General features: G+C 36.8%; 10 protein-coding genes across 20 annotated transcripts in view; 5 read left to right on the top strand and 5 right to left on the bottom strand.

Moving 5' to 3' along the window:
- Positions 1–7682: 7682 nt before the first annotated feature.
- LOC125195986 (uncharacterized) lies at positions 7683–12821 on the top strand. 2 transcript variants are annotated; one of them, XM_048094307.2, is made up of 5 exons: positions 7683–8194; positions 9737–9846; positions 9945–10325; positions 10727–11375; positions 12541–12821. In XM_048094307.2, the coding sequence occupies exons 1-5, from the start codon at positions 7954–7956 to the stop codon at positions 12576–12578; spliced, it is 1419 nt and encodes a 472-aa protein (XP_047950264.1). In that variant the 5' UTR covers positions 7683–7953; the 3' UTR covers positions 12579–12821. The 2 variants fall into 2 exon arrangements, with proteins under 2 accessions (XP_047950264.1, XP_047950263.1); XM_048094306.2 differs by having other exon boundaries at positions 7685–8194; positions 12473–12821.
- Positions 12822–14675: 1854 nt separating this feature from the next.
- On the bottom strand, positions 14676–18434 carry RBL10 (RHOMBOID-like protein 10). Of its 4 annotated transcripts, none has more exons than XM_048091693.2 (10): positions 18315–18434; positions 18055–18225; positions 17056–17309; positions 16766–16820; positions 16572–16652; positions 16395–16491; positions 16237–16304; positions 15912–16010; positions 15257–15298; positions 14676–15086 (listed from the first exon to the last, which is right to left on the bottom strand). In XM_048091693.2, exons 2-10 carry the CDS (start codon positions 18193–18195, stop codon positions 14946–14948), a joined length of 978 nt encoding a protein of 325 aa, XP_047947650.1. In that variant the 5' UTR covers positions 18196–18225; positions 18315–18434; the 3' UTR covers positions 14676–14945. The 4 variants fall into 4 exon arrangements, with proteins under 4 accessions (XP_047947650.1, XP_047947652.1, XP_047947651.1 ...); XM_048091695.2 differs by having other exon boundaries at positions 17056–17246; XM_048091694.2 differs by having other exon boundaries at positions 18311–18393.
- Positions 18435–21151: 2717 nt separating this feature from the next.
- On the bottom strand, positions 21152–22673 carry LOC125193806 (E3 ubiquitin-protein ligase RING1-like). 2 transcript variants are annotated; one of them, XM_089056257.1, is made up of 3 exons: positions 21803–22673; positions 21540–21656; positions 21152–21416 (listed from the first exon to the last, which is right to left on the bottom strand). In XM_089056257.1, exons 1-2 carry the CDS (start codon positions 22611–22613, stop codon positions 21622–21624), a joined length of 846 nt encoding a protein of 281 aa, XP_088912383.1. In that variant the 5' UTR covers positions 22614–22673; the 3' UTR covers positions 21152–21416; positions 21540–21621. The 2 variants fall into 2 exon arrangements, with proteins under 2 accessions (XP_088912383.1, XP_088912384.1); XM_089056258.1 differs by having other exon boundaries at positions 21152–21427; positions 21543–21656.
- A 2157-nt stretch (positions 22674–24830) lies between these two features.
- LOC125193804 (protein RETICULATA-RELATED 5, chloroplastic-like) lies at positions 24831–29198 on the top strand. Its single transcript, XM_048091691.2, has 8 exons — positions 24831–25407; positions 25904–26068; positions 26177–26269; positions 26337–26452; positions 27478–27576; positions 27682–27987; positions 28095–28259; positions 28621–29198. Exons 1-8 carry the CDS (start codon positions 25039–25041, stop codon positions 28901–28903), a joined length of 1596 nt encoding a protein of 531 aa, XP_047947648.1. The 5' UTR covers positions 24831–25038; the 3' UTR covers positions 28904–29198.
- Positions 29199–30444: 1246 nt separating this feature from the next.
- Positions 30445–45852, top strand: ASG2 (transducin family protein / WD-40 repeat family protein). 2 transcript variants are annotated; one of them, XM_048092206.2, is made up of 20 exons: positions 30445–30623; positions 31105–31173; positions 32104–32181; positions 33699–33833; positions 33928–34035; positions 34116–34244; positions 34419–34534; positions 34607–34724; positions 37363–37468; positions 39311–39453; positions 39539–39709; positions 39802–39912; positions 40225–40336; positions 41034–41377; positions 41734–41824; positions 42490–42585; positions 42996–43066; positions 43149–43273; positions 43625–43735; positions 45595–45852. In XM_048092206.2, exons 1-19 carry the CDS (start codon positions 30549–30551, stop codon positions 43704–43706), a joined length of 2280 nt encoding a protein of 759 aa, XP_047948163.1. In that variant the 5' UTR covers positions 30445–30548; the 3' UTR covers positions 43707–43735; positions 45595–45852. The 2 variants fall into 2 exon arrangements, with proteins under 2 accessions (XP_047948163.1, XP_047948164.1); XM_048092207.2 differs by lacking the exon at positions 30445–30623 and having other exon boundaries at positions 33918–34035.
- An 879-nt stretch (positions 45853–46731) lies between these two features.
- LOC125196305 (cytochrome c oxidase subunit 12, mitochondrial-like) lies at positions 46732–49542 on the top strand. The gene is made up of 5 exons (XM_089069892.1): positions 46732–46886; positions 47959–48192; positions 48293–48375; positions 48483–48564; positions 49282–49542. Exons 1-5 carry the CDS (start codon positions 46845–46847, stop codon positions 49333–49335), a joined length of 495 nt encoding a protein of 164 aa, XP_088926018.1. The 5' UTR covers positions 46732–46844; the 3' UTR covers positions 49336–49542.
- Positions 49543–50559: 1017 nt separating this feature from the next.
- On the bottom strand, positions 50560–55662 carry LOC125196961 (O-fucosyltransferase family protein). 4 transcript variants are annotated; one of them, XM_089057661.1, is made up of 12 exons: positions 55303–55662; positions 54849–55019; positions 54666–54768; positions 54501–54568; positions 54272–54360; positions 54010–54190; positions 53807–53935; positions 53569–53702; positions 53271–53484; positions 51444–51628; positions 51265–51360; positions 50560–51003 (listed from the first exon to the last, which is right to left on the bottom strand). In XM_089057661.1, the coding sequence occupies exons 1-12, from the start codon at positions 55459–55461 to the stop codon at positions 50847–50849; spliced, it is 1686 nt and encodes a 561-aa protein (XP_088913787.1). In that variant the 5' UTR covers positions 55462–55662; the 3' UTR covers positions 50560–50846. The 4 variants fall into 4 exon arrangements, with proteins under 4 accessions (XP_088913787.1, XP_088913788.1, XP_088913789.1 ...); XM_089057662.1 differs by having other exon boundaries at positions 54849–55016; XM_089057663.1 differs by having other exon boundaries at positions 54921–55019; positions 55303–55660.
- An 872-nt stretch (positions 55663–56534) lies between these two features.
- LOC125192973 (proline-rich family protein) lies at positions 56535–59398 on the bottom strand. Its single transcript, XM_048090659.2, has 5 exons — positions 59251–59398; positions 58446–58540; positions 57979–58133; positions 57526–57660; positions 56535–57104 (listed from the first exon to the last, which is right to left on the bottom strand). The coding sequence occupies exons 2-5, from the start codon at positions 58480–58482 to the stop codon at positions 56724–56726; spliced, it is 708 nt and encodes a 235-aa protein (XP_047946616.1). The 5' UTR covers positions 58483–58540; positions 59251–59398; the 3' UTR covers positions 56535–56723.
- Positions 59399–60648: 1250 nt separating this feature from the next.
- Positions 60649–63755, bottom strand: LOC125196897 (uncharacterized). The gene is made up of 6 exons (XM_048095557.2): positions 63484–63755; positions 63128–63397; positions 61422–61579; positions 61216–61321; positions 61015–61131; positions 60649–60919 (listed from the first exon to the last, which is right to left on the bottom strand). The coding sequence occupies exons 1-6, from the start codon at positions 63673–63675 to the stop codon at positions 60785–60787; spliced, it is 978 nt and encodes a 325-aa protein (XP_047951514.1). The 5' UTR covers positions 63676–63755; the 3' UTR covers positions 60649–60784.
- Positions 63756–68040: 4285 nt separating this feature from the next.
- LOC125195725 (cryptochrome-1) overlaps positions 68041–68473 on the top strand; it is a 4519-nt gene continuing 4086 nt past the window's right edge. Inside the window, exon 1 of one of the 2 annotated variants that reach the window (XM_089056284.1) lies at positions 68041–68473. This exon is cut by the window's right edge and continues 206 nt beyond it. In XM_089056284.1, the coding sequence (XP_088912410.1) occupies positions 68361–68473 (113 nt within the window). In that variant the 5' untranslated portion in view covers positions 68041–68360. The other variant, XM_048093908.2, reaches the window with a different exon arrangement.

Below are 68473 nucleotides of genomic sequence, written 5' to 3'. Positions count from 1 at the left end.
TGATCTAAGACTGAGTCTTACGACACTCTTAGACCCATGAACTTGTTGTGTTCCAGTGGAACGCTCCCACTACGAGATGATTCTTACAATCTTAGGTACTGAAGTTGATTTTATTAGTGCAAAAGTTTCTAATGGTATGACTTCTTGGTAATGTGGAAAATCCGATATCTCTCTCTTTATTTTGAGAGTTATCACGCTGTTAGGCTTGTAGTTCATCTCTAGATCTTCATACAAGAATTATATTTTTGAAGATTACAGAACTTATAACCTTACATCATTTGGGAAAAACCTTAAAACATGCCTCAGTACACAACTCCAATTTCTTGGACACTTTTCCAACACGTGTTGGAACAACATTACACCTTGAGATGTGCTAGACTAGAGACGCTCTAGTCCACAGCTCGTGTTTTGTAGAAGGTACTGATGTTGGTAGTTTCTTTAATGTTTATCCCATCAATGATAAGATTTTAATGAGTACAACTCATCACATAATCAAACTTGTTTTAGAAAGACTCCGATTCCTTCTTACATAACTATCTCATTCATTAGATGAATGCTTGGATTCGTCAATGGAGATTAGACTCCCGCTACTGATCATAACCCTTTGCTTGTCTCCTTATGGTGTAAACCATTAAGACTTGCTAGTCTTTCTATGTTGCACTTCTATAAGTATTCTGAATCTCTTGAAAAATCAAATGATTCTAACTCATAGTGCATCAAATAGACTTTCTCAACTCTCAAGCTATTTAACGAAATATTAAAATCTTGATAGTCTAGACAGTTCGAACAATTTCTAAGTATTTTCTTGGCCTTAAGGCTAAGAGCCATAAATACTTTATCATTCAATGATTAAGAAGTTGATGTGTTGTTGAATACTCAACCTTGTTGCACTTATATTATTTTAATACTATGATGCCTTAAGCATCAACCATAAAACAATAGTTGAGCATTAATAGCTCCCACTGCAATAAAAACCTAACTGGATCAAGATCCCTTACCTAGAAGTTGCATTGTCATGTAAGTCATTGTCCTTCTATAAAATAGGTCAATCCAACTCACAAAGCATCTTTTCTCGCTTTAAACAAACTTTGATGACAATCCAGACTCTCCCATTTCCATATCTAGTCTTTTGTTCAAATGAACTAGGATTTAAGAAAAATGCAGCCTTTATGAATTCGTCATCTATCATGTTACTTTCCTCTAATAGTAACACAACGACTATTATTCTAAAGATTTTCTACTTTTCAGTTAAACCTTCTTATAGTCATTTCTTGTTAATTTAGGTGATGACTTGTGTCAGAAACTATTTGAGTGATCAAAAGATCCTCAAAACATTCTGTCACTCTAGGATATTCCAATCGAATCATCTTGACAGATTCTATTGATATCCATCTTTCATCGTCATTAACCAAGACTTGTCGAGCTACTTAAAGGAAAATAGCTTGACCTTATTCCTCAAAGAGCTTGTCAAGTACATGCATAATGCATTCTCGAACATTCTTCGTGGAATTATGTCGAGGAAATGGAGGACATGAATCATTGAGTATAAACTCCAAGCTTTCAGCGATGAGAATTTTATCCATTTTCGTTTCCGGTCTACATAATTTAGGCATTCGAGTTTTGTTTCTTTAAGGATCGCAGACAAATATTAGATGACATAATGAAGATTTGACAAATAAACTTATTATCACATACTCATGCTCAATATATAATCACAAATAACCACAAAACAATTATATATCTTACAACAATAAAATTAATAAATTGTATCCTCCTTTGGAGGTTAATACGCATTAAAACTTTGACAATTTTATTGGTCACAACACCGACGCATCAATATCTTCCTCCTTTGGAGGTCAACACGCCTAATGCTGCATAAGCACGACCATCAGATTTAGCATTATAGAATTTTATTTCTACAACACACTCCCATAACAATGTTCATGTGCTGATAACAAAACCAAGCTATCTCATAAATTCTGATTGAACCTTGAAACTCGCAGTTCCTTAGGATTATTGTCCCCACTTTGCAGGTGGCAATAATATTGGGAACCACTTTCTAGTTCATTCTATTTATTATGTGAGAAGTCCGCCCTTATGAACTTACTGTTTTCGTAGGATTATTTATAGGTGGCGATAATATTAGAAAATCAGCTTCACAAAATTTGGCAGTCCAACCGATGGAGACCGTATACAACGCACTTGTTGTAATCATCACTTAGATATTTTGTATGGTTTTTGCATAATTATCACATAAGCAGATAAAGCAGATAATCCACTTAAAATAGATAAACACCAAATAAACAGATAAATCTATTTAATGCATGACATTTTAACACACATGATAATTATCGGCAATTATTTAATCTAGTCAAGGGAGAATCAATTAAATAATTAAGTTTTATATTGGATAACAATTATCCAAATTTATTTAGGATTTATCAAGATAGAGTTAACTATCTAAATCCATTTAGGATTATTCAAGATTTTATTTTGATAAAATCAAATCCTACGATTCAAGATAACGTTGATCTAGGATTATCATTATTTAAATGGTACTAGGATATTACTAGATAGAAACAATTCCATCATTATCCATAAGATAAAAATAAAATCCTATCAACCAAGGTTTATACAAATCTTAATTCTATTTAGAATAGACATCCAGAATATATCAAACATTTCTTAGGATTTCTTAGATAAATAAATTTATCTAAATCCAATTAATTAAGGATTTCTTATATATCATCTTTATCCTAATCTATCTAGGATATAAATCCAAAAGATAAGGATAATTAGGATTAATACTTATTTTAATTCATCTAAGATTTGTCTTAATAGAATTAAATCTATTCAAATCCATAGGATAAAATAAATCAATATTAATATTAATCCTAATCCATCTAGGATTTAACTTGGAGTAAATCCATATAAATCCATAGAATTAAATAATATTATATTATAATTATTCAAATCTATCCAAGATTTATCTAGGAACAAATCCATATAAATCTATAGATAAGAATAAAATATTATATTATCACTATCCAAATCCATCTAGAACTTATCTATGAATAAATTCATATAAACTTGATAAGGCTAATTTCATGCATCGGTAATGTGCGAAAAATGTTATAATTTGCTGGGTCTAACACGTTTCCTAAGCCAGGTGTGTGAAGAAAATCGCTAGATCAAGGAAGTACTGAAGGAGATGGTCTAGCGAAGGAAAGGAACGAAGTGAGCAGGATTTACAAGGAAAATTGGCGTGACAGAGGAGTCTACAGCTGAGGGCAACAAAGTTTTATCTATACCTCGCTGGGCCCACTCAAACGCCTATATATATAGAAGAGCATGCAACGCAAAAGGGAGAGTTTTTTTTCACTCTTCTTAGCTCACACACTTTACACACACTTGGGAATGGATCTGGGGTGGTCGTGATCGGAAGGGTACTTTCTAGAAAATCTCGTGTTTGGCAACACCGTCCGAGTGAGGGCGAAGATACAATTACCTTTAATTTCAGTTGTTTTGCTTGTTTTCACCGTCGAACTTCACTTTTGGGAGTCGACCTTGATGTTGATGATGCTTAATTGTTTTACCGTTCGTGGATCTGCGTTTAGCGGTTAAATTTCAAGTCATTTTGCATAAATCTCTCTGCTGTTAGCTTATTTCTTCAATTGTTATGTCGATCTCTGTTTATTTTGATGTTGAGGTGTTTGATGTGAAATTTGGTGACAGATCTGTGGTTGTTTGAGTATTCGAAGTTCTTTTAAAAAAAAAAAAAAACATCTGACGTGATGGAGAGTTTCTGCTGTTTGGAGTTCATGTCGGACGCTTGGATCCGGAGTGGATTTAGCGTCTGAGGTTGGATTCTGCCAACTTTTCAGTCGTACCTTGCTTTTTCAGACATGGTCCCCACAGTAGGTTCCCAAGTCAAGTTAATTTTGATTTTCCTCAACCCAAGAAAATGCGTGGCAGCAGCCAACACCAAAAACACTCCCAAATCCTTGAACATGAGTATTACGCATCCTTCTCTGTGGGATCGATCCCTACTTCCCTATACTAGGTTTAGTAAAGTGGTTGAGGGTATTTTGAAAGAAAAAGTGCTCTGTGTGTCCGACGACCGGGATTCCTCGCGACCCACGAGTTCCTAGACCGAGTGATCTGGTGGACTTGTTGGATCTAGGGAACCTACTATTTCCTATTTGAACACGCGTAGACCAGAGAACCTTTCAAAACTCATAGGATAAGAATAAAATAACATTATCATTATCTAAATCCAACTAGGATTCGTCTAGAGATAAATCCACATTAATCCATAGGATATAGATAAATATTAGATTGTCATTATCCAAATTTAATTAGGATTTTCGTCTAGGAATTAAATCCCTACAAATCCATAAAATAAGGATAAAATCTATAATTAATCCATGATTTGATACAAAATCAAATCTTATATAATATATAAAATCCACAAAAGATATATTCAAATCTTTAATCTTGAATTATTTGCAAAATTGAATCCAAGGATTTGGAAATCCTAATCAAATTTGGAAAGAATCTTGACCGAACCTTGCATGGCTCGGTTTGACTCCCACTGAATCCACGGCCACCACCGCCCTTGCTGGTCGGAGATGTCACAGCCGCCTGCAGCCATCTCGGTTGATGTTCCTCGGCTCCTTGCGCTGTCACCGCAGCCACCGGTGCTGCACACGTGCAAACCACCGTTCTAGGCCACACGACACCACTGTGCGACACCGAATCAGACCGTCACTGCTGTGCAGAACTCCTCACGTCGGTGGAGTTCGGACTTCCGTTGCTGCTGCCTGCGTTGCTGCGTCGTCGCTTATGCGACGTCGTCTCTGCAGCACCGGCGCTGCTGCACGAAAGTCCCCGCTACTGCACGTTGCCGACGAAGCTCGTGGATACCGCCAGCAGCCCTCCTGGGCAGCTCGCTATTTCGCCCAGCCTGCCACAGCGCTGCTGCTGCAATCCACGTCGTCCGCATCCAAAAGCGCTGCTCTCCGTTACCATCGGCGACGCTCACGGCAGATCGTCGCGGTATTACGAATCACGCACGTTAAAAGGTTTTGCAAGATGAATTCCATGCAATAATTACTTAAATGTAATGATTGCACATTCAAATTTAATTCAAGTGCATGAATATAATGATTACTGTCGCACGTAATCATCTCACAAGACAAACATGTATGCTATGAATTGATTCTGGAGAATTAAATTTCCTAATTCATTGAATTTGGGCATATCACAAGTTCGTGCGGTATTCGACTTCCTCGTACTTACGAATTACGATATGTTGATTTAATTGAAAATTAACAACAACCACGCAACGAAGAAAAACATGCATTCAAGCAATTCACATAACAAGAAATTAATCCACATAATCAGAGCCAAAACTTGGCTTTGATACCAATTGTTGGGGTTTGGTGCCCCTTGCACAGCGGAAGACTTGTACAAAATAAATAAATCAGACGTAGGATCTATTTGACCGATTATGCGATTAATCAATTCACATGTTAAACAGATAATTGCATGCTAGAACGCAAATAATTCATGCTCATGGAAAATAAATCCTAAACATGATTTCTACGGTTTAGAGTTACCGATTTGATTCTCCAAAGAATCGTCGATTGCTCGCGCCTTCTCCACGTGATGATCTTCGATACTAGACCACAGATCTTCTCTCTGGTTCCCGAACTGTATCTCGATATCAGGGTGGCCTGATCTTATCAAAATACTAGGACTCGAATAAAGAAGACAAGAAGAAATCCTTCTCCAATTAGGAGAGAAATTCGAACTCCTCTAGGTAGAGGGGAACGAAAATTATGAGTAATAATAATAATAATGATTTATGTCTCCTTTATTCTCCTATTTATATTAAATTCCTTTTGGCCCCAGACAGGGATCTATGGAAGGTTTTGGATATGGGCTCCCCCAATTAGCTTTTTACTAATTAAATTGAACCCACAATTTAATACAAGCTTATATTGGAATATTACGAGCATCCACTACAGAAGTAATATTGAACTCTCCCCATCCAAATCCGAAATTACAAGTAATCCGGGTTTCCAATTTGTTTATTATTTATTTATCGCGCTTAAGATACAAATGTCCATTAATTAATTAATGTCTGCTATGGACTTAATTAATTAATATCTTATTAATTCCAAGAGTGGACTTAGCAAGAAACATTTATTTATTATTCATAGAGCGATAAAACTCCAACTGACCAGTTTTCCGAATAATAAAACTTTGTTCGAGCTCCTCTTGAGGACATTATCAAACGAGACTCACCTCGCACACGTTTCAACATAATAGCAATCCTAGCACCGCTAGATATTAATCACCACTACCCAATATATCAGGATTATTGGGTTGCGAAAAACCCGCACCATTTGATAAGTCAAAGTAGTGCATAATCAATACCGTATGCTCAATGCTAACATATGTAGATTAAGAAATAGTATTTTATCAAGACCTAGTCTTTCAGTAGATAGCATAAAGACACGTCTTGCTGTTAGATCCGTTCAGTGCTATACCACACCAATGTCATCTTATTTCAGTAAGGCTTAGAAATATACGGACTGACATTGCAACCTTTCACGATAGGTATTCTAAGCCTGTCTAGGTTGTGAAATTCTTCTTTTTCTTTTGCAAAGCATTGCTTAGATCGGACCGTGTTACCTTAAAGTGGACGACGCCCACAACCGGTCTACTAAGCAAAAGACTTAGACTTTGTTTACTTCTTATGCATTTAAATGTTTGTAAAACATCTTATAAATGCACAAGCAAACACAATGTAATAATATACTGATTCTATTCGTGCGAAACTGCTCGAATAATACTGAATCGGGTTAAAAGTGGATTATAGAGTTTTATGTATACAAGCAAGATTCTATTCGAGCGAAACTTGCTTGAAACATGCTTTTCAGTATATCAAACCTAACAGAGCACATAACACCCCTTTGACGCTCTTCTAGATAACTACTCTTTCATTGTGGTCAACCTCAACTGCACTCTCAAGTTCAAGAAGTTAGGCACCATGATTGCCCAATATATGTCGATGATATTCCATAGTCTTCGAGAGGTGCAAGGGGAGGTGAATGGATGCTCTTGAATAAGTAATTTAGGTATTTTAGTTTTCTTTAAAATATAATTAGTGTAGTTTTTAGGAATTTTAAATTTTTAATCAATTGACTAATTATGTCATTTGAAGTGAGATTTTATGGAGAGATATGAGAAACCACGTATAATTATAGGAGTTGTGCCCTGCCCCTAATATAAAAGTAAAAGGGAAAAAATTATAATGATAGGACAAAGAATATACTTACTTCCTAACTAAAAAATGTGATCGAGAGACATATGACTCGTCCATTCTTAATCAAATAATTAGAGTTAGCTATCCTAATATCTTTTTTGAGGTGTCTATGAATGAATAAACTCAATGAATAATCACTTAGTCTGTGAGTAAATACTCTTAATCTAATAGAAAAAAAATACTGTACATCCACTTTTATTTAAACCAAAAAAAGTTTCTCTTTTAGTCCTTTTCTGAAGTCGTTACACAGTCATATAATATGTGAATAGTAAAATGATTAAAGTAAAATTATAGATGAAGCAATAAGTGATGAAAAAAGCATTTAGATTGAGTGCGTTTAATGGTAGGGAGATTGGGTTCGCATTTGTTGGCATTGCACACCCGTCCCTTTCTCCTTCCCACCCCAACTTCTTCTCTCCACATCTTCTTCTCACACAAACTCACTCTGATAGTGAGATCAACCCAATCACGACAAATCCATCCCGCTCCCCTTCCTCTGCCTCTACGTGTACGCTGCGCCGATACATACATACATACCCTTCTCTAATCTCTAGAGAGATAAAATTTTGATTTCTTAGATAGAGAGAGAGTCGCTCCGAACCGATGCTGTGGTGGGAATGGGGAAGGCCGTTAATCAGCAACTGCCAATTGTACAGCAGCAGCAGCAGCAGCCTCGTCACAGCTCTAGAACCTTCCTCTGCCAGAGATGTGCGGTGGGAGTTTCCAGATTCTTCAGCTTCAAATGCGCCCTAGTTTTAATGCTCAGTCTCGCCGCTTTCTTTTCTGCCCTTTTCGGGGTTCTTCCTTTTCGATACAAGCATCCAGGGTTTGATGCTAAGACCTCAATCAAGCTCAGTGGTGAATTGCTTATCCCTACATGTTTAATTGGGGGTTTTTAGGAAGTTATGTTGTGATTGCTTTAGAATTAGGTTTCTTTTATTAGGTGAATTGAATTTCTCGTAATTGCTAGAAACCTGTAATTGATTTGGTATTTCTGCCTATAGTGCTTCTAATTGTACTTACGCGTAGTGCTTGGACTTAGAATTGGACTCTTGTGCCAATTATTTGAGGTTATGGCGCTTCTTTACGTGGTGTTTGTTAAAAGAGATGTTTTTGACGGGTGATTGGAGCGTTCTGAAGCTTATTTTACTTGAATATGCTTATAGTTTATACTGGAATAAGTTCGTGTACAGATTTCTTGTGAAGTCCAAAGGTAGAAACTGGCCTCTGATGTGTAATATGTTGCTGTGAAAACTCGCTGTATAACAGCTCTTACATGTTGTTTGGACTGTAGAACAAATTGGTAATTATTGAGTTGTATGACGTATGTGGCTTTACTCCAACTAACTCAGTACAGATAACTTTGATTGAGGTCTTTATATGAACGTAGTTACTTGCAGCAACTGTGCTCTTTATGCATTTGCATGATCGGTTCTTTATGCAAGATCTGTTCCTCCTGGTCTTTGTAGACAGAGTAATGGTCTGTCTGCTCTTCTCGAGGCAGGAGAAATGTTTCTTAAATTAGGAATGTCGAGTTGTAGATTGTCAAGCTAACCATAATGTTTCTTTTCCAGGCTGTGGAATAATGACAATAAAATCTATTGCTGAAATCTTTGAATATGACCAGGGAGTACCTAACTTGATGATTTTAATGCCCTGATTGGCACACTGTTGCCAGTACTGCAGCCTTCTTAAGAATTTTATTTATTCTAATGATTGAAGTCTACTCTCTTGTATATACTCTCTCCGACCCTTAAAAATAGATCACATTTGCCATCTTGGGATGTCCCTTAAAAATAGACTAATTCTATTTAAGGAAACTTTTTTCTCTCTAATGAGGAGGATCCCATTCTCCATTTACAATACTCCAATCACTTTTCTTTCTATCTCTCTTTGACTTTACCAATTGTTCGTTAAAACCCGTGCCATTTCAAAGGTTGTCTATTTTTAAGGGACGGAGACGGAGGGAGTATAATTTATTCAAATGTCCATGCACTTTGTGAATTAAGCTAACAATACTTTATTTGAGTTGGAAATGTAGAATTGGACCATTTAGGTTTTCTATTAGTTGTTATATTTGTGTAGCCTAGGCTCTAGACCAGGTTAGTAATAATGTGATTGCAGCATCATCTTTTACACCATCTATTAAGCTGTGAAGACTGCAATAACTTTTAGAAAAGGTAGTTACTATAAAAGTTAGTTGGATTAGTTAGTTTTGACTGTTATTATAATGTTGTGTCACATTATTTGTGTTTTTCTTTCCTTGAATCTTACATGAATTTATTATCATATTTCTAGAGGGCAAGAGTTTACATGGAAGAAAATGGTTGTTTATTATTGATGGCTTTGTTTAAAATCTCCATTCCTTGTCTGACTAATGGTTATGGCTCTTATTTTCAGCAACTGTTCAATCATATTTCCAGCTTCAAAAGCCAATTTCTGAACTTATACCATATATTTCAAGACTAGAATATGATATCAATGAGGAAATAGGTGTCCTTTCCTTTAAGGTTGGCCTCAATCTTCTACTTCATACAGTACTTGTTTTTCCAACCATCAAGTTCAGAGAAAAGAATAGATCTGTTGATGATCACTTATTTTTTTACAGGTTGCTGTTCTGTCCATGCATCCGGCAGATCCCTCTAACTGGAATAGCTTATCTAACTGGACTGATGTGGTGTTTGGCTTCATTCCTGATCCGATTAATAGTACAACAAATCCTGTGGCATTGAGTGTGTTGAAATTGTCATTGATTGATCTGTTTCTTCAACAGTACAATTTGACGTTAACGTCCACAATTTTTGGAGAACCTTCTTCATTTGAGATTCTAAAATATCCTGGCGGGGTTACTATAATTCCAGAGAGAACTCCTTTGCTGTCTTTGCCTCTAGTCAATTTCACCCTCAATAGCTCAATTTATGATATCAAAGAAAATCTTCCAGTGTTGAAAGAACAACTAAAACTGGGATTACACCTGACGCCGTATGAGGTAAAACTAATTTCTACTTTAGAATACCATTGCAATTCTGGGTCAGCAGTTGAATTTCATTCCCTTAGCTTGAATACTGGTACTTGTTAGTATGTAACTTTGTTGTTTTAATCTGCACAAGGGGATGAATGATGATACATGCATCCTTTCTTAATCTGGTCTACCCACTACTGTTGTTGCTGCGGCTGCTATGTTTTCAATTTAAATTTTATTCTATTCCTTTGCTGCTTATATTTAAAGATTTAAAATTTCTTCTAACTGAGACTTCCATGGATATATTTTTCATTTCCATTTATAGTTTACCTTTAGAATTAAAAGCCTTTGATGTTTGGTCTCATCTAATTGGATATGAATTTGGTTATCCATTTCCTCCTGGCCTGATAGAATCTTTCTCGATGCAGATGGTGTACGTACAAGTAACAAACAAGCATGGCTCAACAAAAGATCCGCCGGTGATGGTTGAAGCTTTAGTTGCATCTGACATTCCTATACAGCCAGAGAGATTAAGACAGCTAGCTCAAATAATTACTGGATCACCCTCTATGGAAAACCTTGGGCTTGATCATTCTGTTTTTGGAAAAGTTAAGGAAATTAGTTTGTCCTCATTTCTGAATCACTCTCTTTACGCACCCGCACCTACACCCACACCCGCACCCGCACCCACACCCACACCCACACCCGCACCCACACCTTCTCAATCTCCATCTCCATCTCCATCAATAGATTATCACAGTGGACCATCTATGGCGCCGTCTTACTCTCCTGGCCTTTCACCCAACTCACACCATGCCCCAGCACCATGTCCTACATGTTATGCCAATGAACCTTTACCCAGGCCACATAATGCTCCTCAGCATTCTTTATCTCCAAATTCTGGTTCTCCTTCTCCCACACCCATAGCAGCTCAAGGCTGTCAACATTGTGGTTCTGATGATTCACCAAGTCCTTCTCCAACTTCTCGAAACTTGTCTCCCCATTCCCCCAGAAAATCACCCGGAGCAGTGTCAACACCCCAGACTGCACCAACCAGTCCATCCTATATTCATTCATGTAAGTATCAAAACGACAATAAAGTTTACTATCATTACTTCTAAGTCTACAATGGTTTAACATGTAATTTATCATCATCAATATTTTTCTTAATTTTGTGCCTAAAGTTCAAAAGGTGTGCCTTGTGTGTCTCTAGGGTTGTTTGCATTTGCTCCTTTAATAACTATGATTCAGCTGCTGAAAGTTGATTTCAAAAGTATAAGAAAAACATGATATAGAATTGTCTCAGACTGACAGGTGCACCTCCAGCACTTTGCGTTCCGCATTTTAATGAACAAAAATCAGGCCGCCAGAGCAACTATGGTTTTTGTTACCTTATTTACAAAAAATGCATCTTTAAGAGGAAAAAATAGGTATTTGAATAATCCTATCACATCACATATGGAGTACTAGTTTAAGTGCTTTGTCTATGGAATTTCATCCCAATCAGTGGCCGTAAACTATTCCGAGAAAACCATGCTAGGGGTACTATGATAGTTTCATCTGATCAACACATAAGCTATCTTGTAGTCTTGCCTAGATCAAATGTTTTTATTCTTTCAAACATATAGTTGTTCACTCTCATTCTATTAGAAGAAAGCTTTTATTTGTATGGAAGATTGCCATTTAGCTTTCTTGAAAAAGAGATGAGCATGGTTCAAGATAATGGTTTGTCTCATGTAAATTGCTATTTGCAATTGAAACAAATGCTATGAATGGGTAAAAACCTAATAGGATGCTGGAGGATATCTGCTGCAACAAAAATGTTACTGACGCAATTCACTTCTAACTGGGTCGACATTAATTGGAAAACTAATAAACATCCATTTTCTAATGATAATTTAAGCTATGTTTTGTCACAGCAATTATGATCCTTGTACTAAAATCAGGGTTCTGTTTGCTCACTAGAACTTTCTAGCAATTGTCAGAAATTCAAATTCTTGTACATTAATATGGTACATACTATGCATAAAGTGTATTCAGTGCCATGTAGTTTTGTGCATTATAGATTTCAGCTTAAATTTTCCGAAATTTGTTTCTCTGTATCTGATTGCCACCTTTTGATCTGCAATTTTCTTGGGTTGAGAATTGCTGAAGAATAATATGCATATTTGCAGCTTACAGTCTGAGTATCCAATGCTTAAATGGACTGCTGACATTCTTCCTCCTGCTCTGGATATCCTAGATGAGGCCCCCATGTCAACGAACAGTTTTGGTGGTTGAGAGAGCAACAAAAAAGTGAGTTGGAGTTGATACTTAACCTTACAGGATGGCTGTATACGACCTAACCATCAAAGGAAACTGGTAGGTCGCCTAGTTGCAGGTTTCCGAAAGAACAAACTGTAAAATGCACAGGTTCTTTCTGGGATGTGCAATTATGGGAAGTGCGGAATGTAATGTTAACAAAAAAAAGGACTATAGCTATTTACATAGTTTTAGTAAAGAAATGAGAATTATCTTCTAACATGCTTTCACCTTACATAAGATTTGTTGGGTGAATGGTCTTCTAAAATGCTTCAACCTACAAAAGATTTGTTGCGTTATTGTACTATACTCTCACACACTATAGGCATCTAATAGGTTGCTTCTCTTGAAACGTGTGGTCGTATCATTGCTATGAGAGCATTTTTTAAATGGGTAGGTCTCAAATTTAATTAGAATAATTTTATTAAGAAAGTAATTTTTCTAGAATATGATTATTTTTGCGGTTAAAGAGCGCTCTCATTTGTTTTAGAATTCTTGTACCAATGACATAGTCACATGAATTTTTTACAAACAAAGTAGTGTTGAATTGAAATTAATTTTTCATGAAAAGGTTATGAATATTTTATGGATAATTGAGCTTTTGCGAAAAAACTAAGTCACCTACTGAAACTTGTAGTATTTCATTATTCGGGTACAAAATTTTTGAGTTGTTTGTTTATAGACATATTTCACTATTCAGGTACAGAAAATTTAGACTTATTTGTTTATAGACGTAAATATTTATAAAACATAGCATAAATGAATTAAGCAAAACTACTCACAAATGGATGAAAGTGAATGTGGAGTTTTACATATACAAATATCTCGAAACATGATTTGCAGTATATAATCTTAAAATCTTACTCCATTTAGTTTTATCATGGCATGCTTCCCTTTTCAACGATCTTCAACGGCTTGTTATCAACAAGATGTAGCTAAACATATTTCAATGATGCCAACATAGTTTCATGAATGAAAATGACAGTTCTAGATTTCAGTACTTACGATTTCATCAGACTACTCACACTCATACCAGGACAAACGCCTCGCCATCGCCATGTGATGTGGGGGCATTCGATGTCTTCTTGCTTTTTTAATCCTTATTCTTACACTCCCTCCGTTCTCTATAAATATAAATTCTTTCCTTTGTCGGTCCGTCCCTTGAAAATAGACACTTTCATTTTTAGGAAATTTTTCTCTCTCTGATGAGGTGTGATCCACTCTAACACATTTTTTTTTGTCTCTTTACTTTAACAATGTTGCATCAAAACTTGTGCCGTTTCAAATGTTTCTATTTTTCAGGGGACGAAGGGAGTATTTTTTTGGCATCTCACACTAACTCTTAAAATGCAAGAAATTCCAACACTTAACTTGATCCACATCTTTCTTGGATTGGTTCCTTCCTGAAGATTTTGATCTTTCTTGATTATGCTTTTCTTTTAATCTGCCTCTTTGTATTGTATTGTACTGTCGAAGCCAAAAATAATGATTTTTTTTGACAAATTTCTATGCAATCATCAGATCTCTTACTCTATTAAACATTAGTTTTGCCTTTGCGACACTAACTGTTGTAAACGTGTTGGCTTAACTTTTTGGTACGGAGGTTAGCAAAACTAGGGCACAAATCTTGTCAGAGAGTTTAATATCAACCAAGTTCAATTGCGCGATGATCATCTTGAACTCGTTAAGATGTTATTGCACCGTTTTTTTCTTCTTACGTTCTCAAATTAAACAATCTACTTAATAGGTTTACTAGTTCGTGGTGGATGGTTTTTACATATGATACGATCATATGAGCCGAACCCAGAACACATTTGAGAATAAGACATTTTAGGAAGATTGTTTGCCTATAACCAGTGGTTACTTTATACTCTCTCTATCCTCTATCCTTTTCAGTCGAAGTTTCTTGATAATATTCAGATTTAGCACAAATTTTAATGAATTGATTAATATGTTATGAGTATATTAAATGAGTGAAATGTGGATTGCACTTTAAAGATTATAATGTAAAATGAGTTGCAATATGAGTTTCACTTAAAAAAAATGAGATGAGACTTTTATTACATGATACTATGATACTTCTAAAATGGAAAAATGGGACTTAGGGCAGGGTGAGTAATTAATAGTATAACGATACAAGTAATTCACATCGATACCCACTTTAGACGTCAACGCAGAAATTCGGTGTCTAGTGCTATAATATGCCAATTTTCTGAACTATAAAGTGAGATACATCAGTTGGTATAGTCAGACAAGTGCTAGATTTAGGTTCAGGTGTAAGATTTACTGCAAGTTTACAGAAATCCTCACCATTCCAAATTCCAATATGGTTGAGAAATGCTCAGCTTACTTAGGACGCCTCCTCATTAAGTAAAAAATGGGTGCCTTATCCTCGAAATTTCTCCTGCCATCACGGGCAACGGACTGAAGCTCCCAGGAAGGACCAAGAAGCCAAGACACCGCAACCCCGCCTAGCAACCCTCCAGCCTGAAATATTTGACACATGGAGTATTACCGTATATAAGGAACAAACGGGGTACATATTTAATATTGTTCTAAGATTCTTCAGGACTGAAGCAGCAATGTTCTGAGAATCATAGTTGCAAGAAGTTGATACATACATGCACAGTTGTCTTATGAATTAGAAACCAACTTACATGTCCCCAGTTATCAATGCCCTGAGACAGCAACCCAATTGTCTGCACAAGAGATGTTCATTTCATTAGGTAGATCATCGAAGCATGCAACAGAGTTCTGTCATGACTCGTATCATTACAATATCCTATAAAATGAAGTAATAATATAGGTGATTCCCTTAATCAAGTACGGAGAAGAAATTTGAAGACTAGTCACACAATTACCAGCAATCATCGCACATCATACTGTGTGACCTGATATCTTGTAAAGTAAGTTGGAAAATAATGTGTATTGAATGATTATAGTTGTTAACTTTGAAGTGCTGAAAGTGAAATGCATGTTGAAGATTTGATCAGGAAGTCACATATTAATAAGGAATGTTGTCTAAGACTCTAAAGTGGTGATAACAAACCTGTACAGTCACAAGATACTAAATGGTGGAGACAAAACTGAGATAATACATGTTGAAGATATGGTCGGGAATTCACATCTTAATTAGGAATGTTCTCTAAGACTCTAAAGTGGTTATAACAAACCTGTACAGTCACAAGATTCTAAATGATTGGGACAAACTGAGATAATGATGAAGTTGAAGTAATTGAAAATTTAATCCAACTGATAGAAGACATTAAGATTTGTCATTTTCAACATTAAGCCCTCGAGAAGTTTACGTACCATGTTTATAGCAATCACTTGTGCAATATGTTTCAGATCATTTTCAGTGCCTTTGACCATGCCCCTGTGCCTCAGGACAAACATAGCAAAGGATCCAACCTGAGTATGTAAGCGATTAACCAATATTAGATAAAGAGAAACCAGAGGCAGAGATAGAATGACAGAAAAAAAAATGTCAATTGACTAGCAACTCTGCAACAGTTCATACAGTAATGATGATGCTCTGAATAAGATTTCTTCTACAGAATAGAGTACCTTGAAAGACAATAAAGTTAACTTAAATAGGACCCAAAAGATGCAGCACTTGTAGAAGAAAAGTGATTACCAATCCAAATATAGCTCCTGAAGCACCCACTGCTGGTGCTTTACAGAACCAATAGCTCATGGATGCACCTGAGGTATGCCAAAGGCCTTGATGAGAACAAATGGACTTCTTTTAGATTACAAGAAAATTACTGACTGTAGTGGGCTTCCAGTTATTACTTGCTATTGCTGAGCTGATGTATATTGTTAGATATCTTTTAGGACCACATATATTCTCAACAGTAGGCCCAATTGAGTTTAAAGAATAGCAATTGACCTGAAAAGGACAAACTATTCTCAATTTAACATGCCGAGTCAACCAGAATCAGGGCTTTTATAGTAATATTCAAACCAAACCAGCAGATGCCCAATATTCGCATGCAGAAAGGAAGACGTGACTAGCCTCCATAACTGCCCTTTACTAATGAGACTATTAATCTGCAAATATATAAGAGGAAACATGTCCAATTACAGAAATTCTGATGTATGTATGTATGTATGTATGTATGTATCATATTATCCAGTACTTTGATAAGGCAATAAAGTCAAACCTTGGCACCCAGAAACATGAGGTTGCCATCTGATGCATATTGTGCAATATAAACTCTGCAGATAAATATAGGAAAGATATTCACTGCCTAGGGAACTCATGAAACATGATATTTAAGAGAACTTTTTAACAATTCGACATACAAATTTCCTTTTAGTGTTTCACTGACTCCATTGTTCTTCCTTATTTATTTAATAGAATATATGTTGTATATTCTTAGGGAGATTTATCAGTAGAATATCAACATAATAGAATTGAACATTGGCAGCTGTATGAAATACTGATACTTACAACACATTAGCAGCAAGAAGGATATTAGTCCATTGCCTTCCATCAAAGAAGTCTCTTCTTGGTGTCCTTGATTGTGGCTTCCCCAGGTTTTTAGAATTACTTCCACTTTTATCTCCATTGAAGAAACTTAAGCTCGAGAGTGTCCCAGATAAGGCATTGAATGACCATTGGAGACAATTAAAACCTGCAAGCTGAAGGGCCCTTTCGTGACAGACATCCTCCAAATGAGGCACACCGCTAAGAATAGAAAGTTTCTGTACAATGCACATAAACCATAATTATAGTGAAGACTCACTAGTAGGGATCAGAGATTGACATGATGGTAAGCTCTTCCTAGTTCAAGATAAAAAATTCACATACTATATCTGCCATGTCTACATCAGACTGAATATCCATTTTAAAACCACGTACAATGGTCAATTAAGTTTGGTTCGTTACATATTGCAATGCTTTAAAAGTCACCATGCTCATTGTAACTGGAGCACCAACATAGCATTTCACTGCACAACGGTGTTCAATCACAAAAATTGTGTATTTATGACAATCATTTGGACTCAAAGATAAGCTATGCATATAACTAAGTGTCTATCTTGCTAGGCCTGTGTTTAGGGTTCCATTCCCGCTAGCAGCATCTTGGGTTAGATTATTTGTGGTTGACATGATGTTCAAGTAAAGTTCTGCAATTTACCTCATTGTACTAAGTGCTAAACTTTAAGAACAAGAAGAAGGCTTCATCAATTTCGCTCCTTAAATCATCAGAGAAAACAGAAGTAAAAAATAAAAAAATAAAAACAGAAGCTTTTGGCCGTTCAGCTAGAAGTCTAAGCCACAAAGACTTTCAAACAAGATCAATTTTGTGAAAATGTAATTCGCACTAATTGATTCATTTTAACAAGCCACACTGGAGAGAGAGATCCAGGAAACAGTCAGATGGAGATAGAAATGTTGCAGATTCAATGCAATTAGGGGTTTTGAATTTAATCGCAGTTGACTTGTTACCTTAAGGGAGGAGCGGAGGAGAAAGCGGCGGCGTAGGGCGTCGCCGAGGCGGAGAGTGACGGCGGCGGTGGTTGCGAAGTGGTTGGTGGTTGTGGGCAGCGCCCTAAACACGTTGATGGAGGAGTTGGAATTGGATGTCATCAATGAATCACCACTTTATTCCTCACAAGTCTGATGATTGAAACATGAGGAGGAAATAGCCAAATTCAGGAAACAATGAGATTAATATTCATCGTTTGTGAATAACTGTACTCACTCACCAAATCCTTAGATAATCTGCAAATGCATTAATGAACTTCTAAATGCCAGGATAAGACGCTTAATCATGCTTTGACTGTTTTACTCTTATCACGAACTCATTTACCATTTCTCTTTTTTCGTTTTCGTCAGGCAAAACACATCTGGAGGTCCTCATATTAAAATATTTTATTTTATTAAATTATGTCATATTTTTTTTAATTTATTAGGTCTTTATACTAATATATTTTGTTTCATTAAGTTTTTTAACATTTTCTTTCTATCTTTTTAGATCTTTATAATGATGCATTTTGATTTAAGAGATTTTATACTTATATTATTTTATCAGTCAATATTGTAGCTGAATTCATTCTAAAAGAGATAAAGAAAAAAAGGAAAATAAATACATGTAATTAACACTTGAAAATTTAATTAAATTCTGAGGTCAGTTACATAAAAATCCAGCCAGATTAAAAATATAAGTATAAAAATCTCTAAAATGACAAGATCTAATGAAACAAAATAAGTGTAAGGGACCTAGTAAATAAATGTATTGGTATAAAAATCTAATGAGCCAAAAAACTGTAGAAGAATATATGAAATAGAAAATCTAAATAAGTTTAACCCAAGGGCTATGGTCGAGTGACATGAGACTCGTCCATCCTTGACCAAATGGTCAGGGGGATCGATCCTTAGGACATCCATAATGGGGCGCCCTATGCGACGCCCTAAGCCCCGCCCTATGCACCGGCACATCAGCATTTTATCCTCCGCCCCTTCCACCAGCAGTTGGGCGGACTATAGCCCGCCCTAAGTGACGCCCTAAGCATTTTACTAATATTTTTATGTTTGCAAATGTAAATAAAAACAAACAAATAAAAACAACACAAAGGAAAATTCTATATTATTTAATTAAAAAAAGTTACAAAATAAGAAATAAAAAAAGCACTAAATACAAAAAAAATGAGGCTAGTCTAGAGTAGTCCCAACTTGCGGCTGAGGCCATCGATCATCCGCTGGATGCCTTCGATTTGAGCCGGGTTGGTCGCCTGCATGAGGGCGGTGTGCGCGTCCAACAACGTCCTGTAGTCGGAGGAGGCCGCCAAATCCGAGTAGGCATGGGCCGCAGTCGAAGTCGCGGACGGCGTCGAACTCGAGGTCGGCGACGGGGCCTGGTCAGGCGGCGCGACGGAGGAGGATGTGGCCTTGCCCTTGGCCTTGGAAGCCTTGACGCCAAGGGGACACCGGGAGGACATCGGTGTGCCGGAACTCTCATCCTCGAACACCAGATTGTTGAGGTCCATTGGAGACGCGCCGCTATCGCTACTTGTATAATCAGCGAAGGTGCGCTTCGACGCCCTCCTCCTTGCCACCGTCGATGGGGGAATCACATCACCAACGAACTTCTGCTTGTCCCTCAAGAGCGCCCAGGACTGGTAGTGCTTGAAATCTCCCTACAATGAAATGTACGACTGCATCACTTTGTCCCGCACATCCGCGAGACTCTCGCCACTGCCCTGCTCCCTCTCGCACTTCTCGTACTCCTCTGCGAACAAATTTACCTGCTTCTTTATTTGATCTCAGTGCTTGCGGAGCTGTTCCCTGTGGCGCTTGTAGGCGTATGCCGGCTTGGCCGCGTTGTATTTCTCGGCGATGCGCTCCCAATACGCAGTTACCTTCTGGTTGTTGGCGTACACCGGATCCTCCGAAACATCAATCCAACATCTCGTCAAGACGATGGATTCGGTGTCGGAGTAGTTCGTCCTTCCCGGGGCGAACTCTTCACACACCTCCGTTGAAGGCAATTTCTGGGCTCGTGCCTTGGTCCGCTTCTTCTTGGTGGCGGACCCAGATGCGGCGGCGGGCCGGCCGCGAGGTGCGGCGGTGGCGGAGGGGCGGTGGGGAGAAGGCTCCATGTCGGACAGCCCGTACGAGTCGGTGCTGAAGTCGGGATCGTACTCGGTGTTGGTGTCGAATGGCCGGTATTCGTCGGGTTCTGTACCCGGCCATCGTGCACCACTGAACATCGGACTATTCGGATTTGGGTAATCTCTGGAATCCACTTTGCTTGAAATGTAGAAAATGTAGTGTAAATTTGAGAGTGAAAAATGAAGTGAAAATGAGAGGTGTATATAGGTTTTGAAAATTTAATTAAAAAAAAAAACGGAAACGCGTCGCATCGTCCGCGTCGTCCACAGTGGCGGACGATGGGGTATCCTCCGCGCATCGTCCGCGGACCATGTATCGGCCGCGGACGATGCGACGGACGATGCATCGTCCGCACATTGCGGATGCCCTTAAAAGTTACTGTGCCCGCCGGTGAATACCTTGATAATTATCAAAAAGAAAATCTAAATGTGTTTTGCCTTTGTTAATACTCCTATCAACATAAATTTCAATTAGTACTGTACTTCTGCGACGGACTCGAATCTGAGAATTTTTTTTTAGACTTAATAATACTTTAAGCCTTTAACCATTATGCATCTTCAGTGATTAGAGATGTTCGCTGTAACCACTTCAGTTATTAAAGGGTTGCTCGATACCGTACAGTTGCAGTCTAATTGGGTTTTAGACTTTTAGTTTTACCCTCTCATTTCATTACTCTCAATTAGCTTGTGTTCCATTTGACCGCATTTTTTTACATGTCTTTTTCCCAATCTATTTATACCGCATTAAATATGTGTGGGCACACATTTTAAACTAAAATTTCATTCTCTTAAATAACTATGAAGAAAAGAGATGGGTCAAATCGAATAAGACACAACATTGACTAAAATTTGCAGGATTTTACAGGGTTGGCGGCTTGCTCCTAAACAAAATACTAGTATAGGTAGTAGTACTAATTAAGATAGAAATAATATATCAATAAATTTGACATTTTCATTTTTATTCTCAGACATTGAAATTTTTTATATGCAACACCAATCTGTATTTATTAAATAAAAAGATAAAAACAAATAAATAATGCTGCTCTATATAAACTATCGATATATTTACAAATTAGATAAGTATCTCCGCAATTTGGGCAAGCAGGGCAGCACCTCCCATCTCCATTGAGTCAGCTGATTATAGAGCATACTAGTACTAATTAACTCTGAATCGTTTCCACCAATTGTTGCTCTGAGACTCTGAGTACCTTGGAATTATATTTCATTCAAATCATTTTTTAGATATATTTATCAGTTCGTCTCAACAAAATATTTAATTTGCTATACATGAGTTTGGCCAGTGAACGAGAATGAAATACATACCTGTGCTGAACCTATCTTCATCCTCTTTAATGTCTAATTCATATTATTAATTTTACCTTCAATTAAATGACAAAGCTAGCTATGGCATGGGCCAAGATCGCCACCAAGAGTTACCTGTCACAATTTCCATTTCATCGTCTTTGTAGTCAATCATATATATTTATTAGTTTATGATGAATGCATTTCACTATTGGATATCATGCACAATTTTTTTTCCAAGTACTATAATTACTTTCAGTGCGAAAGCAAAGATTTTATACCTCCTGGAGCGATGGTGTCGTCAATAAAGTCAAGGCATAGATTTGCCCAATTCATAAGGAAACTGAATGGCCTCGACGAGAAGATCTCCGGCCACCTCCAATTTCCGGAACCATCACCTCCTTCTTCTCCGCCTCTATACCCAAGATCGTATTCATCACCAGGGAAGAAGAAATTACTATTCATATCGTTGTTATTGTCGTTGTTGTTAGACGGTAGCCCTTGCACCTCGTAGCGACACACGGGGCACGTGTTGTGCATTTGCAGCCAAGGAATAATGCAATCATCATGATAGAAATGCTTGCACGGAAGCTCCCTAACTCTCACCCCAACCTCGAAGTCCTCCTTGCAAACCGGGCAGCACCACTCGCTCTTCCGCCGCTCCTCGCTCACCTCCACCACCGGCAGCGCCTCCACCGCCGCCGCCCTGTCACTCCCGGCAACCACGGGCTCGGTGGGAGGATGATATTGATCGGGCCCGATGAACTGAAGCAGTATCAAGGAGCGGCGCCTGCTGCTTTCGCCGTCTTCGATTTGCTGGCGTGGCGGGGTGGGCGGGTCGAGCATCCGGGCGAGGGCGTCCAGCACGCGCGCGGCTGGAGAGGGGTCGAGGCCGGACTCCAGGAGGGGGCCGGGCCTGGAGACGTCGAGCTCGTGGCGGATTTGGCCGAAGCAGCGCGGGCATAGGACTTGGGAGGGGTCGGTGGTGGTGGTTCTGATGGAGCGTTGGCAGCGCCGGCACCAATAGTAGTGGTGGGTTCTTGCTCTTTGAACGCCGTTCACTACCACGCCGGGTCGACGAGCCGTGGACATGATTGTTACGTTTGAACTTTGAACGTCGTTTTCTCTCAATATATATGTGTGTTGTGAAATGTGATGTTTGTGGAGATTAAGGAATGGCTTTGCATGAAAGGTTTCTTTCTGTTTCAGGGTTTATGGTTACCTAGTTTTGTTTGCCTAATCTTCTCAATCACCTCTAATAAAAGTAAAGGATGATTGAGAGTCACGATAGCTCTATGTATCGATCGTCGCCGCAAGTTTAAGCTATTGCATGCATGTATTTTATTGAGTCGACTTAAAAATGTGTAAATAATTTTATAAACTTTTATTTATATGGAGTAAGAAAGACATGCAAGATGGAGTATATTGAGAGAGGATTCATTGTTTTTATATACATATTCATTCAATAAGCGCTAAAAACACTTTTTATTTTTTATTTTTTTCACTCTAACTAAATAATAGACTCAGTGAAGTTGAATTTGAAGTCATCAATCGTAATATAAAAATATTTTTTACTAATTGTTAATGATAATTTGTACGCATCGTTCATAACTATAAACTGATTAGGACATTAGGTTGTGATTGTGATTTGTGAATAAGATATTGCCAAGTGTTATTCACAGATGAAAGTTTTAAATTTTAAGTGTGAATATAATGAGAATTTTCATGTTTTGTATAACACTAACGGTGGATTTATTAAAGTAAAAGTTTACAACTGCATATACATTTTAGTAGTCTTTATGAGTAAAAGTTTTTAATTATCCTTCTGGCAACTCAAAATTACTACTCTATTATTTATTGAGTTAGAGTTTTTAGCTTGATTATTACTTACAACTTAGTAATACTTTTAAGGGGGTGTTCGGTTTGCAAGATTGTATCTAGTATTAAATTTGTTGTGTGTTTAGTTCATGAGATTCAATCCCACAATTCAATTCTAGATGAATAATCATGAGATAATTAGTCATAGCTAACTCTCTATAACTAAAATAATCTCACAACTCAATTCTAGATTGTATCTTGGTATTATTATTTTATCTTGCAAACCGAACACCATCTTAATTACATTGTGGGTGAGTATTTTTATACTTACATCTTCAAAGCTCTTGGTTATGAAAGAGGGTTATCATTCACATTCGAGATTATTCTTGATTATGTATGTGCTTTTAGGCTATTATTTCCAATTCAAAATTAAAATAGATTCCGAGATATTCACAGCCAGAAATTATTTTTAATTACTGAGTTAAAATGTTTAGGTAATTATTAGAATTTTTTTTAATTCACAACTATTTTTTTTATAAAATTTTGAATGGCCCTTATTTTTTTCACCAATTCACAACCAAATTTCTTTTAAATTTTGTATGCCCTTATTTTTTTTCACCAATTCACAACTACTCTATATTTTGAACAACTACTTTAGTTGAGAATGACCCTTGCACTTGCTTCATCATTTACTTACACGGCATCTAAGAGCATCTGCAATGGGAGAAGGTATATAGAAAAAGTATATCATTTATATATCTCATCAAAAAGTAGAATATACCCTTCCAAAAAGAAACATACTCTAAAGGAGAAAAAGTACTCCCTCCGTCCCACAAAGATGGACACTTTGACCCGGCACAGGTTTTAAGAAATGTCATGGAAAGTGAGTTGAAAAAGTTGGTAGATGTGGGTCCTACTTTTAAAGTATTAGTTTTATAATAAAATGTGAGTAGGAATTAGTTAATGGAATATGAGGTCTACTACCAAAAATGGTAAAAAGTGAAATGAGATAAACTTTGTGGGACGGATGAAAATAGAAAAATGGGACAATCTTTGTAGGACGGAGGGAGTATATAGAAAGGTAAATGATTTTTTAAACATAAAATAATAGTACAAAATGCATTAAAAATTCATAAAGTGTGACACCTTCTCAAATACCTCTCTCTTGGAGAATAGTTTTTAATGAAAAAAAGGCAAATATAGTAGTTATACAATTTTACCTCTCTATTGATGGAGAAGTAAAAATACCTCTTCAAAATGGGAAAATGTATAATACCTTCTCAAATATCTCTCTTCTTGGAGAATGATTTTTTATGAAGAAAAAGTAAATATGGTAGTTATATTAGTTTATTTCTCCATTTACCATGCTCTAGTAATAGCTTTAGTTGTGATTGTGAATGAACCTTATTTAATGTATTTTAATCAACATTCAAGTGGAATTAAAGAAATGATAAATTAATCCGGATTCAAGGCCGAGTCGATTCATCTCCGAGTTTGAGTGAGTCTGTCGCAGAGACGCCTCGTTTTTGATCAAAACCTTCACTTCACCCTCACCCCTAATTCACTTCTCTCTCTGAGGGAGGTATTAGCTCAAGGGGAATCAAGAATTATCAACCATTTCTCCACGACGAAGTTGAGCCCTAATCTTCAAATCCAGTATCCCGCTCAAACCAGTTCGGATCACAAAACAGAGCGAAAGATGTCTCATTCAGTCTTCCAAACAGCGCAGATTATGCCTCTCGCGCCAACGACCAAATCCTTGTCGTCCACCTTGCAGCCAATTGCAACCATTTCCCTGCGTCCAGCATCGCCGCCGTTTCCCGGCAGGCGGCGGAGGCATTATTTTACAGTTAGGGCTTCATCTTCTGCGTTGGTTGACGGTGACGCTAATGCGCACCTTGAGCGATGCTTTCAGGCGTCTCCTGATGCTCCTTCTTCGACTCCTTCTTCCAGCTCCGTGGAGTTTGGCCCCACTATGAAGGGGGGACAGTACGGGGCGTTTGGAGCAGTTACCTTGGAGAAATCGAAGCTGGATATGACGAAGAAGGAAACTAAGTCTAGTGCTCAGGTGATTTCGAATTTCACAAGTTATGCACAATTATTTATAGCAAGATATTAGTTAAGTGGTTTAAGGTGGATTTAAGCGGAATATTTTTAATCCGTCAGCTTCAGTGTGTCTGCTAATTTTTGATCGAGGAACTCGATCAATGTGCATTTGAGAATGATATTTGGGGTTCTCGTGGTGAGGCTATGCTCATCTTCTGCTGCTTCATCCTGGTTGACTGAATTCAATTCTCCATTCTATACTGCAATCTTTGGTCTATCTTGACCATGGCGCAGTTGGATTCATGGATTTGTGCTTCATAGCTCTAATTTATGAGGTTTCTGGTTTAGTGTTGCTGAGTGCTGATATTAATTTGAGCCTACTTGGTTGGCGATTGAAGGAACTTCTTCGTTGCTGAACAATTTGCATGCCATCTCAGTCTTCATTACATCTCCCCTTAAACCTGCTTTCATGGATTCAAATGTACTTGGTCATAAGCTTCTTCTCTTTATAATGGCAGATTGAAACCGGGGGTGGAGGTGGCAATCAGGGGAAGGGTCTTAGTCATGGCGGTGGTGATGGAGGCGATGATGGTGGCGATGATGATGATTACTTTGACGATTTTGATGAGGGTGATGAGGGAGACGAGGGTGGACCGTTTAGGAGAAGGATCATTCTGGAGGAGGTAATGAACAAATCTGTCCATAGAAACAAAAGTGGATGCAATTTTGTCTAAAGACTAATCTATTTAATTTTTGTCTACCACCTTTTTTTTGCTAACACTTATCTGCAGTTGTTTGATAGGAAATTTGTTGATGCTGTATTAAATGAGTGGCAAAAGACAATTATGGATTTACCAGCTGGGTTCCGTCAAGCCTATGAAATGGTAATGCTAGGCCCCTTTTTATCCCCCTCTTTTTTTGAGAACTATATCTGATATCTGCTTGCTACAGGGTATGGTTAGTTCTGCTCAATTAGTAAAGTTTCTTGCAATCAATGCCAGGCCAACCACAGCAAGGTTCATCTCACGGTCTATTCCCCAAGGATTGTCTAGAGCATTTATTGGCAGGTTGGTTGTAGGCATTTGTATTTTCGAAATAAATTGAAGATAAAAAATATCTCGACAGCTCCGTTCTTAAAATTGAACTCTTGATAGCATCATGAAATATGAAATATGTGATTTATGTCGGGCATCGGCTTTTCCCTTGTGCTCTGAGCTTATTAGTCTGAGTGCTACGGATTTACAATCTGGAAACAGTTTCTCTATCTTAGACACTGGAACTTCAGAGCAAAGCGTAGCTTTCTTATACTCCTTGTTTTGCTGTTTTCATTCCTTTTTCGTCTTGCATGCTTTCAAGAGTAGTATAGTGGGGGAATTTAGGCCTTCTATTGTAACAATTGGATCATATATTTGTATCTCTAAGTGACAGCTTGATGTTCTGTTCTTATTTCTGCTTGTATGATTCAGGCTTGTATTTGGCTGGAGAAATTTCTTGATCTTTGTTTGCATTGTTGCTTTTGGTTTTTTAGGAGCTCAATTATGAGTGGCATTATACTGGGTTCTGTTCCTTATCCCACTTGTGAGATTTTTTTTCCATTCTTTTGGGAATTGTGATCTGTAACTTTTGATAGCTTATCAATAAAATGCAAGTAGATTAAAGTATTTTGTTACCTGTCTTATTAAAATTAAGACAAATGTAAAATAGTTGTTAGAATGAGTCGTTGTTAGTTAATTACATTAAGTGTTGTTTCTACTTTGGATTATATTCATGCTTGGTAGACTGTATATGGTATTAGAATTGGTATGTGATGGAACTTGTGAAGTATCGAGGGAAAACGTGGCATCTAGGACTTTTTACAATTTCTATCTCTGTTAATTGGTCTCTTAGAGATCTTTAAATGTTTACATTAGGATTTCAGCTATCTCATTAATTGGACATTATATTCTATATGGTAATTCTATAGAACTAACAGTATATTTTTATATTGGCACTTGGGCATTTACTATATAGCAGTCTGTGAATAGCTTTCCGGGTAGCATAGATTGGATTTGGAACCATTTTTTGATATGTTGACCTGACCTTCTTCTGACAGGATGATTGCCGATCCTGCATTTATGCTCAGACTGCTTCTTGAGCAGGCAAGTACAATTGGTTGTTCTGTTTTGTGGGAGATCCAGAATCGAAAAGAGAGGTATACTTAGAAGTAGCAATAACAGAAAAGGAAACTCGCTGTATTATTATGTGCCTCTGGACTCAGTGAACAGGACTCAGTGACTCCTAAATTTCCATGTGTCAGGATAAAGCAGGAATGGGATCTTGCCCTCATCAATGTGCTCACTGTGACAGCTTGCAATGCAATTGTTGTTTGGTCTCTTGCCCCCTGTCGTTCATATGGAACTACCTTCCAAACTGATTTGCAGAATACTCTGCAAAAGCTCCCTAATAATATTTTTGAAGCTAGCTATAAATATAGAGACTTTGACATACAAAAGAGACTTCTATCATTCCTTTACAAAGCTGCAGAGTTAAGTATGGTAGGTTTTACTGCCGGAGCTGCACAGGGGGCTCTATCAAATTTTTCAGCCAGGAAAAAAGAGGGAAGGTAGAAATAGTCACAATGATAATGTCCTAGTTAACCTATGCTTATTCTGGTAATTTTCCTAGCTTCTTGACACACAGCATTTTTTTTTCTGGGATGACTTTTGTTAGGTTATCAGTGAGCGTTCCATCTGTTAGCACCAATGCACTCGGTTACGGAGCTTTCCTTGGTCTCTATGCCAATCTGCGCTATCAACTTCTATGTGGTTTTGAGAGAGCTACGACCAGTTACTTCGATGTTATAGGAGTAGCTCTGTTCTTCAGCGCTGCTTTGAGGTTTGTCTTTGGATTTTTGAATAATCTAACTCTATAATATTATTAACTGATATATTTGTTCTTATGAGCTCAATTGGTTGAATGCATGGTTTGACTTGGGCAGACCTGTAGTAGTATTTGGAGGTCTCTCTCTAGGCCTATTGGACTGCATATGGGCATTGAGCTCATTGAAAGAAAATACATTTTATCCCTTATTTAGCTCTTTCATGCTCATGTCTTGATGTAAATGTGGAGTCTCTGGAACTAGCATAAAAGGGTTAAGGCTAACAATTTACAAGTTACACTTCCATCAAAGATCTCTTGCATTTTGTAACTTTGGCTTTTGAAAGAGGAAGTAAAATGTGAATGCAAATCCATGCAGGGTCCTGAATGTTCAAGTGGGAGAAACGTCTAGGTTGGCTTGGCTTGGTGTTGAAGCTGATCCATTGGTTCAATCGGAGGATCTCCTGAAAGCTTACAACAGACCTTCAGAAGGCGTAAACCAGTCTTCTTCAAAATGGTTCATATCCAAAAATGCTATTGTCTCTGGGCTCGGGCTTCTTGGGATCAGACAAGGACAAACCGACTCTAAAGTTGAGGGTGATGCACCTGCGCCCAAGGCTAGAAGGAAGAGAATTGTCAAAAGGAAGGTGGCAACAAGTTGAACTGTGCTTTTTAACGCGGGCTTTGATTTTCTACCTACCATATATATGAGAATGCTCAGTGCGCATGGCTAACGAGCTAGTACGTTGTTGTGTTACTGTTGAGCCGGGCCAGACAAGCATTGAACAATTTTGATGGTTCTCGGGAAGGCTTTAGCGCCATTTTTATCGATTTTTTCCTAATTTTTAGCCTCTCTAACGATTTTAGCATGATCATGTGACTCGCAGACTCAATTTTTGTAAGAAAGTTTATGTAAGCTCGTTAATGATGAATGAGGTGCAACACATATCTTGTTCACTTGCACTATCCTGCAAAATTGTGAAGTACACGATTGTAATTTTGATACCTCTCTCTTTTTGCTTCCTCGATGTATACTGCTAGGAACTTTTGCTTATTTATTGCGGGTGGAGTGCATTTTTTAAACATGCTGGTGCGCTTTTTTTGTTAAGAAAAACAAAATCCACGTTGTATAGTTAGTTAAGCAAAAAGTCACAAAATGCTACTACTACTCTTTGTGCTGTGTTAAAAAATTTAATACTAGTGTTTTATGCCTCAATTTTTAGTGTGTTTAACTTTCTTTTCTACCAAATATCATCGATGAAAAATAATCCACCTCGTCGTACATCGAAGTAGAGCTTTTTCCATGTATAATATTTTTGTATACCACCTTTTAGTATAATTCATAAAAGTTTTTAAGCATTAACATATTTCGTAAAGTGTCCCAGATTTAAACGAAAAAATGAATTTCGAAAAGTGTCCCACATTTGTTGAGATATGAAAGTTATGGACAGTTTTTTTGAAATATAAAAAACAAACATTATTACCTAAAACCAAATTATACAATTACACCAGATGAGCTCTAGGGGTCGGAAAATATATTTGATGCAAAACTAATTGTATTTAATATATAAATAAAAATTTCTATAGTTTGAATGAAATATTAAGGGTTGAAATATAAACATTAAATAAATTTGATTCAATACTTATATTTGAGATTTACATAAATAATTTTAGTTTGATTGTTAATAAAATGGCAAACGGCAAAAAAAATCACGAAGTTTGATCATATTTTGATCCATCCCGCAATTTTAAAAAATACTACTAACTAATTATAATAATTTTGGAAATTATGGAATAGACTAGAATTTGACCAAACTTTATGGTCCGGAGTTTATCGAAAACTTAAAAGAGAAATTCACACGTTGATTTGTGAATAGTTAACATAAACAAGACTTATCCTCATCTCTTCGTTTTTGAGGGTCTCCCACAATATCTAAATTTGGATTATAGGCGGAAATTATATTTATTTTGTTAATGAAACCATTTACAGAGTATCAATTTGGATTTCATTGCATTATTTAATTCTAAATTAATAGGAGTGGTATATTTGATTAAAGTATTTAATTGTTAGCTATCCATGTAAGCATTTTAAAAATGTGAATTTGGTGTGGGCTGAGTCTGAGCCAGAGAAAATTCTAGGGGCTTACACGTGTCTTTATTCCACCAACTTTATATTTATGTAAATCGATTCCCGAAAAAAAAAAATACAGTACTCCGTTAAAAGAAAAAACAGGAATTCCGAAGGTGGTTCGTGAAGCCGGCAAAGTCGAAGTTGGGCGGGACGATCGTCGCAGCGGTGCCTCTGAAATGGACTGCTCCATCTGCTTTCACGATGGCAACATCACCGACTTGATTAACAGTCGCACTCTCCACAATCATAATGTTTGTCTCTCTCTCTCAATTCTTCCTTATATTAGTATTTGATTTCTCCGATTATTCTTCCTCGACACTAGGCTTGTGTGAGATTCACTGTTTCCTTTCAATGTGCTTTGATTTTGTGGTTGATCATGTTTCTGCTACGATTTTCGAAACAATTGATTTCATTCTACAGTTTTAAGTGATGTTTGTATTTTGCTTGGCCTAGTCTCTGTACTGTAACATCAACCGCCTCATAATACATAAAGAGGCTTTACCCGATCAGACTGCTGGAAAATTGAACTTTTTAAAACTTCCTATTGGAGATGTCAGCAATTTTAGGGTAGCTGGATATCAGCAATTCGAGGGGATTTGAACTGTTACATATCGTGTTTGTTTTCAATTTTCTCAAGGGTGTAATTGTGATTGGGTTGCACGGGGAAATATATGACTACTGGAATGAACTTTCTACATACGCGTACTTACTTTCTCAGCTTTCAATCTCCAGGATTTTAACCATGCTGTGCAGATGCACTCCTCACTCGTGCGGAGGCTCTCACTGGAAAGAGAACTAGAGGTAACACTATCTATTTGGGAGATTTCAGTCCTCTTGTTAACTTATTTTTTCTTAAGATTATTTTACCATGTTGTTAACGTTTGTGGTTTTAACAACTGAACAGGAAAAAGGAAAAACACTGGTTTTGTAGACCTCAAGTACATTGCCAAAGTTTCTAGTTTGAATATTTTTTATTTGGTCCTTGTGTCATCAAGTGATCGATGGCTTACTATCTATAAGCTAATCTTGAAATGAATGAGAGTGCACCTTACATTTTGGGATGTGTCAGTTGTTTTGAAAAGGCTGCAGCAATTTAACAGATTAAGCTATTTAAGTCCAATATTATCATTACCGGCTTCCCATGATGCATGCCTTTAGTGAGTGGGTCTAAAACAGTTTATCTATTTGTCATGGAGCATCAGTCCTGAACATGATGTGAATTCCAAGATTTTTTCTGCACTCTTCCTCAGAGTTGATACATAATAGAGAATTCCAAGAAAATATGTTATGAAGTTAAGAGGCTCACTTACTAATCCCATACTAGTTAGGAGAAAGGTGAAAGTGAGATTGCCTTCTATGAATGACATTATTTTCGGTCAACTTTGCTGATACAAATAAACAGGAGAAGTAATTGAATCTTTGTTGGTAACACGTGTTTTTCAAATTTATTGATATACGGGGTTCAACACCTTTAAAAATCTTTTCTTTTTACACAGTCAAACTTTCTGACGTACTGCATGTCTAATGACCCTTTGATCCTCCATATAGCCAATGGAGTGATGGTGATCTTGTAGTGGCTATCAAAATATATACTTAGTCTGCTAACATATTTGAAGTTTATATGGCCATATATCCAGTACCTTTAGTATCGACATGCTTGAGTGAAGAGTCAAAACACATAGCGATTCTCAGTTTGTAAGTCTTCTCTTATTCCATTTTTTTATTTGGCAGGGGCACCGTGGATGTGTGAATACTATAGCTTGGAATTCAGAAGGCTCTATGTTGATTTCAGGATCTGATGATACTCAAGTATGATTAAGCTTATTGCGCACCGATTTGAACCTAATACCTGCATCCTTTCGTACATGCAAGGTTCTTACAGTGGTTGATAAATGTAGTATCTAGAATCTGAAGTTGGTGAAAGAGGAACTGATTGACCTGAAATAATTATGAAATAGAAAAAAGAGTTACTATAATGGAACAGCAGAAAACTCAATTAAATTGAAAAGTCCAGTAGGTCGAATAGTCAACTATCCTTGTGATAATGACAAGATAAATAGTTGGTATTTCAATTTTTAATGGCTTCAGACTGTCTGTTTTAAGACTAAGAGCTATTGGTAGCTGCGCAATAGTCTAGATTAATCAGTTTGATTGGTGCCTTATAGCTTGACTTTATTTATTGGTGATGGCAATGTAGGTCTTCTTCATTAGCTTAATGTCACAGAAAGACTTTAATTGATGGAATTGAAGTTTCTGATTCTTAATGGACAGTGCAGAAAAAAGAATTAATATTAACTAGATTGTTGCTCTAGCTGATATTTGTCCATATCAAACATCACTTTTTTAGTCCTTCAGGAAAAAAAATCAAAAAGAGTTCCAGATTTAGGAATTTCTAGCATAAGATGAGCAGTCTCTTAATTTTTCACCAATTTTATGCACACGCAAATCATAGATCTGACTACAGCAGGGGTTCATGGTGACCCTTCCTATGAATGATATAAGTTGGCCGCCTTTGAAATTGTTGTCTAGTGCACCTAAAGAACCATTTATGTATGAGCACGGAAGGTGCTTTTAACCTTAATGTATCTCACTGCAGCACCTTGTTTTCCAGTACTGCTTCCATTCATTGGAAGTCTGCTAGAAAGGCTAAAATGTAGTATCATGTGAAGGCTTTCAGTTGGACCACTGATGAGTTTGTTTGGTCTATTGTATCTATGTAACCATATATATATTCAGGTATCCTTCTGTGATACCTATGAGAACTTTGACAAAATTACTTCAAATTTATTACTTCCACACCTAGATTGCTTGAATGTAGTGCACCATGTCAAGAGTTTAAAGTGAGCCTGCCTCTTTGGTCAACTAGTTAAAACTAGTCAACACTAACAAGCGTTTAGTAAGGCTCCTCCAATGATCAACATCATCTTGATTGTGGTCGTCAATGATTAGCAATTGCAAACTAGTAATGTAATTATGTAACATAATTAACTTTTTAGTCTCTGTGGATTTGGACTCGTTGTCAACACATTTTGCCTGTCAGGAAAAACCTGTAGCTGCCACCCAAGGTGCACTTTGGTCAACTATGCTTATGTGAAACCGTGTAGGCGAGGCAAGCTACACTTGGACTTAATTTAGGAGAGGGCGCTTCCTTTGGGAAGCATCATCAAACCTGAGTCTAACTAAATCAATTTGTTTCAAGACACCTTTTCATTCTATTTATTCTTTCTTCTTTCGTCCCTGTGAAGTTTGTCCCTTTTTGTGATTTTACTCAACATTCACATGGTAATGCCTGCTATCAAATATGACGGATGTCTTATTTTCTGCAGGTTAACATCTGGTCCTATTCAAGTCGAAAACTTATGGACTCAATCGACACTGGCCATTCTGCCAATATTTTCTGTACAAAATTCGTCCCTGAAACTTCAGATGAACTTGTGGTTTCTGGGGCAGCAGACGCCGAGGTAATTTTATCATGGCAGACTGCATATGTATGACCTTGGACCTGAATTGAGTGATCCTGTTTCACGTAGTCAGAGTGATGTTAGTGCATTGCAGGTTCGCCTATTTAATTTGTCCCGTTTAAGGAGAAACGGACTGGAGGGGAGTAGTATCAGTCCATCAGCAGTTTTCCGGTGTCACACTAGGAGGGTTAAAAAATTAGCTGTAATCTTCTCATTCTCTATCTTAAAGTAATTATGTAGCTATAGTCTAGCTGTTGATGCTAATCTATGTGTCTGTTACAGGTGGAACCTGGAAATCCTAATCTGGTGTGGAGTGCCAGTGAAGATGGGACATTTCGGCAGCATGATTTTCGTGAGGGTTCTTCTTGTCCTCCAGCTGGGTCTTCTCATCAAGAATGTCGTAATGTTCTTGTTAGTTCTATCTCCTCTTATTGCTCTTCCCTCCCATGTCTCTTCTGTTTCCTACACTGCTTTGCATGCTCCTTTTTTCTTGGAGTGCCAACTGTAACTGCATTGCGTTTGGGATATATTTGAATTGCTGTCTTCTGTACTAAAGATTATTGCCTGCGTGCTACTCAATTGCAGCTTGATTTGCGATGCGGAGCTAAGAAATCACTAGCAGATCCTCCAAAGCAGCCTCTTGCTTTGAAGTCTTGTGATATCAGTTCTACTAGGCCCCATTTAGTCATTGTAGGCGGCAGGTATTCAATAGTTAATTCAGCTGTATCTGTACATGTGGTTTATCTTCTAACCACTGTTTTTAATCACTGTAGTGATGCATTTGCACGTCTATATGATAGAAGAATGCTGCCGCCTCTATCATCTAGTCAGAATAAGTTGCCACCACCTCCATGCGTGGACTACTTTTGCCCAATGCATCTATCCGACCTGGTTAGGCCATGACTTAATCCTAAGTCAACACTCTCCTCAGACTTCCTTTAACAGACTTGTTTTTTCTACTACTTATGTTCCAATTATGTTGCTTTTTATGAGCTATTGATTTCTTTATTAGCTTCTTATAAATTGCTATGTGAAGTACTTTGTGATGTCATGTGTTTGAGAAAGCTGGATATTAAAGGAAAAGGCTGAAAACTAGACTGAGTTTCATTTCTTGTTGGACAACATAAGTAACTTCGTAATAATCAGCTCATCTTATGGTTTTTTTTTTGCACAAATACTTTTCACATTTTCCCTTCTAATTAGTAGGATGGAAGTGTTTTCTTCTTCCCAAATCCATGGTTTCTAGGCTGGTTGTTCACAAATGAATTTGTAACATGTCTCATGATTCCTTTGGATGTTAAATGTTGTGCCATGGAAACAAAGGTGCTATCGTAACTTTTGTAAACCCTCATTCTTGTCCCACATTGACTTCATGATCCTGTCTCATCTATACAAACTTGGATAACCTTCTCCTTATAAGGCCTTTTAAGGGGGTGAGTGGCCCATTTGTACGTGGTATCAGAGCAGAGTCAGCAGACCCAAGTCATTGTGGATTTTCTTTTGTCTGCTCGTGTGGAAGTTCGATGTGCATTCTGGCCCACACGTCCAGGGGCGTATTGAAAACACTCATTCTTGTCCCACCTTGACTTGATGATGATCATGTCTCATCTATATATACTTGGATAACCTCCCCCTAATAAGGCCTTTTAAGGGGGTGAATTACCCATTTCTACAATAACCATCTTGCAATTATTTGTCGGGATATTGGTGGAAAAAGCCCCTGAACTTTGGCCACAATTTGGTATTTCCCATAATCTAAAGTTGGTCTTAAAAATTCACTAACTTAACGGATCGTGTGAATTTCCTAACCCGACGTGACTCATCTGATTCTGGCGAAATTGAATCTGATGTGGCACGTCAGATTATCTATGTCGATACGCTAGACATCCAGAAGACCGTTTTTCCCATAATCTGGTATTTTCGGTGAAATTTGGTATTTTCCATAATCTTTAAAGTTGGTCTTAAACATAACTAACTTAAGGGGGTTGTGCAAAGTTCCCAACCCGACTTGACTCAACTGTTTCCAGCGAAATTGAATCTGATGTGGCACGTCAGATTATCTATCTGGATACACCGGACATCCAGCAGACCCAAACGGTATTACTTTTATTTTGAAATTTTTTATTTCTCCAACCCTTCAACACATCTCTCCATCTCTGCAACTCTTCTCAACCACGCACAGTTGGCCACCACCCATCATAGTCCACCAGCTTGCATCGGCTTCTGTTGCTGACAAACAACCTGCGTCGTCCACCACCACCACCAGCCTGCAGATCATGTAGTCACGAAGATTCATCTTTCCCAAGTCACATTACCATCTTTAACCCAATCTTGATGAAGCTTCTTCTTCCCCATTTCCAAAAATCAATGGCGACCACCATCTCGAACCAGATTCCAGTCGAACCAGATTCAATGTAAGTTCCCGCCGGCAAGTTCTAGTTGAACCAGATCTAAGGACACTTACATTTCTCTCCCCAAATCTTATCCACCACCAACCTCTCCAAACTATCTTCTCTCCCAAATCAACGGCGTAATAATTTCTTCTTCGTCTCACTCAAATCAAACCCCTCAAACCAACGGCCAACTGACACCTCCTCCTACCGGCTTCCTGTCGCCGCAAGGTTGCCGTTGGTGCTGGGTGTTTCCGTCTTCGAGTGCTAGTTGAACCAGTTCTTCCGCCGTCGAATCGAAATTATGGTAGCTTCTCTTCGTTCTCCTTGTACTACTCCGTCAATGACCAAGCCCGCACTGCTGTTTCCCATTCACAAGAAAACCAGCCTGACTCTCCTTCATGAATAAGATGAAATTATGTTTATTTTGAATATTTTATTGTCTAAAATATAGTTTTGATTTATTTAAATAGTGGTAATTAAAATTTGCCTTCAAATTAAATCATGTATGATTCTTACTTGAGTTTTATATGACACGTCTGATGCCAAATAGATCCACATGGGATTAAATAAGCCACATTTTAAACATGGCCGGAATATTCATTGTGGGAAATTCACAAATTGTAAAGTTAGTGATTTTTACGACCAAGTTTAAAGGTTGTGGGAAATACTAGACTTTGCCCAAAGTTTATGATTTTTCCGACCAATATCCCTTATTTGTTTGTTGACAACTTCTTCAGAATGTTTCACTAAATAGAGGATGATGAAGGTCAGTTATAGATTTATGTAATGCGATTTTATCTTACCAGAGTGTTTTTGGATTATGCATTTATTTATGCTGCTTTCTCATGTTATAATTCATATGTCCATAAATTTCTCAACGGCTATATATGCTGATATGCTCATTAACTGCTTAACTTGATCATTTTCATTGTATAGTACTAGTATTTTAAAATATTGGATTGGTTTGGAGCGGGAGCAATCTGTGTCTTCAGCCCATTTCTATCAACTAAAAGCATATTGCATATATTTGCCCAGACTCACTTGGCTAACTTATCATTGTATTTTTTATTGGGTTCCAAACAATAATTATGATTTACTGAAGTAATTTTTATTTTTATTGATAATTTTATTGCCAGGGACATTCCAGCTTGCATCCTACTCATGTTGCATTCAGTCCAAATGGGGAGGAGCTTCTTGTTAATTATAGTGGGGAGCATGTATACCTCATGGATGTTAATAACGGTATGTGGTAGATCTTGATATTTTTAATTTTCTAGTGCTTCTGTGACTGTACTTTTCTTTGTATCCTCACACACAAAGCTTTATGCTTCTTATGCATGGAGCAGGAAACTGGTTTGCATAAATTAGTCTAATGCATGTTTTGTTGATTTGTTTGTTTGGGGACCAAGTTACTTATGTTCCAAGAACAACATATATGGCTGTCTATGAAGAGTTGATGCTTCTTTGTGAAAAGCCATTTACATCACAAAGAAGTAATGCTTCTTTGTGCTTTAACTGTCTTAATAGGTTTAGTGTTCAACTTTTTTCTTTTTAAAAACATTTGGGAGAGTCAGTTGGACCTATAACTCTACAAAAATATGCAGACCAGTCACTCAAGCCTGTCAAAGATCTTTTTTGATATACCATGATCATGCTTTTCCCACAATGGCAAATGAGCATCCTAATTATCTACATACTAACACACCATGAATAAGTCTATGGAAAATTTTAGGTGTTAACTGAATGAAAGAGGACCAATTTGTGAGAAGAATATGAATTATTCATTCTAAGGATGTTATGCAATTAAGAAAAGCATGTACTTCTGGTACTTCATACTCATTCAAGAAATACATTCCGCAAATGAATATAATCCTGTCCAGTATATGGAGTTAAATCCTTGTAAATGATGATGCAGACATGGTAAACAATTATTGAGAGGTTATGATTCCTCTTGTATATTCTATGTGTGGTCTTCGGTTTGGGGTTTTTTGATAAATCCATTGAAAAACCAGCTGATAGGTACTATGATAGATTAAGGAAGACCTGAAAATTTCCAAGGGGTAATACTTACGTGAGAGTGGTCTATACAACGAAGAAAAAACACAGGTCTAAGAAAAAACAAGGTCATTGTATTATAAGTGTATCATTTCTTGAAAGTATACCTTCACTTGTAGTGTACTTCACCCATGATAGCTTCCCCAAGAGCAAGGTTCCTTGGTGCTACCCAACACCATATGGTATAAGTTAATTTTGGTGATTTAACACTTAGGTGATTATGGCACAAAATGCAGTCAAATGTAGTAATTATTTTTTAGTGAACTAACAAAGGTGTATCAAGATAACAACTTTTTTTTTGTAGATTCATGACTTTGTGATTTCAAAGGGATTAACCAGGTTTATACGCTTAAATGGAAAATCACCAGGCACTTTTCGAGAACACTAATTAGAATATCAACTAAGTTTATGGCACAAAATGCAGTCAAATGTAGTAATTATTTTTTAGTGAACTAACAAAGGTGTATCAAGATAACAACTTTTTTTTTGTAGATTCATGACTTTGTGATTTCAAAGGGATTAACCAGGTTTATACGCTTAAATGGAAAATCACCAGGCACTTTTCGAGAACACTAATTAGAATATCAACTAAGTTTTCAACTCATAAGATAGAAATGACTTCAGGAAAATCTATGAGATCTTGTAATACAAGGCAAGAGCCTGATAATTTTTTATTTCCTTATCCATTGCATCCGTGGGACTTTACTTGGTGAACAGATTTACTACTATAGTGTAGACCAACTATTACAGATCATAACTCCTTGAACTCATCAATTCCTCATTGGTTTTCTCGAGGGGCGGTACACATGAGACCAACCCTGATAAGCTCCACGAGACCAACCCTGATAAGCTCCACAATCAGTCTTTATTTATTAATTATTCATAATTTCTTAACTTGCAATTGTTAAAAAATCTGGGGTGGGGGAGGGGGTCATCTCCACAAGCTCTAGCGTTCTCAACTTTATCCAAAACTAGATGCTTGTATCACCAAACTTATTTCTTGTTGAATAATAATGTTTTCTTATGCAGTTTTGGGGAATACAGTGAGATATACCTCAAGAGATGTCTCAAAGCTAACCAGCCTGAGTCCCAAACTAGACAAAGCAGAAGTGAAATCATCGTTTTCAGGGGTATCCTTAAATGGTTTCCCTGTGAGAAACAAAGCTGCAGTAGTATGCATCCTTCTCTTTGAATGTCTATATATGAGCTCAGAGTTTCATTTTCTTGTAACTGATTAAATATTACTTTTCCTTCAAGCTTGATAAGTGCAGGAAACTAATCCGTTTTGCTGAAAAATCATTGAAAGGAGAACCAGATCGTTATTATGGAATTGAGGCTTGTAATGAAGTGCTGGATGGTCATGGTTATGAGATTGACCCAACATTGGTGCATGAGTGTTTGTGCATACGCGCCTCCTTGTTACTCAAGGTCTTATAACAACTATGAGCCCTGGGACATGACCCATCTTCATTTCTCAATTTTCTTTCCTCTGTTAATTGATTCTATTCAGTATCTTACAGAGGCGGTGGAAAAATGATTCTCACATGGCTATTAGAGACTGTCACAGAGCTCTCAAACTAAATCCTTCTTCAACTGGGGCACTCATTTGCATGGCTGAAGCACTGTCCATGGTAACTTATTGATATATATTCTATAATTTTACCATTTTGTGGTAAATCCAATAATTCTTGAAGGGTATTTAATAAGCAGTTTTTCTGTCTATCTAATATTGAATAGATCCGACCATATATAATCTTGCTTCCCTTGGCATAACAAGATAAATGGCGATAACCAGATTTAATGCTGTAAATGAAAATAAATCTTCTGATGTGTCAATTATAGTTGAAGATGTACTGATGTAGTATGGTTACTTGTATTTGAGCACAGTTTGCATTTTTCAATTCTAATTCAACTGTTGCTGGCTTGGGTTGTTCTTACTACAGCTGGAAAAACATAAGGAAGCATTGGAGTTTGCTTTTGCAGCTCAATCTTTAGCTCCATCTGATTTTGAAATTATGGAGAGGGTGGAGCATATAAAGAAGAGTTCGGCTGCAGGTTCATAGTGCTTGTAGTGCCTTGTCAAAGTCTTCACTATTTATCTTAGAGTTGTCTCAGTTGAGCTTTTTGCATTGTTAGTATGTTTTATCTTCTATTGTTATATTGATTCTAAAGAAATTAGATACTATTAAACTGCTGTATCAAATGTCAGTGTGCTAGACTGGGTAAAATGTATGTCGGATTCTGGAAGATTCCTCTTTAGTCAGTTCAAACAGCTCGTAGCATGTCTAACTTAACCTATTGGGCTGTTGGAGCTGTTTGTCAGCAGTAACTAAGTGGATATAAAAATCAATCTTCTTCTTGTCACCCCTTCCTGTGTATTAGCCAGCCTTTTCTGTTCCTAACTGCAAAATAGTAATTTATCTTCTTTTTATACTGGAAACAGCTGGACTCCTTTCGTGAACAGCTACCTCGTGACATAAGATGATCCTGCACTCTTCCAATAAGCCTTGGAGTCATAGTTATTTTCCTACTTAGTGTGATTAGGTGTTCCAGTATACAATGTCAATGTTTAGTTTCTTTTGCTATTCTCATTGTTTGATTGTCATGCTATAGTAATGTTTCGGTTTTTACATTACAAGTTACCGTTTTCCAGTCATGGAAAGTGAAGTATGTATGCCATATTTTGTGTATCTTGTAGTAGTAATATATATCACTACTCGTAAATAATTACTATCATGCATCTGACTTATAGCTGAAGCTGACAAAACAAGCATGGAAAGTGACAAAAGATCAAGGGCAAATTATCGAGCTAAAAGAGTGCTTTCTCTAAGTGACATAATCTACCATACAGAAGGAGAAAATGATACTCCAAGTGGACCTGAAAGAGAAGACTCTGATTACGATGATGAGCTTGAACTGGATTTTGAAACATTAATAGCTGCCGAAGGAGGGCATGATGTTGAGTCCGATGTTCTCCCAGGAAACTTAAATTTGAGAATTCACAGGAGAGGCGATTTGAATTTGAACGCAGAGAGGGTGACTGGCTCTTTTGGATCACCCGTATCTTCACGTGAAGATGAGACAGTGCCAAAACAGGTTTGCTTCTGTTTTTCCCCCCGGAACTTTCCTGATTTGATGATCACATAAGCTGTTACTCCGCATTATTTTATCCTTGAATCGCTCATCTCTCATCTCAATCAAGAATATCTTAAAGTTGTCGCCAACAATCCTTACATTTTTCTGTTTTTCACTACCATACTACCTGTTTATCTTGCTCATCAATTTATTGTTAACTTGTTATTCCTACATAACACATGGAGTGAATCTGTTAATTGATTTTACTTTCAACATTAATAATAATAACGTTGTGTATATCTTGTCCATGTTTATAACGTAGCTGCATATTATCTTCTACACCATCTTTGAGCTAAATTGTCTTGTTCATGTTTCAGTCTGAGGTGGCTATAGATATGAAGCAGAGATATGTTGGCCATTGTAATACAGGCACTGACATAAAGCAAGCCAGTTTTATTGGCCAAAGAGGTATGTTCAGAACCTGACATGAGATTTTCTGGATCATGCTTAAGCAAGGGTAATAAGGATAAAAAGGAGAAGGGACTATATTTTTCCACTCCAGGGTTCTGGTGCTGTTCTTTAAAAAATAAAAAAAATTGATACTCGATAAACTAAGAAGAAACTATCATGAAATTAGAGAACACACGAACACACTTCTATTTGATGTAGTTATCCCAGTCTCCCTCTCCTAGTTAAAAGACATCTCTGATTGTTGTTATAATTTATCAACTTATATTTGATGTGTTTTTATATGTTTGCTATGTTTATAGTATAATTTTCATGTGTGTTTATGATTTTTCATTTATGCCTCCGTCTTACACCTCGAGAGGCTATGCGAAGATGCCTCAAAACATATTTTAAGCCTTGCATGTTATGAAAGAGACATATATAAGAAATATGCAAGGGAAGGGATACTTCTCTCAGCTTATTGCAATCTAAAGATTCAATGCTGAAATGAGGTCAAAATCTGTTTGTAAGAAAATCTGTATGAACCATTGGTTATTATATGGGGCCCTCTTCAGCTTATTTCAATTAGCACAACTGCATATTTTTGGTTGAAGTTTTATGAACATCATAATTTATTATGTTATGATCTTGATAATAATATATCATGATGTTTTCCTCGTATCCAGGTGAATATATTGCTAGCGGAAGTGATGATGGTAGATGGTTTATTTGGGAAAAGAAAACTGGGCGATTATTGAAGATGCTGCATGGAGATAATGCCGGTAAGAACCACCTCCCAAGCAAAAACTGGAAAAGATTATCAAAAGATATTTATACTCTAGAAATTGTTTTAGTCATGGTTATTTTGGAGCCTGACAAACCATCTGAGCTCAGATGTATAACCTATGCCATGATATTAACATGTAGTCAGTGTCTCAAACTGGTGGCTGTTTAACTGGGTTTCTTGGGAATTGTGCTTCAAATTCTTACTGTACTCGGAACTTCATCATATGTCCAAACTACAAATATATTGTATTTGTATCATCTAGTCTTACTGTTGGGTTCCTGTTGTTGCTGTAGCTCGAATATGTTGGATTTCTATCACCGATTACATGTTTGCTACCTGATACCTGGTGTTCATTGTCATCCTGTTTCACTGCTTGAAGTATCTAAATCTTTTCACTTTGTGCAGTTGTCAACTGTATACAATGCCATCCATATGATTGTGTTATTGCAACTAGTGGAATCGATAGCACGATAAAGGTACAAAGGGTTTCTTATAGGAGTATATATTTTGTTGCATTTGCTAAGATAAAAGTACTGTTTGAAACTCTGGTGGATGCAGATCTGGACTCCAACATCTCCAGTCCCCTCCAGTGTTGCTGGGGATGAAGGACCAGAGCCTTCAAATGTGTTAGAAGCTATGGAAGAGAATCAGCGCAGATTATATTGCACTCGTGAAGCTATTTTGTATGTATTCTGAATCTTTGACCTCACAAGTGTTGCTTATTGTGCTTCTAGTGTCAGACTGTAGATATTGTGATATCGATGGGTCGGTGGCAGCTTCTGCTTTTGGTTTCCATGTTCCAGACTCTCTCTCTCTCTCTTTTATTCTGATCTATGCTATTGCTCAAAATATTTGGGACATAAAGTTCTACTTGTACATGTATTGTCCATGCCATATTCAAATTCTTCTTTGTCTATTAGTCCTGTTTTGTGGCAAGCTAAGCTTACACTATTTTTTTACATTTATTTTAAGAATTGCTAGATCTTGTTTGACGGGATCATGAGTTTTTATTGTGCCATTCAAAATCATTTCAGGCCCTTTGAAATTCTGGAGCGTTTCCGAATGCATGAGTTTGCAGAAGGAAGTTTTCATCCATTTGAGTGCACACAGAGTTGATAAGTCCTAGCCACTATGTGTGGCCATAGGTAACGTATCTTGGTTTGCACATTCACTGTATATATATATATATATATATATATACATGGGGGTGTGATCATGTCATAACTCATATTTATGTGATAACCTAATAACCCTATCATTTTATGGGTCAAAAGTATCATTTTTACTAAAAATGATATTTATACACGATAAAATGATATTTTTTCAGCATGCATAAAATGATAATTTTATTCCATAAAATGATATTTTTCGTCCATAAAATGAGAGTTATTAGGTTATCACCATAAATATGGGTTATGATATGATCACATCCCTATATACATGTATATAAATATATATATATATAAAGCCTCTAATTGAGCATCCTGCAAAGATAACTTCCTACTGGCCATGTTGTTTCTGGTTCTTAGAGGCAGCAGCAATAACGAAGTTGTAAAACATATAGCTGGTTAATGGAACATACATAGATATGTATTTATAGTCGTTATTCTGGCTGAATCTAATAAGCAACCAAAAGAAACAAAAAAAGAAATAGAAGAACATCAGGACATTGGTAATTTACACCGATATTTCTTGTTCTAAGTAAGAACTGTACTATAACTAATACTCCCTACGTCTGCCATTGACTGTCTTATTTGGGTCGACATAAGTTTTAAGAAACATGAAGGAAAGTCACTTTTATATAGTACTCCCTCTGGCCCTGAAGATGACCCGTTTACCTTTTTGGTTTGTCCCAACCAAGATGACTCATTACTAAAAATGTCTCTATTCATTCTCTCTTCACTTAGCACACAAAATAAAACTGCATAAAATTGCGTGCAGCCCTAGGAAGGGGTCATCTTTCTTGGGACGGAGGGAGTGTTAACTTTTGGAATGGAGGGAGTATGAAGGAAAGAACGAGGAAAAAGTTAGTGGATTGTGGGTTCCACTATTATATACTAGTACTACCTCCGTCCTTGGAAAATAAAAACTTTTGAAACAACCCGGGTTTTAATGTACAATTAGTAAAGTAAGAGAGACCGAATTGGTACAATAAGAGAGAGGGATAGAAAAATTGGTAAAGTAAGAGAGTGGAAGAGGAAAAGCAAGGGAAAGTAGTGTTAGTGGATTATGGGGCCCACTTCCTAAAATAGAACGTTTAGAAAGATTTTATTTTTAAGGGACGGACCAAAATGGAAGGAGTTTCTATTTTTAAGGGACGGAGGTAGTAGTATTTTGTAAGCTAATATGAGTGGAATGATTTTGTGAAATTTGGACCTACAAATGGGACATGTAACGATAGACATCCCAAAATGGCAAAATGATTTCATTTCATGATACAATTTAACATCCATTAGGAAGTATATCAGGATTTTTCATTTATTCAGGTATTGATAGCAGTATAAAATTAATTTAATTACAGGTTTAACTGGAGTAGGGGGGACATGGCATGAAAGAACAATTTAATAAACTGTTAAAGTGGCATGTTTTATCGTCTTTGAGAAACAGTTTTGGAGATGATTTAACTGTATCACAAATATAATGCTAGCTAGTAGGTATCATAATTGCTCAATTTATTAGGGACAATGTCACTCATTGTTTGGGCACATTATTAGAGATAATGTCACTTATTGTTTGGACACGTTTGCTGTCTTGAAGTTCCATCCTGAACGTATAGTCTTGTAGTATTCAAGAAATTTTGGGCATGGAAACTAGACTTGCATTTCCATTTTGGATATGTTTAAATCCTTGCACCATAGGCATGTTGGTGTTGTGATCTTTGTGGTACGTAACACTTGCTGCTACACAAAGTGATTGAATCAATGAGAATATTGTGTGTTTTGATGTCCTCTCAAGTATCTCTCAACATTTTGTTATACGGTGATGTGTACTTCTGTTGGTTCAGGCGAAGTAGCAAATTGATGATTCAAGGACACATGGACTTGCTGAAGTTTGATCTGAAATTGGAGTGGCTGAAAGAGAGATGTTTTATGTATCATATGGATTGTTTCTGGTTTGGTAATTGTTACGAATCCAAACTACTGTAGATAGATGAGGCCTTTTTTTCTTTTTGGGTAAAATAGACTGCACAAGATAATTATTAATATACATTTTATACAATGTGACGCAGCTAATATGTGTATAAATATTTCGCATAACTTTATGGTGTGGTTGTCTTTAGGGTGCGTTGGTAGTGAAGCATTGTGGGACGCTTGATTTGGGTTTTCCATGTTTTGTTTTTTAGTTTAAAATCATTTTCAATTATGCAAGTCTTTCAAGAATAATTGTTCTTGTAGGAGTGCCCTTTATGAGTATTGAATAAGTCATTTCCGTGCCGGTTCGGCACCTATTGAACCGTCACTAGTTCGGCAAAGGAAATGACATTTTGGTGATTTTAACTATGTTTCCAGTTTTGTATAAGTTCCACACGGGTTTTAAGAGTTTTTTTTACGTGGTCTTCGATTTTTCGGGGGTTAAATTGTCGCATGTGATTCCAAAAATTTGAGTCGGAAACTGATATGTTGGTTCCAGGCCAGTCCCAGTCCGTGAGGGGTGGTTTTTGGTTTTAAAATCGTACTCTGTCAGTCTGGTTTGAGCCAAGTGTCCCCAACTCCCTTTATATAAACGATAACAAGTTTTAAAGAAATTTTGTAAGATATGTATAGTGCAAAATAAGAAATTGTGAACGATTTCAAAAACTCAGTGTATATGCCTTCGTAGATGGATTGTGGTGGGTTCTATGCGACATTTGGGTATCTGTATTAAAATAAACTTGTTTGAACTCTCTATAGATGCAAATCATTAATAATGACGATGTGGAGGCAGCTTTGGTGGGCGACTGACTGGTCGATAACATTCAAATTTCAATCATTGTGCATATCACTTTTTTTCTCAATTGAGCAGCAGAGAACATAGTTTTCTCTGTTCACGTGAGGTTAATGAGTTCTTTTCAAATTACTAAAATTTATTCAACATGAAATATGGGTCCGCAATTTTCGAGATATTTAATTTAAGGCCCAATATCTATTGGGGTTGGGCCTAAAATAACCTGAGTCACGTGGTGGGCCTTTCTTACAGTATCTGCTTGCTTTCCTACTTCTCTCTCCCTCTCTTCACTGAAATCTCACCGCCGTCATCACCTCTGTTCCTCCTACAATGGCCGACGTTGACGCTTCAAAATCCCCATCATTAGCTGAGGTAATTTTTTCCTCAACTGATTTCTTATGCTAGCTTTGTCTTTCGGTTGGACCTTGCTATCCCTATCTTTCCCCCTTTTCTGATCAATTTAACAGTATCATGGATTTGGTTTGGTTGGCTCACTTCCTCTCAGATTTGATTGGAATTTGATTTTCCTCTCATTTTTATTAATAACTGTTTTGATTGTCGTTTTCATGGTTTTCAAATTTGGCATTGAACCGACCGCGAAATATATTTGTTTTATGGACAAATACCTTTATTCGTATGAAATTTTAGTGGAATATTGTGAAAAATTGGAAAACAAGTAGATGAACGAAAAAATGTTAGAATAAAGAATTAATGTTTGTATATGAAATTTGATTGCTGTGGTCAAGCTTAATCCTTTGCATCTTCTGCGTCGTTGTGATGGCTAAACTATGATTGCTTTTGCCTCCCAATTGATAGAGATGAGCATTGTTTCCTATACCTCTTACCTTCCGGCGATTGAGAATACCAAGTTATTAAAGTAGCTTCTTTTCCCAACGGGAGGTGATCTGATAGAGTTGCAGCTCTGGAGTTCCTTACTCGGTCAATTCTTAGGATTTATTATAGAAGTCTGTATTGTTTTTAATGTTTTATTTTGAATCCAGTATACATGTGAGTGTGATCTCTTTATAAATTGGATAATTTTATTTTTTTCATTTTTTGGTTAGTTTAAATTGGCCCTTTTTATTTCGTAAAATTATGATTTAGGAAAATATCATTTTAACAGACGGAGAAGAGATAATCCATAAAGTGCTTATAGGCACTCCAATCCTGCAAACCTCAGGATTCTCAGCTAGCTATCTCTATTCCTTCGAGTGCCTATTTTATTAAGATTGAAAGCTTATCTATAAAGGGGTTGTTCGGTTCGCAAGATTATATCTCATAATTAAATAAGTACAGTATTATGTTTAGTTCATGAGTTTGAATCTCACAACTTAATCCTAGATGGATAATCATGTGATCATTAGTCATAGCCACCCCAGTCCAACTAAAATAATCTCACAACTTTAATTTATGATGACATTCTTTTTTTTTTCTTGGTGCATAGGATTATTTACTGGTTGAGGAAAAACAAAACATAGTCGTGGCTGAGGAAACTGTAAAAGAAGCTGCTCCGATTGCTGGAGAGGGTATTGAAGTCACAAATATTTCTACTGAAGAAAGTAAGGACTCCAATTCTGTTGATGACAGTGCCGACTCAGCTCCCAGTGAGGAAAGCAGCGACAATGCTGAATCTGGAGACACAGCTGAACAAGAAGCTGAAGAAACTTCTGAGATAAAGGTTTAGCTCTGACTAATCGGAATCTCTTTAGTAATCTTCTTGGTTTTGCTTACTTTATTTACTTAACCAATTTATCCTTTCCCGAATGCACGCTTTGCAGCTTGAGACTGCACCAGCAGACTTTCGTTTCCCTACTACCAACCAAACTAGACACTGCTTCACCAGATATATTGAGTATCATCGGTGGGTGAACTAAAAATCGTTTCCAGCTAAATATGTTCTTGATAGTTTGTGAAACTTCACTGCACCATATTATCCCAATATCTTCTCAAATTGGTGTACGTTTTCAGGTGCATTGCAGCAAAAGGTGAAGAAGCACCCGAGTGTGACAAATTTGCTAAGTATTATCGCTCTCTTTGCCCCGGTGAATGGGTATGCTTCTGTACAGTTGTTCAAATGCTATATGTATACGTATCAGTATATGCCTTCACCATCTTACTAAATATACTATCCTTCACTTAGGGATTTAGAATACCAGGTGAAATACCAATCCCATTTGAAAAATATATTTCTTCCTCAAATGCCGAAGAGTAACATAATCTAGTGTTTTGCACTCCCTCTGTCCACCAAAATAGTCTCATTAGGGGGTGTTCGGTTTGCAAGATTGTATCCCGGATTAAATATGTAGTGTGTTTGGTTCATGAGATTCAATCCCACAATTCAATCCTAGATGGATAATCATGAGATAATTAGTCATAGCTAACCCCCCTATGACTAAAATAATCTCTCAACTCAATCCTAGATTGTATCTTGGTATTAATTTATCTAGGAAACCGAACACCACCTTAGTGTATGGCACGGCACGGGTTTTAATGGGAAATTGATTATGTATGGGAGAGAGATAAAATATGGGTAAGGTATGTGAGAGAGAAAATGTGGAGAGAGAGAGTGAAAAGTGAATAATAAATTGTGCGTAACTTTCAATTTTTAGTATTGAACTAATTTTGGTGGATGGACTAAAATGGAAAGATGAAACTATTTTTTGTTGATGGAGGGAGTATAACAAATTTATCAATGTTTAGTTGTATATTATGTATTTATTATCTGACTAGTTTGTATTCAATATTGGTCCTTGATTCATGGCTGCAGGTGGATAGATGGAATGAGCAAAGGGAAAATGGCACTTTTCCAGGCCCTCTGTAATTGATGCCCCACAAAACTGTCAAACATTCTCAAATCTGTTTGATGCAAGGAGAGTTTCTTATTCTTGAAAGGTCTGAGTAATAAGAGAATTTGGCTTGTTCTTGTGAGCACATGAAGCTCCAACTCGTAATGAGGTGTGACCTCTTTGAATTTTTGTCTAATGTATCTTTCATCTGATTACAACTATAAGTATACCCAATTTCAGTACTCCTTTGTTGAATAGCTGCAGCATCTCATTACACGTTTAGTTACCAGAGGTTAATTAAGAAATTGCCGTAATCACTATGAAACCAACGAATTTGGGATGCATTTTTTATACATCAATTCCATATATGAAATTTCATACTATAGCGGTATAGCCCCCCTTCAAAAAGTTTTTTTGCATCCACCACTGGTGCTAGGTGGACAGGAGACCCCAATGGGGGTGAGCCTGTACTTGTGAAAAGATGAAAAGAGGTTGGTTCAAATGTTTTTACCTTGTATTTAAGGTATTGGGTCTTGTTGGATCTGATGTTTGCATTGGTCAGGTGTTGGGATACCTAGCTCTGGTTCTACCGCTTTTTTTAGAGCATCAATAATGGTGTTTCATTTAACCCTAGCTTTCGTGTTTTCGGTATACTTGAATGAGTTGCTTGGTTTGTGTTATCTATTTGGAAGGTAGATCATAGGCTGATGAAGTTGATCCGCTCGAGCAATTAACCTTTTGAGGCAAATATTACAATACACACTCCCAACTTCGATAGATACTGTGATTCTTTTGTCAATCAATAACTTCAAGCATTGTTAGTTGAATGTGAAGAAGTAATCCATAATCTATGCATTAATAAGCTAAATTGGTTTTTTGGGTGATCTCATGTTTGGTATTTCTTGGACTTCCTTATCACTTATTCTATATGTTCACTCGCATAGTAATAACTACAAATTCATAATAATCGCAATTATGGGGTTTCCACGCTTGAAATAAAACATTGGGCGTATTATCCAAATTATTGGTCCGGTACTAAATGTTGCCTTTTCATACACTTTATTTATACACGGCGTTCGAGGTTAAATGTATTAATTTTATTATAAAAGATAGTGATTGAACTAGAGAAATATTTTTTCAAAATTTCAGTATCGAAAAGTAAGAAATTTGTTCCTGCACTGTAAAACATGACTCAGGTAACAGTGAACTTTTTTTTTATCGTTTTATTCTCCCCCTTTTGATTTCTTAAACAATGTGTCGAGGCAAAAGTTTAAATACTCATTCTGAACTTTGAAAAATAAAATTCTAAAGTTCAAACAAAATATCCCTAGCATCAATATGAATAACTACTAATCTACCTCAATATCTACAACAACTTGATTTCTTAACCTAACTGTAAAGAAGCACCATCGACACCTTTTCCCCGCCACATGCCGGAATATGCACGACCGGAACCACCTTACACGTGCTTTGGTTAAATGAGGAGAGAAACCTGTGAACCCATTTTGTATAGGTTGTAAAATTTAGAAATATTTCAAGCAACCATCTATTTGATAATAAAAGTAGTATTCTCATGTGCAGCAGGTTCCATCTGACATAAACAATCTGGTAGAGGGTTCACATAGAACGCCTCCTCAGAACGAAACCTATCCGTTCCCTTTGTTCCGGTTAGTGGGCCCTTTCTCTTCCTTGGAGATCCTTGCCTGGGAATCAAGAAAGCAGACAAGAAAATGGGTCACCACAAACTAAAAGAAACTAGATTATTAGTTGCGCATATGTAATCGACACAAAGCATCACTCAAAACCACACCTCCAGAGAGGGTTGGTTACAAAAGAAAATGCAAAACAGAAAGAAAATAAATATTGAATGACAAGGGAAGAAATGAAATATGCAACCAATTGTGTACATGGTGGCATAAAAATGAAGCAGCTTAGCAATATGACATTCTGTGAGGATTGCATACCTCCCCCTGTGAATATCAACAACTCTATTTGACAAATTTTTGCCTTCTTTCATCGTTCCCCCATTAATTTTGTCAAACAGTCGAACAAGTGCTTTCCTGAATAACAAATATGGTTCAAAAAGTTAACCAATTGAACTGAGATGGAGAGTTATAGGGGAAAAAACGTTACAGTGACATGCCTGTCTGGAGAAATTGTTTTTCTGTGACCTAGAAATCGACGATGGCCCTCAACTGCCTTTGCCATATTGCCAGAATACGTCGGGATGAAGATATCACTTTCAACTGAGACGATATAGTCAAGTGCAGCCATCTGTGATGCATGGTAGTTGAACGGCTCTAATTCCTCCACTGATGCTAACTTTTCCTGGCAAATCACACTGGATGAGAACTAAAAATGAACATCAAAACATGTAGCTTGAATCATCAACAAGAAACTAAATCCCTATCACAACAGAGACCACAAGGTCAACAGCTCTGTCTAGTTAGTCAAATTTATATCACCATGACTGATATAAAATGAAACGTAAATACAAGATTCACCTATTATTATTATTATCAAATTTAAACCAGACAAAAGAGAACCTATGCTGCTTAGTTATTCCTTATTTAAAAGACATAAACATTAAAATATAAAATGTATAAATTGAAAGAATAACTTTACACGTACTTGTTACATTCATTCGTAATAGAGAAATAAAATATTTTAAGAATTTTTGTAAAACTATTTTTGGCACGTCTTCTTCACTAGTAAGTATCACAGAACAATATCATGAAATTAATAATATATTTCAACACCTTGGCACATATTGCGAATGTGTATATATATATATTTTTTTATAAAATTACAGATATAGGAGTACGTATTACGTATTAATATTATAGCATTGTGGAGTATGATTTATTTTATTTTTCTTTATCGTATTGATAGATTTGTGATGGATTTTGATATGCCATTAAAAATTGAATTATTAAAATTACCAATCATGATATATACATCATACATGCATATTTATAACTATTCTTTAATTATTATTGTATATTATTATTTACTCCCTCCATCTCACCATAAGAGTCACATTTTACCATTTCGGTCCATCCCACAATATGAGTCCTATTTTTCACTTTTACAATAAATGGTAAGTAGGTCCCAAATTCGACTAACTCGCTTCACTCACATTTTATCATAACACCAATATAAAAAAGTGGGTTCCATATTCCACTAACTTTTCCAACCCACTATTCTTTACATTTCTAAACACCAGTGCCGACATAAAATGTGACTCCCATTGTGGGACGAAGGGAGTAGTAAAATAGAGATACACCAAACATATTGCAAATGTGGTTATAAGAGGAGGGTCCACAAGTTGTAATGACTTCAAAACTAGTTCTAGATGGACAGTTATCAAAGTTGAGAAATTACCCACATAACATAAAACAATTCTAACTGTCTGATAAGGAAAAATAGAGCAAATGTCAATTTTGGTCCTAAACATATGACCAAAATATGAATTTGGTGCAAAACATTCACTTTTTGAAAATGTGGCCGAAGTATTCCTTTTTTGACGGTTTCGTAAAAAAACTAACAATCAACGCTAATTGCATGACCGTTAGTTTTTTGACGGAACTATCTAAAAAGGGCCACTGCGACAAGGATTTCATTTGTTATGGACCTGTTTTTCAAAAAGTGAATGTTTTGGACCAAATTCATATTTTGGCCATATGTTCCAAGATTGACCTTTACTGGGAAAAATAACTAACAAAACTTGAGAAAAAGAACACAATTAACCAATGACAAGTTCCCTATTCCCTCCCTTACCCTGGGGAGCCAAAACATATATTCGACTGTCAAAATTGACCATGGTTGGTTCATATATAAGGGTTTCATTTTCATGTACTTAGTGTCACATTAGATAATGAGCATTACTTTTCTAGGCCCCTACTAACTGATACAAACTTGCATACAAGAACAAAAAGCAAATTGATATGTGTGCAATTTATGTGCATACCTTGTTCATTATTATAGGATACCTAATCTTCAGATCAGCCATACGAGATTCACCTCCATATATTTCTCCCGCCGCAACATATACTGGGGTACTTGATGGGAAACCAAGAGTACTAAGAAATAATCCGACCTCTTTAGGAGTAAGAGGACAATACCCTTTGGTTCTCTGTTCTACTGGATCAATATCTTTTATCTTCCACCAAGTCATATTCTCCCTTAAGATCAAAGTAAGAGCTACCGATTATTCACTGTTACTGTAAGATATTGGGCACCACATAAAAATCAATAATGTAGTTCACCTAATAGTCTTTAGCTCCTCGGCCTCTTCTGGGGATAGATCATGGGTACAGCCACTGAAGGCAAGCATGTCCTTTTCAAACCGTAAATGCAAAGCAATGTAATGACCATATGACCTCATTCGCTCTACCAACAACTACAAACAAAAGAATTTAATACAATAAATGAATTACAGGGCATGCATTTATGAAAATAAAGAAACACATTAAGATGATCATCAAGAATTATCTCTGCAATTACCTTCCCCATACTTTCAATTTGAGGAGCAAAGCGAAGGGCTTCATAGCATGCACGACATCGTAATTTCTGAATGTCAGGAGGCAGGTTATTGTTTGCCAACCGAGAATCAGATTTTGCTGCTCGGATCACCTAGAATTTTCCATTTAAATTTACAATGAGAAAGACATGCACACAAGTGGATCAGATTTCTATCACAAAAGTACCTTATACTCTTCCCACATGCTTGCTATCTCTTGTTCATAATAATCTACCCCAGACCAACTTCTGAAATGCTTTACTGCCTTAGTGGCATTTGCCAATTCCTTGGGAAGCTTTTTTATAATTGTTACATCACCAGCTAAAGAATTGATAAAATGGGATTCGTCAAAGACATCAGAGAAGTTGCTGCAATTTTAACAAACAAGATTAAACAAAACTATTTAAACATAAACATTTTACTCTGAGCAAGAAAAGTGAATACTGTACCTAGAATCTTGCCAAAATGAGCGTTTGTCTAGCTCAGGAATCACAAGCGTAGCATTTATCAGACGTGCAATAGCAACCATATCACATATCTGCAAACAGGAACTCGCTAGTGAGGATATTCCTTATCAAACTACTCACCAAGTACATCATATACAACTATCAGTATACATATATGAGAGAGAGGAGGGAGGGAAGAGGGAGAGGGAGAGAGAGAGAGAGAGAGAGAAACCCCTGCTCTCATTTGATTAAGACCACCATTTGCATGTACAAGTAGGTAACCACGAGATTCTGGAGGAGCTGAAATGGCAAAAGATACTAAATGAATAAGCAAGACAAGGTGCAATGAGAGAAAGCAAAAACAACAAGAAACTAATTTACTAAAGTATTACATTACATTTATAAGATGAACTTGGTTTAATGCAAGGTACATAGTCTCTATTAGGTGGTTGCTTCCACAACTTGTCCAAATTCAAACTTGTATTCGCGCCGCCACCCAACTGTCAAATCTAAACGAGTGAAAACATGAAAGAGGCATGACTACATGTCATCAATAACTGCCACTATCAACCCCACCAACACTTGTCTTGACAACAGCAAGCACATAGCGAGAGAGGGAGCTAATCCACAATACTGGATTGGAGAAATCAACCTTGTGAGCAGTGACAGGAGCCTTCAACATCTGCGGCCGAGTAAATTCCTTCATCCAGCTTCGCTCTCGGCTCAGCTTTTGGTGCCCGGTTTCGTGCTGCTACATCAATTCAAACGAAATTTCAGTTTCCACCATCCAAGTCAAGATCTAGATTTCATTTCAGAACTAGAAACAACAACTTATAGATTATTAAACTCTCAATAATCATCAGCTCCTTCAAACAAATCCATAAATGCTCTAGAATGCCAAGCAACAGTTACAGACTAAATCGCAATAAGGAAGCACACGATCTAGCTAATAATTAGGGCAAAAGAATTCAAGCTACAGTATAACTAAGACAATAAATAGAAAAAAAATGAAATAAAGTGAAATGAGAGGAGACCGCAGGAAGCTTGTAGGATGCATCGGAAGGTAAGTTGGGAACTTCATGGACGTGTACGGAGGAAAGGAGCGCCATAAGGGTGATAGCGGCTATGGCGCATGTTAGCAGGCGCCTGAGGAAGAGAAGAGTGCGGCACCTCCGTTTAGAGAGCAGCGGCATCACTGGAAAACCCTTGGTGTGATGAATGCGCGTCTCTGAATTAGAAAATTGGATGGCATTTACGATCGCAGAGAGTGGGAAACGAGTGCAGTAATTGCTGCAGTATCAGATCACATGGAGAGAGATAGAGACGGAAAGGGATTAAAGTTTAAACGGTGAAGAACTTAATATTCTTCAACTCTACTCTGGTCCAAGTCAAGTGTGATTCAAGCAACCCCATTTTTTAGGCTGAATTGTAATGTGATTACAAATAAGTCAATGAATGTAATCAATCAAATCATGCCGCCTGGACATTTTATTCCAATGTATAAACTTTGTTCTTCTTACATTTTATCATCATTAATCCATTTTATTACAATCTTTTTCGATTATTATCAATATCAATATATGAAGAAAAATAAGTAAGCCTTTTCTGACATGCCATTTTTTGTTAGAGACTAATTTTGATAATAGAAATTGATATACCTTGAATATTGAGATGCAAAAATTGATCTATAATTAATAAAATCATTAAATATGATATACTCGTATTTCATAAATTTTATGGTTGGAATAAAATGTGTACAAAACTATTAGGCGAAAGAAGTCTTTGCACTTCATTTAAATTCAACGGATTACACGCAAAAGATAAAGAGCGTCAATTATGAGTGGAAAAAAAGGGCTTAATCGTAAACATTTTGCTAATTGCTTCCTTCATTAATTGAAAATTTGTATCATTTCTATTCTATGTGGAGTACTAATTTACCCTAAATTTTCCCGTTACAATCGAAAGATTGCATATTTTATGTCCCATAATTTACGTGTTGATCTGGTTAAGCTTGTCTTTGTTATTTCCACTTCGACTTCGTTATTTCCTTGATTATTTTTTTTCTTAAAAGGTTAATAAAGGTTTGGAGTTATTGCATGAATCAGATTTATCGCGCAATCTACGTTCCGAATAAACATTATAAATTCACTATGAAAATTTTTTAATCCAAAAATAGATAATATATTGAGATCTATACAATTCGAGTCTTAACCATGAATTCATTCTCAAAATGATGAATCCACCTTAAATTTTTATAATCGAGTGATTTCTATTTTAAACCATAAATATTTGAACTCATCTGAACCACTGTCATTTTGCAACTCCGCAGACGAATATAGTAACATATACAACAATGAGTATGATGTCTAGTGTTACAATATACAACGCGCCTCACCAAAGCCATATACGCGAAAAGTGGGACTAGAGGTCGGACAAAAGTAGCACGATCAACGGGCTAAGACGCGTCTGGGCCTGATGGAGACGGCAGAGAATCGTCGGCCTGAACCTCAGGCTGAGACTGTGAGACCTCTGCAACAGAGGTTTCCGTTTGCACAGGTGTTGAGGCTTCTTCAGCCACAGGGGGCGCAGAGACTTCAACGGTCTGCTGCACCACAGGAGGCGTAAACTTGTTGATGTAGTAGCTGAGAGACGGGCCTGAGTATTCAACAGTCTGCACTACTGCCGGCTTCTTGCCTACTTGGAGAAGAACTACTGAAGCAGCAGCGACTGAGATTAGGCCAATGCCTGCAGCGATGGCTGCCGTATTCTCCGCTCCCTCCGACGATGAACCTGCAGTTCCGGAACTGATTGCACTTTCTGCTACGTAAACTGCAGGCTGTGCAGGTCAGGTAATTTCTTTCAGCTCAACAACGGTGATAAGTTGTTTTTATGATTGTAGTATTCTTAAGTTCGGGCTAAACGTTAACCATGGAATCAAATTCAGGCTATAATTATCTATGCATCTAAGGCTCCTTAGAAGCAGACGCTACAAAAGTTCCCTCGAGGACACAGAGAACAGCTAGGACACTAGAATAGCAGAATGCAAGAATGGCAATGAACATTGCAGCTCAATAAAAACAAAGACAGTATCGATAAAAGGTTCAGGCAAACGTAACACTTGCATTTGTATCTGGGGTATATAATGGATGTAATTAGAAGAAGAGTAAGACAAGAACAAGTAATCTGTTCAAGAGTTATTGCATACTTGGAAAGTGATTTTCCAAATTTTATATGATAGAGATGTTGGATTTTCTTGCCTCAACAGAATATATGTTGGTTTGGCCAGCTGTGTCCTTCTCTACATATCCGGTCCATCCCTTTTTCCGCGGTGGAAAGGTACCAATCACTCTAGTTTCCTCACGAGCTACCCATTCCATGCTCACTTTACCAACCTGTTTCATTTTGTCACCAATATATGAGATCCTTTAACCATGAAAGCAGCAAACTATTGAATTTCAGGTCATAATGCATCCACATACTTCAAACTAACTCAGCTGACTTTACCGCCAATAGGCAATAATAATAATCATCTAATCATTGAACCCCTCACAAACGTCACACACATGCGTAAGATTGTACTCAGACAAATCTGAAAAAACTAATGTCAAAACTAACAATCTTTCTGAAAACCAATAAAATTCACCCAACTCAGGATTAAAATGCAACCATTTCTATTCATTTGAGGAATGTAGGAGATTTAAGGAAGTAACCTCTTTCTCAGGGGCACATTCTTCTTCATTGCAGTCATCGGCATCATCTGCAGAAGAAGCCCTGATTCTTAAACCATATTGCAAATTCTGCCTCTTTTTTGGCTGGGATTTATTGAATAGTAGACTTGCTGATGTAGAGATGCTGCAGCTGTTGCCTGACAGTACAAAAGTATTCAAGAAAATATGATTTTGCTTTGTAGTAGTACAAATACCCAAGAGATAAAGATATGGGGAAGAGAGGGGGTTATTTGGCACATAAATTTGAATAAAAAGGATGGTGTGCCCCTAGAGTTCCCAATAAATGAGATACATCATGGATGAAAAGAAAACAATACGAACAATTGACATAAACATCATCCATGGAGAGATGAAGTTTTGAAGTCTGCAACCCAAAACAGCATTTCAAATTAAGCATATAGGAGATATTTAAAAGACACAGAAAACGGAAGTCATGAGAGAATCTTTACCAGGTGAAAATATGGCAGCGGAAGTAAAACATGACATTCTTTGGAACTATAGCAACAACCTCTCCTCAATCTCACAACACCACCAACTGCTTAACCTGATAAACATGTGAAAAAATGGCCTAGATATTAAGTACTCCTCATTAAGCAATGCATTTGTTAAATAGTTTGAAAATTCATCATAGTTCATCCATTTCATAGAACATTTTAATAGCATAACTGCGTAACTATATCATCATTCATAGTTGTAACCTTATAGTTGAATCGATAGGTGTATCGATAACATTCGTTCTCATATTCATGTTGAAGTAAAACATTTAAAAATGAACAGTTCACGTTACCTTCTGGGCTCATTAGCTCAACATACATTTCCACAGCAAAAACATATGAGAAATTGAATTGGATTGGACTAGATTCATTACACGAGTTCTTAGCAAAAATCATGGCAACCAGAATATCAACCAACATTACTTTGCTTAACTAGACTTGGTTAAAAACCGATTTGTTGCAAATGAATTTCTTGCACAAAACATGATGTAAATCTTTAGTACTATTTTTAATAAACACTCTAATACTTCAATCAAGTAAGTTACATAATGAATATATATGCACATAATTCACTTTTGCAATTTATTTAATCGTTGAAAGTTAAGCGTTGAACAAATATTATCATTTCTGAATAATCCCAATCAAACCTAACATCGCTTATAATCTTTCCATACATCCAAAATTAGCATTTTGATATTTCTTCAAAAATTTAATGGAGATGGAAACAAGCAAGCATTGGACATTTGTATGGAGAACTTACAGTGGAATTGAGCTTGGAACGATATTCTGGTGGCGAAGAAAATGGTTGTAACAATTCAAAGACAGCAGTTTTGTGTTTATATTGGAGTATGTATTCATGGATTGGTTGGTTTCTGCTTTATGTGGTTGATTTTGATTGTCGAATAGAGATTACGTTGGCCTTTTTCCCAAACATAAAAAATACACTTTCTTTTTCTTTTTAATTTTCTAACAAATTATGATCATTATGTGATGGGCTCTATAAATTGGGCTCGTGGGCTAACTGCGCATAAACGATGAAATGAAGTTTAATTGATAAGAATTTTTTTCTTCAATTAATAAGTCAAGGTTTTTGTTACTATCATACAAAAAGGTTTTTGTTACTATAACAAAAGGAAAAGTGATTAACCATTATTGATTACTTTTAAATAGAATGTGATTTCTTCATATACCATAGGAGCATCCACAACCCAAAAGGGGGGGGTTGTGGTCCCGCAACGCCAGGGAGTCACGGCACGAGCCGCCGTGCGTTATGGGTGGGAGGCTCATGACGATGCAACTAAAGCATTTTTTTTATTTTTTATTCCAAAATTTGTATAAATACCACACCTTCTCTTGAATTCCAAAATCTATATAAATTCCTTCTTAATGGATTTCATCGACTATGATCTACAGGGGGAGATGGCTGAGTTCGTTAGAAGCCAAAATTGGCAAGCATCGGCCTATGCAATTGCACCTAGTCCGGCTACGGGGTCCTACCAGTAATTGCCAGTTAGACAACCGATTTGTTGTTGGTGAACACTAATGATAATGATATCATGATATGTAGACTATGATCACACGTAAAAAGGGTAAGGGCAAGAAGAATGCAATCGATACCACCAGGCCTCAAAAGTATAGTAGGCCCAATGAGACATTGTTCTTGGCGAAGGTCTTCATCGAATCATTGGTGTCTTCAAGGACCCCATTATCGGCAACTCCCAAAAGTGTTGAGTGTTCTAGGATCGGGTCACCAGAAAGTACGACGCTCAACAGCCAAATGGCATGACCGAGCGTGAGTACAAAATGCTTCGGAAGATGTCACATTTCTTCTTTTGAAAAAAATTTCCTCTCACATCAATTATAAAATTATATTTTCTCTCACCACTTAACACACAAAATATCATCTCCTAAAATTCCGTGTCATTTCCCAAGTGTAACATCTACTTTGGGACGGAGGGAGTACTTTTTTACTTTATTGTAGTTAGGAACTTAGGATTATTTTTTAAGAGCAGTAATGAGTCCCCGCCATAATTTGTGGCATGCTGCCTGTGCAGGATAACAAACCTGAGACTCGAGCCAGAGGTGTGGCCATTCGGCCTTAAACTCTGCCATGTGCCCGTGCAAAACTCAGGCCATTTCTTGGCTGAATGTAATCACAAGTATCAAAGCGTCTCATTTCGTTGCATCTATAATCACAACTACAGTGATCAATCATCATTACTTTCTCCCCAGAAATTTAGGAATTAGACAAATTAACAAGGGGATGAAAAAAATTAAAGACCAAATCTCTTGATTTACTGCTTGTGCATTCTCGATTCAGGGGAGTTAAATTGGAGTGGTGAGAGTGGCTGTCTCAGCATATTCACATCACTTGAATCAATCTTCTTCTCCACTGGGCTACTCATCTTGGGGCTGCATTTTCTTTTCCCCTTCAAACCACAAGAAATTCAAACGACATTAAATATGAACATAAATATGTTAATCAATCAATTAAATCCCCAAAAACATAACATATATCCTATACCTTTCCAGAAGCAGTGCCTCCACTTGAACCATTATTGTGCTTTTCCCTATAGCATTGCCTCATCAACCGTTTATTCTCCTCGTTCAGGACGTTGTTTTCTTCAAAGAAGGCATTCACCTGAAAGTACAGATATGTCTGATTCTTGCAGGTGAACTTACTTATACGACAACATGCGGGGGTAAGTTGCACTGGTTTACGTACCTCCTCTTCAGCTCTACGAAGGTTATTCGTTAAATGGTCCTTGTCTTCCTCTAGACTTTTCACCTTTGCTGCTAATGCTACAGCTTTCTGGGTTAAAGGACTCAAGCTGGATGAAATTAGAAGTTCAGTCAGAGTTTGGAACAACAATAATATTATGGCTGAAATCACAAATACTTAACAATGTTGATTTGCAGAATATATCCCACCTTGACCACAATGTCACTAACTTGTGGCAAACTTCAATTCCCGTATGTGCCTCTAGGAAGCTATGTGCAGTTGACACAATTTCGTCCTTGCCAAACATAGCAGTGAACAGTGAATTCACTAAACGATGTTCCTCTTCTGTATTGGTGGACTTGCCATCCTTTACCCATCAAATTAGACAGTGTGTCAGTACCAGAAGGATATTTCCAAGATAAAAGTGAAATAGGAAACTCCCTCAAAGAGCAGCATAGCTTAATTTTATGTCACCCAATCACACATAGAGATGTTTATAATACAAGAGGGGTATTCGATAACTAATAGATTGGGAAGCATCCCATAAACCAGCTGAAAAGGAATAGTACTTATTAAGAGAAGGCACTTAAAGCAATACACTATCAAAGAAAGGAAGCAATTATGCAGCTCAAAAAGCCCAGTAAAAGAATAAAAAACTCTGTTGGTCACACAAAAGGTTTTTCAGTTACTAAAACGGTATCCAGAATCGTTATGAGTTCCATATCCAGCTCTATTGTACAGCAACTTCAACAACACAGAAAACAGACATTAAAAGTTAAGGTGGATTAGTTTCTCTCATATACAGTGCATTTTGCAAAGAAAACCAAACCAAAACAAGTCCCTTACCGGCAACGGAATATTAAAGAACTTTAAAGTAAAAAAGGAGGCTCTCTAACAAACCTTATCCGGACTAAAAGCTTGAAGCAACTACGGACATGCTTTCAGAATAAAAAAAGTAGTAATTCTGTATCAACATGACTACTTCATAAAAACTTGAAATCTCAATTTTGAGGGAGCACAGAGTTTGGAAAATCTTCAATGCAATTGAACTGGCCACCTAAAAAGGATAAAATGTGCCAAAAAAAAGGAAACATATACTATTGTCTGAAATCGAATTGGGGAGGATAGCTTTAGGACTTTTAAGGGACTCCAAGTAATTTACTAATAGGTTCTGATCATGTTATGTTTTAAGAATTTGTCAATATGTGTTTAGTATATATGAGCAGATAAAGCAATGACAAGTCCAGCAAAACATCATTACATCATAAAATGCACCTCCATGTGCACCATTCCAACTAATATACACAATTAACAAAAAGTCAAAAAACAGTCTTCTACTTGGTTGTTCACTAAAACCATTATAGGCTCAACATTTTCTGGTAATGATCCATATAGTGAAGTAGGCAAGAAACCAAAACCTAAAATAAGAAAACATAGGGAGTATAACAATTAACAAGGAAAAGGTGTATAGGAGGTGGCAGGTAATACAAGTGAGACCTGCCCAGACTAACAAAGAGGAGAGATTAGACTTGAAAAGTACTAACAAAAAGGGACAACACTTATAGTTCACCTCAATCGACCAGTAACTCAATAAGATTGTGAACAAGGATAATGACATGGAAAATCTAACATAAAACACAGAGTAATGTAGATATGAAACTACACATTGTTCATGTATCTTTAGTAACTCTGAGTGTCAGACAGGCTTTTGAAGGAATTCAGCTGAAAATTTTCAAGCCTAGAAGAACTGGGAACCAAAAAATGAGAATTTGAAGAGGGCATAAATGTATCAAGTGATTCGCTACCATGGAGTATTGTTTAGCAAATAAAAAATAAATAAACCTAGCCCGAATCCACAAAACAAAAAAATGAAAAAGAAGAATTAAATCAACGAAAATCAAGAAATTAAAATTACCAACTGCGGGGATTGACACTTGTAGAAATACAACTCTTCCTCCAATATCTTTTTCTCCTCCTCTAAATCACGATTCCGTACCTCAGCTTCCTTGGCTCTCTCGTCCGCCTCGTTCGCAAAATCCATCAAAGCTTCACGATCGTGGTCATAGAGCGAGCACTCTCTCTCCCATTTATTGCACGCCGCCAACAGATTAGAGCATTCCGTCGCCAATTTCTGGTTTTCCTCCACAAATTTCTTCAAAGCCACCGCATTCATGCTCGCCTCGGCCTGAAGAACAGAAGCAGGAAACAATTCCTTGTTCAAAAATCGAAAATTCCGAAAGTGAAATTCGAGGAGAAGCAGCAAATACAAACCCTAGATCGTTCAATGGCGTCATCTTTCTCTTTTAGCTTGGATTGCAGAGAGAGATACTGGCGACGGAGGTGAGTCCGCGACGCTTCGACCGCTCGAAGTTTAAAAAGAAGTGCGTCGGTAGAGACCGCCAGACCGACGCTGTGATCGATTGATTCTCTTATGTAATCATCAGTTTCTTGGGGGATTTCCATGTCAAAGGGATTTCGAAATTGGATCTTCAACTACGAGAAGGAGATGTAGCAGGATTGCAGAAAATTTGAAATGAGAGGGATTCGTAACTCAAAATAGCCGTTTGTACTCTTTCAATAAACAATTGTAGTATTTAATAGGGAAATTGGTCTCTAAAATCATGAACTTTGCCCAAAATTTGGTATTTTCCATGAACTTTGAAATTGGTATATAATATCACGAACTTTGCATTTTGTTTGGTATTTCCCACGGCATGTTTATTACTATATTTGACTAACTTACGAGACTTTTATCATACTTGACACAATTAAATCAACGTGGTTTTCAACATGACTTTTTATACTACATGTTATGAACTTAAAAAAAAAATATTATAAAACATATCACGATTGTTTATGTTAAATAAGATTTTGATGAAAATATCTTATTTGAGTAAGTTTGGGAAATACCAAACAAAATGCAAAGTTCGTGATATTATATACCAATTTCAAAGTTTATTGGAAATACCAAATTTTGGGCAAAGTTCATGGTTTTAGAGACCAATTTTCCTATTTAATACTCCATTATTAGTGTTTTCGTGATTAAATTATTTTTATATTTCATTGAGTCTTAAAAAAATAGAGTAGGTGGTAAATAACATGGGTTTCAATCAACAATAGTAAATTAACAGAAAGAAAAAAAGTTGGTGGAAGTAGAGTGTTATAGATAGTGCAGTCAATATTATTAATATAGTAAATTTAAGTGTTTAAAACTTTTCATATTTAAAAATTGATCTAATTTTGATGGACGACCTAAAATAATAAAATTATTAATATTATATTTTTTTGTTGACGACCTAAAATGATAAAATATGATATTTGAAAACGATACAAATTTTAATACATAAATGATATAGTAAGAGGAAAGTATTGTATATGTCTCGACTAAATTGAGTTGTATTCCTTTTTGGGATGTAGCAACTAAGTTGAGTTGTATTCCTTTTTGGTATGTAGCAAAGTTGAACCATTTCATTTTTTGACAATAAATAAAATATTGAGTAAGGGTCAAAATTGGTTCTGAACATATGACCATTTTACGTTTTTAGTCCTAAACATTATCTTTTGGATTTGGTGGTCCTGAACATATGAAAATTTGATCATTTTGGTCCTCCGTCAACATTTCCGTTAAAAACTAACGGTCAACAGGGTTTAATATCGATTTTGACCAAATTAAACTTTTAATTCTGATTTTTTAATCCCTTAAAAGCAAATAATTCAAAAAGGGAAAAATTTTAAAGAGTAAAAGTAAAACTCTCTGTAGTGAAGATGGATTCTATGAATTTCAATGGAGAATTCTAATTCTATGAATCTTTCGATGCCATCTTCGATCTCGTGAGCATGATTTGGTAATGGCCGGAGTCGTGGCCGAGCCAGCCGCTCTGGATCCAGAGAAACCCCATGGCGCAGCCGCAGTGGGCGTGGAGGAGCGCGCCGTGGCAGAAAACGATGCCGTAGAGGCAGAGGGAGAAGAGCATTGTGATGGCGGTGAGGGAGAAGAGCAAGTTGTGGCCTTTCCTGTCGAAGAGCCCTAATTTGGTGAATTCATGGACGAGCTTGCTGTAGTCCTTGGAGACTTCGGAAACGACATAGTTTTGGAGGTGGAGGTGATTGTGGAAGGGGGCGAGGTGGGACCAGGCGTGGGCGGGGTGGTAGGCGACGTATGCGTCAGTGGCGTCGCGGCCGGCGAGGTTGAGGAGGGGGAGGTCGTCGCCGGGGTGGCATTTGATCCAATCGGAGACGTCGTAGATTTTTCCCTGGATTGAGATCCAGAGGTCACTGGGCTTTTTCCTCGGCGCTGATGTATTTCTTGGTTTCCGCCATTGTTGAAAAGATTTGATTTTGAGAGGTGGGCTTTTGAAGAAGAGGAGAGTGGTGAGCTCTGCTATGGTTGGCTATGGAGGTTTTTTTCTCTCTACTGTGTTGAGCTTGAGCGCAGAGGTGGGTCACAAACATGGTCACTTTTATCTGGCCATGTTATTATGGAGATATTATCTTCTCCCCTTGACTAGGGTTTGAGAGAAAGAGGAAGGAAGAAGATGAAAGATGAGAGGAAGGAAGAAGATGAAATTGAAGTGTAAAAGTAATTAGAGAATTAATTAGGGATTAAAAAATCAGAATTAAAAGTTTAATTTGGTCAAAATCAGGATTAAACCCTGTTGACCGTTAGTTTTTAACGAAAATATTGACGGAGGACCAAAATGATCAAATTTCTATATGTTCAGGACCACAAAATCCAAAAGATAATCTTTAGGACAAAAAACGTAAAATGATCATATGTTCAGGACCAATTTTGGCCTTTACTCTAAAATATTTAATCGCTCTTATTTTATTCCATCACATACTTTACCCAGTCTTTATCTTTCCTACTTTATTCCTCTCTCCAACTTTTTAACACAATTTGTTAATCTCTGTACCGAAAAGTTTTGACTCAACTTAGTTGCAACAGATTGAGTATACTCCATCCCACTGAAGATGACTCACTTTTCTTTTAAATTTGTCTCGACCAAGATAACCCACTTAAAATGGAAACACATTTATCTCTACTTTATTCCATCTATCTTTCTTTACTCTTTTCATTTAACAGACAAAATTAAACTATATAAAATCTCGTACCAGACAAGGAATGGATCATCTTCTCTGAAACGGAGGGAGTAGTTAAAATAATGTTAGTAGAAGATGACACCTATAAAAGTAAGAAAAAAGTAGAAAATATAGTTGAAATAGTATTAGTGGATGATGGAGCATAAAAATAATAAAGTAAGAGAGAAGAAGAAAATTTTCATTAAATATACATGGACTATTTATATGAGATCGACTAAAAAGAAAATATGACCTCTTTCTATTAGGCGAAGAGAGTATTAAAATATATTTCATTCATTCCTCGGTAGTCAAAGTCATTTTTTTAAATCATTTTGGACTAATTGAGTCTTTTTCATTTAAAAAAAAAAAACGTTATTAGCTTTTTATTTTATTCTTTCTATATCTGTTAATTATAATTCAAACTTTATTTTTTATTAATCTTTAAATATTAATTTCTTAAAGTTATGTTCAATTGCAATGCCTCAATCTTATAATGCAATTATGTAAGGATTATTGGATTATTAAAATTTAAAGACATTGTAAATGAGACTACAAGAAAGCCACAAAGGTGAGTATGGATTAAACGTGTACTAGTGTTCGGTCTTCTAAATAAAATAATACCAAGATATAAGGTAGGATTGAGTTGTGAGATTATTTTAGTTATAGGGGATTAACTATGACTAATTAACTCATGATTATTCATTTAAGATAGAGTTGAGAGACTAAATTTAATGAACCAAACACACTACTAATTTAATCTCGGGATACAATCTTGCAAACCAAACACCCAATACTATTGTACTTCCTCCGTCCCATAAGAATATGCACTATTTTTGTTTTAGTCCGTTTCACAAGAATATGCACCTTCCAATTTTAAAAACTCTTTTCTTTCTAATTAGTTGGGATCCATTCCCTGACAATTTTCTCTCTACCTCTCTATTACTTAACCAATTTTGAATGAAAATCTGTATTGAATCTAAAGTGGATATTCTTTGAAAACGGCATGTATATATATTTTATTTCTTAAAAATAAAACCTTTTTGTTTTACTTCGTCTTCTAAAAATATAAATGTTCTGTTCTAGAAAATTTTGGTCTCTTTTTTTACTTTAATAATTTTGTATTAAATTGGTGAAGTTTTAAAAGTGTACTCCCTCTGTCCCATTAGAAATGAAACATTTTCCTTTTTAGTTTGTCCCATTAAAAATGAAACGTTTCCTAAAATGGAAACATACCTATCTCTACTTTTTCATCTCTCTTACTTTACTCTCTCTTCATTAACTCACAAAACAACATTACATAAAAACTTGTGCCGATTTCTAAATGTTGTATATTTAATGGGACGGAGGGAGTATATTTTTACAAGAAAGATGGAATATTAATTGCTTTCTTTGTTCATTATAGTGATCAGTGACTTTCTTAGCCGATACGATATATTATCATTTCACCAAAGGCTGCACCCAATATTCTTGAATAAGGACAGTGCGATCGTAAAGATGTTCCATGGCTTGAAAAAGGTGAGCTCCGGTATCACTTTCAAGTTTCAACTAGGCAATAATTCACACAAAAAAGGAAAAACTGGAGATTTGGTTTCCACCCTGTCAATAGTGGAAGGATTAAGGAAGGCACTAGATCAGAGAGCGGAGTTTTGTTTGGTAGCAGAGCAAACAGGATGATAGATAAGAGATGAAGATACTTGTTAAAAATATTGATAAAACCCTCCTAAAAAGTTGTGGCTGCAAATCCCTCGTAGCCCCACCAATCGCATTCACTCCCCTCTTTCCTTCTCTCAGTCTCAACCAAATGGTCTGCCTTTTGCCTTTTACTACTGCGCCTTGCCCTGCTTTGATACTCCCATTATTAACTCCAAGATTCATTCGGTATTTAATTCTTCAGCACACGTTTGTAATTAGGCGTTTTCGGATTCCGATGTGAAAAGGGAAGATTTTTAAGCTGAGAATTCTGCAATCAAGCGCCAATTGAATTATGGTTCCTGGATAGCACACCGAGTTTGTGTCCTTGTGTGTGAGTTAATTTGGGGGTTTTTATTGATTGGATTTAGTTGAGAAAGATGGGAATTCCCGGAGGTGGATGTAGTATAGTTTGGTTCAGGAGAGATCTCCGGGTGGAAGATAATCCGGCGCTGGCAGCGGGGATGAGGGCCGGGGCGGTGGTGGCTGTGTT

This window comes from Salvia hispanica, chromosome 4, assembly GCF_029641045.1.
Source record: "Salvia hispanica isolate PSC_SH4W2 chromosome 4, Shi_PSC_v1, whole genome shotgun sequence".
Lineage (NCBI taxonomy): Eukaryota > Viridiplantae > Streptophyta > Magnoliopsida > Lamiales > Lamiaceae > Salvia > Salvia hispanica.
Note: the sequence above shows the minus strand (reverse complement) of the source record. Positions and strands in the feature narration are given on the sequence as shown.

Coding starts and splice junctions, on each gene's coding strand:
- LOC125195986 (XM_048094306.2), top strand. CDS start 7,954: ATGGGGAAGGCCGTTAATCAGCAACTGCCAATTGTACAGCAGCAGCAG. Junction 8,195..9,736: donor GACCTCAATCAAGCTCAGTG/GTGAATTGCTTA, acceptor TCTTATTTTCAG/CAACTGTTCAATCATATTTC. Junction 10,326..10,726: donor TACACCTGACGCCGTATGAG/GTAAAACTAATT, acceptor TTCTCGATGCAG/ATGGTGTACGTACAAGTAAC.
- RBL10 (XM_048091693.2), bottom strand. CDS start 18,195: ATGACATCCAATTCCAACTCCTCCATCAACGTGTTTAGGGCGCTGCCC. Junction 16,653..16,765: donor TCATGTTTCTGGGTGCCAAG/GTTTGACTTTAT, acceptor ATATATTTGCAG/ATTAATAGTCTCATTAGTAA. Junction 15,087..15,256: donor GCATTGATAACTGGGGACAT/GTAAGTTGGTTT, acceptor CAAATATTTCAG/GCTGGAGGGTTGCTAGGCGG.
- LOC125193806 (XM_089056257.1), bottom strand. CDS start 22,613: ATGTCCACGGCTCGTCGACCCGGCGTGGTAGTGAACGGCGTTCAAAGA. Junction 21,657..21,802: donor CGACACCATCGCTCCAGGAG/GTATAAAATCTT, acceptor AAATTGTGACAG/GTAACTCTTGGTGGCGATCT.
- LOC125193804 (XM_048091691.2), top strand. CDS start 25,039: ATGTCTCATTCAGTCTTCCAAACAGCGCAGATTATGCCTCTCGCGCCA. Junction 27,577..27,681: donor ATCCAGAATCGAAAAGAGAG/GTATACTTAGAA, acceptor TCCATGTGTCAG/GATAAAGCAGGAATGGGATC. Junction 28,260..28,620: donor TTCTTCAGCGCTGCTTTGAG/GTTTGTCTTTGG, acceptor AAATCCATGCAG/GGTCCTGAATGTTCAAGTGG.
- ASG2 (XM_048092206.2), top strand. CDS start 30,549: ATGGACTGCTCCATCTGCTTTCACGATGGCAACATCACCGACTTGATT. Junction 32,182..33,698: donor CAGGATCTGATGATACTCAA/GTATGATTAAGC, acceptor TATTTTCTGCAG/GTTAACATCTGGTCCTATTC. Junction 43,274..43,624: donor TGCACTCGTGAAGCTATTTT/GTATGTATTCTG, acceptor AAATCATTTCAG/GCCCTTTGAAATTCTGGAGC.
- LOC125196305 (XM_089069892.1), top strand. CDS start 46,845: ATGGCCGACGTTGACGCTTCAAAATCCCCATCATTAGCTGAG. Junction 46,887..47,958: donor AATCCCCATCATTAGCTGAG/GTAATTTTTTCC, acceptor CTTGGTGCATAG/GATTATTTACTGGTTGAGGA. Junction 48,565..49,281: donor CTCTTTGCCCCGGTGAATGG/GTATGCTTCTGT, acceptor TCATGGCTGCAG/GTGGATAGATGGAATGAGCA.
- LOC125196961 (XM_089057661.1), bottom strand. CDS start 55,461: ATGCCGCTGCTCTCTAAACGGAGGTGCCGCACTCTTCTCTTCCTCAGG. Junction 55,020..55,302: donor CATCCTACAAGCTTCCTGCG/GTCTCCTCTCAT, acceptor GAATTGATGTAG/CAGCACGAAACCGGGCACCA. Junction 54,191..54,271: donor TCATTTTGGCAAGATTCTAG/GTACAGTATTCA, acceptor TTAAAATTGCAG/CAACTTCTCTGATGTCTTTG.
- LOC125192973 (XM_048090659.2), bottom strand. CDS start 58,482: ATGTCATGTTTTACTTCCGCTGCCATATTTTCACCTG. Junction 57,661..57,978: donor AATGTGCCCCTGAGAAAGAG/GTTACTTCCTTA, acceptor AAAATGAAACAG/GTTGGTAAAGTGAGCATGGA. Junction 57,105..57,525: donor CCAACATATATTCTGTTGAG/GCAAGAAAATCC, acceptor TGACCTGCACAG/CCTGCAGTTTACGTAGCAGA.
- LOC125196897 (XM_048095557.2), bottom strand. CDS start 63,675: ATGGAAATCCCCCAAGAAACTGATGATTACATAAGAGAATCAATCGAT. Junction 61,580..63,127: donor AGTGTCAATCCCCGCAGTTG/GTAATTTTAATT, acceptor TGATGGGTAAAG/GATGGCAAGTCCACCAATAC. Junction 61,132..61,215: donor TTCGTAGAGCTGAAGAGGAG/GTACGTAAACCA, acceptor CTGTACTTTCAG/GTGAATGCCTTCTTTGAAGA.